Genomic DNA, 66,789 nt, shown 5'->3' on the forward strand with positions numbered 1-66,789 from the left:
CATATTTCCTTTTCAGTACATAAAAAGGTCATTTTTATGTGGTCAAGTTCATGCTAAAATGGTTGTGATTAATTGCAATTACCTACAGAACTCCTGAGATTTATCCATAGACTGTAGAAAGAATTGGACAAACTCTGTGTTAGGTCAGCCGTCTGCTTACAATAGGGAGACAGACTGCTTTTGAAGCCAATCCAAGGTGGCTTCCATATTGAAATCGTTGTCTCAACCGAACTTTGGATCAACCAAATGGTCCGCCCACTAAGCTTAAATTCCTGTCAGCTAGCGAGCTAGCTTCTGCTTGTCGAGCTATCTGTCAGTCAAATGAGACACGACAATCAGTCAGCAGTGGGGTTTTTCCTCAGTATAATCAAAGCGATTGTGGTACAAAAAAATCAAACCCCGTACAGTGAGAGCACATAAGCTAATGAAACACATTTGGTTTTTTGGACCAGGCTGTAAACCAGTTTTTCTAGTGTAAAAAACAGCTTTTTAACAGGTGTTCAGATGGGACTTCCGGTGTTCCTGCAGCCAGCCTCAAGTGGACACTTGCTGTATTGCAATTTTTTGCACTTCCGCATTGGCATCATTTTTCAGGGTCGGAGGTTTCTGCTTGGATTAATCCCAATTTAAAATGTTTATCTTTTAACAGCCCTGCTCTATGTATAAAATGTTAAACATCTTTTAGATCTTTAGCACACTATTTGTTATCAAAATAAACTAGTGAACGATCTCCCCAAGTTCTCCCATAACCCACGGAGGTCACGCAAGTCACCTGTGTGTATCTGCAGCTGATCAGACAAGAGGAAAAAAAAGTCAAGCATCCACTCCCTTAATGTAGGGGTGTCCAAACTATGGCCGGCCCACGGCCCATTTTTGATTGGCTCGCAGCAAATTCAAAACGTTAAATGAAATATGGTCCACTTTTGAACAAGAAGCTTGCGCTTGACTGCTTTGTACGTTTTGGCTTCAGCCCAAGGCAGTACTTCCATGCTAATTCTGTAAACAAACATTTTGACAAGATTTTAGTTTGAGTTTTCTGTAACTAAATGAAGACTACATTGTAAATGGAAACCATTTTGGCAAGTGAAATATCCATGATATTTTGATTTAAAATGCCCCGATGGATTAGGAAGGCTAATTGTTTTAGAGGCAGAGCCAGTAGGAGCCAAGGCTGACCATGGCCCCCTGAAATCTGACTGGCCTCCCTAAAATCCTTGAAATGGTTGGATATTTGCCTTCTTAGCCATTAAGTATCCATTTAAGCATACTCAATCACTCATGTCTTGTCTTAACCATTATAAGATTGGTTTTACCAACTTTACTATCCTCAAGGTGAGGCATATGAAAGTGGCCCCACCATGCTTATATTTTTTAATGGAAAAGTTTGGACACCCCTGGCTCAATGTATGAGAGAGAGAGTTGTCTCTTGTTACTTTTAACAGTTTTTATGTATAAATGTATGGCTAAATAATACTGATACAAGATCAGGCACTTGTATAGAAAAACTGTAGGAGGCAGAGCAGAAACGCTGTGCATGAAGATAGCAGCGGTACCCACACACACATTTGGGCAGCAGAGTTTTAATGAATAAGTTCAGTAAAATAAATCCGTTTTTACACACAAGATGAAATGAACTGAAAGAGAAGCAGTATTTATAACCTTTATTTGTCAAAACTTTACCAAGCTCTTACACTGCCTCTATCATTTTTCAATAAAAAAAAAAGCCACCCTAAATTGTAGAGATCCCAATTCGCATGGGATTAGTATTACCTGCGAACTTGTGTGTGCTGAAATATAAAACGTAATTTGCCCTGGAAGTTTTTTCTTTGCAAATTACAGACATGGTCAATATGCACGGGATTAAAAACACAGACGTCCTGCACAGTTATTACAAATTATCAGTGTCCCCAGGTAAAACTAATCCTGTGTGAATAGGGCATAAGAGCATAATTTCACTCAGCTATGAATGTTTCTTCAATGTGAAACTGTGCTTATAAATCTTTTACTTAAACCCTATTTGCATGGGATTAGTATTACCTGCAGACCTTTGTGTGCACTGAAATATAGTTGGTAATTTGCCCTGGAATTTTTACTCTGAAAATTAAAGACATTGTCAATTTTCGAATGGGATCAAAAACACAGACGTCCTGCACGTTTTTGTTTTTGTTTTTTTCGAATTACCACGGGACCCTAGGTTATACATGAGCAATATCTTCTGAATGGTTTATATTGTAAAAAATGGATTGTTGTGTGGTTAAATATAAAAAAAAAACAAGAGTTTGCAGACTCTTCAGTCAAATAAATGGAAAATTTCTGTAACATTTCTTCCCTATGTCCTTCCATATGTGCTTGGGTCTACTATGCTTATCTACAATCTTCTTCTTCCACCTTAACCCACTAAGACAGTCTGGTGTCTTCTGTGTCATTGTGTCACACAGGCTAGACTTCAGATCAGTCCATGAACCCTTCATCTGAGAGGTCACACTTCCTAAATTAATCTCTGGAATGAGCTGTAAGATGATCTTAGTGTCAATAGCTTTTGGGAAACTTAGCCTGTTCTTTGTTTTACAAACGACACCTCTAGGGCAAAAGCGTAAAACCTCTCCTAAGCCACAGCGTCCTCGTTTCATTAATCACCTTCATCTGTTTCTGTGGTCAAACTGGACCACCGGCCAGTCGCAGACACGTCTAACCCAAATCCCACTAGAGCGCTCAAAGCCTCCTGCTTCATTAGAAACATCTGCTTGTTTAACCCCCCTCCCCTTACATCATTTTGTGTGTTTCTGTGTCTGCCAGGTTGTCTAATCGTCTCTCACTCTGTCCTTTTTCGTCTGAGTGAGATGCTGAGCGAAGCACCACTGGACTGTCAGGTTGTGAACTAAGATCCACATGTCTGTGTGAGTTTGTCCACACATCCCTGAAGTCCGTTACAGTAGCAGCGGCAGCAGCAGCAGGTTAATCGTCTGTTTTTCTCAGACACAAAGACTCGCCCTGTTGCCAGTGACACCCTGGTGTGAGTGTGTGTGCGTATGTGATGAGATGTGGGCTGAAAACAGGATTAGTGTCATCAGGATCTAAGCCTGAACAGATTGACAGGAATAACTCCCTGCTCTACAATAAGTGGTCGATTTGACCTTAAATGATCATAGATTTCAAAAATAAACATGATCTTTGTGTGGGGAAAAAAGGTAACCAAGAGTTGTTGGGAGGCAGCTTGGGATACCCTCACTTAAATTATATGGTGTTGGGAACAACAAAGAAATTCTGTCCCAAATCTCAGAGGAAAAAGCCTTATTTCTCTCTGATAAACCCCCCTTTAAACTTAGTTTATCTGAATTTGTGCCAGTCTGTGTGATTTAAAGATACTTAACAAAGTCAATATATCTATCAGATTATTTTCTTAAAGCACAGGAAATTTTCCATTATCCTCCATTTAATAATTCCTGAAGAAATCTAACATTATATCAGCTTTTGATTATTTCAGACAAAGTAATTCTTAATATTTAAATTCCCTTTAATATAATTGTGGTGACAAAATATTAACCCCTGCTGGGAATGAGGGGCGGATGTTTGTTTATCACAGGCACATCTCTCTGACTTGTCCTGTTTAGGCACAGATTAACATGAATTAATCTGTATGTCTAGGAAAACGATGTTTTGGTTTTTATCTTGTCAGTATGGATTTTTTTTCTTAATCTTCCTCCAGATCACCAATTTCATCTGTTTTCTTCCACATTTAGATCCTTCTATAGAGCAGTCCTCAGATAACGCTAACTTCTGTCATCAACATTTATAATTAGTAAGTATTTGTGCTTTACTCTTGAAACTGTGTAAATAAAGTGAAAACTTCTGTCATAATAATTTTGCAAGGGACCAAGTTGCCTTATCAAAAATTTTTATTTACAGTGCTTGACAAATTTATTAGACCACCTGTCATATTTGTCTCAGAGACCATCCAACATCATGAAGGGCTTTAATGCGGACTCTTTCATTTTCAATGAGCTCTCCACGTTTTACCATTTTGAACAGGAATGAGGAATTTCAAACTGAATTCACCTTTTTATACCCAAATTTGAGCCGGCTCACTGGGCTTCTCTGAGAAGTCAGAAATTAATCAAGCATAACATTCAACCACTAAAACTCATTTTTCTCTTCAGGAATGCAAGTAAATAACTATAATTTGACATATTAATCAAGAAATAATAATGCGCTTTACTATTTTTTCTTTTTTTTGTAAATCAGTAAATTTGAAAATTAATGGATAACAATAATAATATTTTAGCATTAAAAATTTCATTTGGGTTAAAAAGCTTCTACATGTTGGTGTGTTAACCATTGCAGAAACATAAAAAATGGTTTTGGTTATTACCAGTGCTGTTAATTTAGGGCAGCTGTGGCATAAACCTTACTTTGGGTGATGGTCTAAAAAATGTGTTAAGCACTGTTGCCTATATTGAATTCATATTCCTGAAAAGGTGTCGCCTCTGCTCAAACGCTTAATCATCATGGTAATCAATCAAACCTGTATCATGCAAGACTTACTCTGAATTTATGATTAATAACAAACTGCATCTGAGGGCGAGAATTTCCATGTTGCAGACATTGGAAAATTTGAAAAGTACTGTATGAAAGATTCATTTCCTGTTCCAAGGAAAATAGTTACAAAGTCTGTTATGCGTCAGTACTATGTTCCACATCACTGACATCTTGTCATAACAAAGTCTTCACAAGAAGTGACTTCCAGAGAACTCCCTCACTGTCAGGTGTTAATACCTTGAGTGCATACTTTTACAGGGATTACCAGTGTAGCAGTGAACAGTACAGGTTAGGGTTTTTTGTTTTTGCAGTTGAAAAACACAAAGAAAATAGATCTTCATTCATATTTTACACAAACTGCCATTAGAAAAAGAGAGTGTGAGCACTGTCCTAACTGTACAAGTATGTTGTCAACATACTTCTTTAATTTAGACTGTGCCCAATTTATATTTGTTAATTTTTTATGATTTGATATCATTTGATTTTACAATAAAACTAATGTGAAAATTGTGGCTTTTGAGCAGGGCTGGAAAGTAACTAATTCCACTTCTTTACATTACTGTAATTGAGTAGTGTTTTTGGGTACTTTTACTCTTTGAATCGTTTTTAATATTAGTAATTTTACTTTGAATTAAGTGTATTTAGGGAGAGGTATTGTGTGTCATTACATTTTAAAACATATCCATTACTTTGTTTTAAAAAAAAGTTTAAGTGTCAAACAAGGAAGTTCCAGCTTTTTGTGATCAGCTTGAATCTGACCAGTAATTTGGCTTTGACAATTTAAAAGAGCGTTACAGACAGGGATTTCAAGACTGTGTTCATAAAAAATGATAGGTAATTAGTTTAACCGACTGTTAAAGTAGTAGTTTAACCTACTTGAGTTATGCTATTTAGGGTAAGCTTTGTTGTTTATAACTTATACTCAGTTGTTGTTTTGTGGATAATGTTGATATTTATTTTTTAGTAGTAGGTCAAATAAATTTGATTGGAATACATTTAAATTCAAATCATTTTTTAATTTTTCTTTTATTTTTTTATTTTTTATTTTATTTTTTTTGCTTTTTAATAAGATGAGCTGGGTGGTTTACTACAGCCACATGTAACCTCACACATTATACCAACAACAATAATAATTGTTAAAATATATATATATTATAATATGTATCGGAATCAGTATCAGTATCTGCACATATTTATCGGAATCGGATTGCAACTGAAAAAAAGTGGATCGTGCATCCCTAGTAGCTACGTCAGCTAAGCTATGTTCCCTAAAGCTTGTATTGCTAAAGGTAGCTTAACTACACTGGCTTTTGTATGCTAGCTTTAGCTAAAGCTAATGGAGCTAAAGCCAGAAACCACTCATGTAACTACTTCTAAAACAGGTCTAACCATAATTTCAATCCCACATTAGACCTCTGATCTTTTTCTCTGTTTTGTTTATGAAATGCTGCTTAGTCTGTAAGGTTTGTAATTTGGTTATTTCATGAATCCTAACTGCTAGACTTTCTTTCTGAATAAAGTAGAATTGAAAAAAAAAAATCTAAAACTGTGAAATAGGTGTCTTAGATGAACAGTCTGTGAGAATGGCCATCAGAATTGTACAGTCTGCAGCCAGACCCCTTTCAAACAACCTAGATTGAAGCTTTATATACTCTTGTTGTTTTTGCACATATATATTTTACTTTACAACCCTTCCGGGTGTCAAAATTAACTACTCAGTACTTTAAATGCATTACTTTTCTCTTTTACTTGAGTAGATTAAAAGAGCAGTTTTTTTAAATTCTACCTCAGTAAATTTAAATCAAAGTATACTACTTTACTTGATTACAACACTCTTGTTTTTTCCACCTCTGCTTTTCAGTAACTTGAGTTTTGTAACTAAACAGTCTACTTTGTATATAGTAGTAAAATATATATAGTTTGATATATAAAGAAGGAATGGAAGCTTTGACAAAACGACACCTCTTTACTGTTAAATATGTGGAAGACAGGACTGAATCCATCTAAATCTGAAAGCAAACTTTTTAAAACTAAATTGAGCAAATACGCTGGCAACAATATGTATGTGCAATTTAGGCGGTCCACCCACTACAAAATTTTAAAACCAACTTTAGGTCAGAATTGACTGAGTTGAGGATAGTCCCAAATTATTATTGTCCAAGTAATCCTCAACTGTATCGTTGTATCATTATTCTGCTCCCTATTGTGTTGGATTCTCTCCAACCAGGAATTGTAAATCTCAGATATGTTGCACTGCCTCCAACTGAATACCCACAACAACGAATGAGAGTGAGCAGACTGGGTAGGTAGCATTAGCAACTAGATGTTATGCAGTGTTACATGTCACAAACATTATTGCCCCATACCGTCCTCCTGGCCAGGATTTCAATCATAGTCTTTTCCTTGTCTTTTGATTCTTGCTGTAGTAAGCCAAAGATTTCAGTGTCCTCCATGTTCTTTTTTTTCTGAAGTCACGTTTGATCGCCAGTTTCTCTGAGATCTTGTGTGGAGATCTGAACTGTGAAGTAATGACTACAGATGGCAGATGAGTGGTTTCACTGCCTGGCCAAGTCGTCCAAGGTGTGTTTCAGAGGATAATAAACTTTTAAAAAAAAGTTAGAAAATATCTCTTATGTCTGTGGTCTCCCATGTTGTAAAATAATTTTAAATTTGAAGTGTGTGGCCAGCCTTAGACGGATGCAACCATTAAATTTGCCTGCAAATCTTGATGATCAAAAATAAGAAATTTGCCCAGAACTTCTGTTATTTTAATTGTTTTAATATTAAAACTGGTACCAAATATCAGTAGTCTCATATTAAAGTTTAAATTTCTGGTGCCATGACAGCTGTGGTTCAGGTGATACCTGTACATGTCCTGTGGCGCATGCTATCCTTTCTCTCAGCATCATACTTAAGCCAAAGTATTCACGTTTTTCTCCTTGGACCGCCCGGGGAGTCGGACTAACTGTCCGCCTATCTTTGATAAACAAAAGGCTCGGGCTCTAATGCATTTCAGAGCCACTCTTGCCCCTCGGCTTTTATCAGCTTAGCCACGGCGATTTAATCGGACGCCCCTGTTTGTGTTGTCCTGCGTGTTTGTCTCAGAGCTCTGGTGATCCCCCTTCTTTGTCTCGTCAGGCCAGTGTCACCCAAAGAGGTTTATGATGGGGACAGAGGGGCCACAGCTGAGTGGATTAGTGTCTACAGTAGGAGTGTGGGTGTAGAGAGGGGGGTCATGGTATACGTGAGGCCTAAGGATTCTTCAGCTGTTGCAAGGGTGTGTTTTTTCTTTTTTTACCCACCACAGGTGCCTCGTGGGAAATTTTATTGGTATGTGAGACAAGTGGCACATTAAGGCTGTAAAGAAACAAACACTCTCCCTTAGCAGAGATCTTCATAACGTCCTCCTTGAGCAGAGGGCTCCAGGAATGAATTTTACGCCTGTGGCTCTGTTTAAATTTAACATAAATTAACTAGAATGTGAAAGTCTGTGGATTACTGTGGGTTTACTTGAATGATAATACTTAAGTGTTTTAATTCTGTAATTTGTTAGCTAATAAAAGGTTAAAATATACTGGCATGTGTTTAAAAGCATATGATATGAAGATAAACCAGACGTGCATTTGAAAGAGCAGACAGACACATAATGGATTCAGTATAAATATTTAAAATACTTTGTACAGCATAGAAATCTCTTGACACTCAAACAAAACCGTCCATTACAAAATCTTACAAAAGACCCCCCCGAGTCTGTATCAATCTCAGTATCAACCAGAAAAAGGTACAAAGACGTAAAATTTCAAATATTCACAGTACAATTTAGACTCGTGAAACATTGCATGCAACTTTTTCATTTGGACAGGAAAAGATTGAATGGTTTCTTAACAGTGAGAAGCCTGTACCTGTTGGTGCCTGTAGTCAGATAGTTTAATGATGCCATTAAACATGTAAAATATCCGTAGGACAAACATTTGAGAATGCCTTTGTACAGGACGGCATACATGACAGTAACACAGGAGTCGTATTGTTATTTACAAGCACAATTTTCACATCACTCTCTGAGAGCTCTTGGCAAAAACTCGTCATTGCAGTTAACATTTAAGACTATTGCACAAACTACAGCATTAAGACAAAAGGAAGTGAATTATATTCATAGGTGTTGCATGATCCTGGTAGCACTTCTTGCACCTTCTTGCCCTCAGCGATTGGCGAGGTTGATCAGTTTCATAAGGCTTTCGATGCTTTATTTTTAATCTTCATTTTTTTCTTTTTTTTTCAAAACTGACAATAAACAGGCATATCCTCCCTAAGAAAGACTTTTACATTTTCCCCGTGGGTCATAAGTGATGTAACACTTGTGTATAAAAGTTATAGCTGTGAATTTCCTCCAGTATTGAGTGGTGTTTTATGAGAACTCTATAAAAGTGAGAGTATGACTCAATTCTTGGTACCTACGTCTAAGTCAGTGTGTTGATTTCTAACACTCACACTTTGCTACACTGTGGCAAAATCCACACAAGCATATCGCAATGGATTGCTGTTCTACATGAAAGTATGAATAATGCAGTGAGGTAAAAGATGGTAAACACTGATTTACTATAGGTTTTGGTTTTTCAGAATAGTGCAGTGCGCTTCTTCGTCCAGTCAGCATTGAGGATACAGTGCCGGCTGGCTGGAAGTCAGTGAGTTTCTTACAAGTTTTCTACAGAGACAAAAACATTTAAACATGTAGTCAGGGTCAGGGTTTGGGTCTGTTAGCTGGTGTGAATCAGTCTGCGGCTCAATTAGTAACCAGTTACAGCAATATTACATAAGAGTTTCTATTATACAGTGTTTTGTGTGTGCGTGTGAGTTTTTACACATTGTTGGCAAGGCCCATGTTACATGATGTCCCATGTCCACTCTGTATCTAGGACACAGTGAGGGTAAGTAATCGCTCTGGGATCTGTTTCAAATCTCTTTGTCTCATTGTCATCACCTCTTATTACACAATGAGTGCGGTAACACGAGATATTTTATTCTACAACCTCTTTTTGTTTGACTTCTTTTTCCTCCTAAATGCTCAAGTCCATCGTGAAAAGTGGCTCAGTTGCAATAAAGGGACAGTTCACAGTTCTAAAGGCCACTCTGGAAGACCTCTCCAACATTGTTGAAAAGATCCTTGAGTCTTTCTTTCATTTTCTTTTGTTCTGTATCCCTCAGCAGAGGGTCTTGAGTGCACCTGAAGCACAGAGGAGAGTCTGCATGGGGTAAGGAGGCGGCGACACCACCTCTTCAACTACCTGTTCTGGCCGGAAGCTGAACGGCTGCAGTTGGACCTTCTTCTTTAAGATCTGTCCGATTCCCATTGATGGGAACTTGCTACGATGTGTTGGGCTTTCAGGATCACTGCTGCTGCTGTTGTTTGAAGGAGGACTAAAAGCTGAGGTGGGGTTTAGGGGACTAAAGGCAGACTTTGGAGGGCTGAAAGCTGAGCTCCCTGGGGGGCTACCAACAGTGCTGGGGGGGCTACCGCTTGTGTCAGAAGAACCGCACCAGTCCGAGGAGATGCTTTTCTTGGGCTGAGGGTTGACAATGAGGACAGGAGGACTGGGTATCGTAGCCTTCTTTAGGTAAGAGGAGTCAGGCTGGAAGGCAGAGACGTGACGGGGCGGGGAAAGAGTACCGTTAGTTAGCTTGTACCATGGGGAAGCAGGAGTGTCTTCAATTTGCTCGGCCTTGGATAGGGAGCCGAAGGAATGCATGCCAATCGGTGATGGTGCCGGTGGAGCAGGAATGTTGTGCTCTGGGCTTGTGTTGACTTGTGGGAGAGTGGCCAAGCGCCTTCGCTGCTGGGGGGTGTTGGGAAAGAGGGGATGAATCTCCAGGTATTCCATCGAGGAGGAAGCAACGGTACCAGGTGGTGCAAGAGGTGAATTACGATGGCCTCCAGTAATAGCTCTTAACAGACCTGAGGAGGCAAAATGAGGTAAATTAACATTTCTGTAATTCTTCACTTTGAGATCTGTAAAACTTCTGTTTTTTGCTGAACTGGTTCCAAGTACAATTGAATGAAGGATTAAGAACTGCTGCCTCCCTGAACTGTCTTGGCTGAGTGCCTGCCTAAATCTATAGACTCTTTATGTCAAATCAGTGTAAACATACCTCAGGCAGACATAATGACCTTGTAACAAGGAGGTGTTAAACTACGAGAACATTCTGTTCTAATGTTAAGCCCATGTAGACCAACCCTTCCTGACATGCTGGATCTGAAAAGGTAACTGAGGAGAGGGGAAGGAGCTTAGACCTTAGATATACCCCTATGTCTTTGTCTCGTGTCAGCTCTTCTTACAAGAGGTGTGATCTGACACATTTAAGACTTGCTAATCCTTGGCATTGTTTGGAAGACCTGCCTTTAAAAATTTTTTAATACCATACACTTATATCTACTTTTCTTTAGATGTTTAACAGGGTAGTTGAATGGAAAAAAAACTGCCCCACAATTGCTCAGCTTGTCCAAGATGTTGCCCCAAAGGAAGGATGGGTGGATAGACAAACATTGGATGGATGGGAGGAAGGGATGGATGGATGGGTGGATGGATGGATGGATGGATGGGTAACATTTGTGCAAAACACGTTGGTGCCGTGCAAGAACATGCATGTTCAGTCAACCTACCCTGTACAAATAAAGGTAAATAAAACACAGGAAATGAGTGATTTTCAAAAAAAATGCACTGTATTTCATAATGGCACTTCATCATATGACCCCTCACCTGTTCGGTGCTTCTTCTCCTTGCTCGGCCCCTTGCTGACTGCCAAGTAGACGGGCGTCTGTTTGGGGGGAATGGTGAGCTTGTCCACATGTTTCCTCCACTGCGTCTGGAAGTATTCATTCTTCTGCTTTTCACCTTTCTTCTTCTCCTGGAACTGCATCTCCTACATGCACAAAAACAAAGAAAACAGCTCATTATAACAAGCCTCTGCAAAGCTGTTGATGTGTAACCACAATAATAATCTCATATCTCCTGCACTCTTAAAACCCTCCTAGGAATCCAAAATGAATGAAGGTGTTATTAAAAATTGTTTAGAGCTCCAGGCAAACTTCAATTCTTTTACTGTAAAGATAAGCCAGGATGAACTCACCCTGTACTCTTTGGAGAGTCTCTTCATTTTCTTGTTGAGGAGGAAGTAGACAGCCAGAGTATGGCAGGCACGGTTGGTGAGAACGGCACTCAGCACCTCGCTGTGCTTGTAGCCCATCTTTTCCGTCATATGCAGCAACACAGTGTGGTTTATTTCCTCAATGTGGATCCTTCACACAAGAAAGAGAAGTTGTGTGTTATAAAGGGGGTGCTAAAGATAACTGATTTCTGTGCAATACCAACAAATATTTCTAGAGCCTACCTGTTGAGGTACGGTGCTCCCGTGTTCTTGTTGGCAAGCTGCAGCCAAGAGTCGGCCATAACCTGGTGGATATTGGGACGCTTGTTTGGATCTGGCTCTAGAAGCTTCTTCAGTAGACAGATGGCAGCTGAAACAGAGGAGGGAGAATAAATATTCATACGCTGTCGGTGTTGACATTCAAATCCACTAATTGCATGATGAGAAAAGTTTTCTAGAACTCAAACATATAATTTTATGTCTTAAACAGAGATCCCCGTGCACAGCCCAGGTTGTCATTTGCCGGTCGGTAGCAGGTCCAAAGTAAGCAAAGAGAAATCTGCCGCACACACAATTGGCTTTCCAAACAGGTGTACGGTAACTATAAATGTGGCAGACGTGTACACTGTTCTAACACACTCAATAATAAAGCTTTTTGCCATCCTCACTCAGGAAAGAAATATGACATAAAATAATTTATTAACTGTCTCTCCACCCATGTCATCTATACTTTGAAATGTCCTTGTGGTATGATGTATGAAGGCCAAACTAAACGCAATCTCAAATTGAAAACTGCAGAACATAAGGCTGCCATCAGAAATGTTAACATGGATTATGCCATTGCAAGGCATTACAAGGAGAAAAATCACGGGTCAGCCTCAACCCTGAAATTCATTTGTATTGAGAGTAATACCCAAACCTAGAGGTGGCAATTTGATTAACCAACTCTTAAGAAGGGAGGCTTTTTGGATCTATGAACTGAATTTTATTGAACCATATGGCCTCAATGAAGCTCAAGATTTGAGCTGTTTTTTATGATGTAGATACTTATTATTTGTCTTTTCTTCCCTACAGATGATACAAACCCATAGGGAGAGATGTTTCCCTAATCTTCAGTAATTTCCCCACCCTGTTCAGTGAGAGGGACAGCTGCTGCCTTGTAATTTTAATTGTTTATTAAAAAGCTTCTTTCAGCAAGCCAGGTCAAGGAGGTCATTAATCTTGGGAGATAATATGAACTGATATTTTTATAACTTGGCCCAATTATGTCCTGCATTTCTTGTTATGGATTTTCACCTTTAATATTTGTACAGCACATTAATTTTGTTTGTTTCTTTATTCTTGTAATTCTGTTGTATTATATAAGTCATGTTTGTTGTTACGCTGAGCAGTTTGGTTGATTATTAGTCATGTGACCATGTGTATTAAGCGCACCTGTGTATGCCTGTTTGGCTATGCTGGGCGAACCTGAGGAAGCTACAGGCGAAACGCGTTGTTTACTTAAAATAAGGTTTAAGTAAAGTCTATCTCAGTGTGTGGCAGATTATTTCTCTTTATATAATTTTATTGTGTCTGTTTTTAACAACAATTGCGACACCCAACATAAATTACCGCTTGACAACTCGGCTAACTTGCACGCTACTCAGTGTTTTTCGGGATGAACAATTGAAGCAGTTGCAGGAATGTCGCAGTCCTCTTTTTCAGTGCCCACTCCTCTGACCACAAAATTAGCCCTCATCTTCTTTGTCTGCTTTCTTTTGCATGTTGCGTAACACGGATGAGATGACACATTTATGTTATAAGCTCGATTAAGTTACTTACATAACTAGGTTAAGCGTCTGTTGTGACTTGCTCAGAAGAGGATTTTGTGGCATGAGCGTCATCAGTTAAGAAGAAATGTTTTTACACCTGTGCTCTGTTCTTTTACCTCCAGGTGTCATTCCTAGAACAACTGTGTGCTTTACTTAGATCCATGTTGATATGACTAACACATAGTTAGGAGTCTCAGCAAATTTTCTATTTGCCTTCAATGACAACAAAACTCTGTTTTCAAGATTCTTGAGTTAATCTAACTATCATAAAATCTTTTGGCACTGAGCCAGGGTGTTCACTGGAAATGTTATATAAGTTATCATAGCTATTGTGAAGAATTACCCTGGCAGTTTGGTATGTAGACTTGTTTATCAGGTAGACTTGGGGCATGAGTATTTACCTGTGGAAAGGGAGGGAGGTAGAGGGTTCATCTCTTTGTCTACCATTTTCTGGTGCAGGGCTCGGAGACTGAAGGGCTCCACGGTGAACGGGAGAGTCCCAGTCAACATCGCGTACATGTTCACACCACTGAAAAATCAAAATATGAACTTAAGCTCTGGCTCATGAAATAAAAACATTCATATGTGTGGATGTATTACGCCCTGCAAGAAGGAGAATACACTCACATGGACCAGACGTCCACCTTCGGCCCGTACTTCTTCCTCGAGAGGAGCTCTGGAGCGGCATAGGCAGGACTTCCACATTGGGTGCTGAATGGATCTGAGTATCCCAAGATGCCGGCACAGTTACTGAGGCCAAAATCTACATGACAGGAGTGTTGGGGTAAGTGTTGTTTCTAGGTTTATTGCAGCCTGCCTGTTAAATGAGTTGCGTCGTCACAGCTTTACACACACAAACAGAAGCAGATTAGCACTATGGTGAGAGTTTGTAAGGGTTTTAATGCAGTATTTAACTGCTCTTAACCCCTCACCACATGTGGGATGCTTTGCATGTCCAACTCCAGCTGAGAAAATCTTTTTATTTCTACTGTAAAGTAGCTTGAATCAAAGGGATTCTTCTGCTATTAACTGCTTTAATACTGTTCTTGTTTTTGCTTTGGGAAATGCTGAATTTTAAAGTGATTAAAGAATTTACCTATGAGCTTAATGTTGTCTTGCTCATCCAACAGGAGGTTTTCTATCTTCAGATCCCTGCAACAAAGAGAGAAAAGGTAAAATTTCAGTGCTTGTACAGTATCAGTATTTACTCCAGCTATCTTATCTAAGCCTCAATCTTTATACAATGCACAAACAGAAGAGGTCAGGCCCCCCCTCACTGCAAGCTCCAACACGTTTACCCCTCCCAATGTGGGTCACACTGGCTGATTTCAGGCTCTTTTGTGTTCCTCCAGATCCCTGCTTGGTTTCAGAGATCCTGTTATACAGTTATCTACCAGGCCATCTCACCATGATGGAAATTTAGTTCCCAGGCTCCCAGTGACAAAGAACTGGGTATTCCCAGGAAGTGATTTGTGATATTTGATTTAGGGTTACAGCTTATGTATTTTCATTTAATTCATTGCACATATTTCATCACAGCATGTATTGCTATTGTGGAATTGCTCATAAATGTGCAGAAGGCACAGAAATCTTTAAATAATCTTTGCAGCTCAATAGACTGTTGAAATCAAGACAGTGAGCAGTCTAAAATGGCTATTCATGGATTTAAAGTAGTGTTTACAGCAATGACTTGAGCCACGCTTTGGAAAAAGGATTGTGTCTGAATTTACAGCAAGCTTCAACCCACAAAATGTGCAAAAATCTAAGTTGAGAACTTTCCTGTGTGACTGCATGTCTTTATCTGCTTTGTTGTTGTTTTTACCTGTGCACAACGCCAGCCCGGTGCAGATGCTCAACAGCCAGCACCAACTGCCGGATGTATTTCTGAGTCTCCCTCTCATCCAGGCGTTTCTTGTCATAGATTCGGTTCATGAGGTTCCCGCCGGGACACAGCTCCATCACCAGGTAGTAGCTGTTCTCCGTCTCCAGGATGTCCAGAAGTTGTGTGATGTTGGGATGGCGGATCATCTGCTGGATGTGGCCTTCCCTCCGTAGGTTCTTGGTCACATATGAGTCCTTCTTGGCCTTTCGCTTGTCGATCACCTTCACTGCCACCTAAAGAGAATGACAAGAGAAGCTATTTTAAGAGAAGACACTGAATTTGCAGCTGAAATTCATCTTCAGTTCTGAGTATTTCCCATGCACTGCTGTGTCTTAGAGAGAACTTTACAGAGTTGTAGGGTAACAGGTGATGAGTGTCTCAGTTTCCATCAAGGGTGTATAACTCGACACTGACCTCTCCCACACAGCTGCTCCCAGTGTGGGGCAACCCTAGGCTCTATAGGGCCTCGAAGGGGGATGTGTGTGAATGTATGTCGAAAGGGGTTAATGAACCATCGTAAAGTAAAGGGAAAAGCAAATGTTGCCCTTTCAGTTGAGAAGGCGCCAAGGCCAAATGGACTCGTAGTATTCTCCCATTTGCCACATAGTTACTAGCAGCTAAACACACATAAGGAGTGGTGGCAAACACAGGAACAAAGCTAGAGGGGGAATAAGAGGCTGTAGATTCAACAGAGTGTGGAGAACAGATTGCTCATCTGATGTCTGAAGTTTTTTCTTCTTTAAATTAATCATTCCAGCATCTTCTGTCTGCACGTCCTCTGTCCTTGTCAAAATGGAGATAAACCCTGCATGAGCTGCTCATAAAAGCCTCAGAACACGTCCTTTACCTCTGTGACAAACACTTTACAGCTAATTACATTCAATAACGTCCCCATAAATTCTATTTCATCCTTTGCCACGGCTCCTTGTATCCTTGTATCCCAGTCTAGACTGAGTTCAAGAGCATGGCGACCATTCACAGCAAATCATCTCAAGGAGAGTCTGCGGACATGGAAAGGCATGACCGGTGAAGCTAATAACCATATCCATTAATGAAATGGTGAGGGCCACAGTGGTCGCAGGTTTATGTGTTCTTTCTTCTGTCCTTCAGTTTGTCTTTCTTTTTTACTTTCGTCCTTTCATCTCCGATAATTGATTCACCTCTAAAAACCTTTTTTACAGCTGCTAATTAAACCTGGCTGAGTGTTTTGTGTCCTGGTACAGTAATAGACAGCCCCCTGTTTACGCCGGGCGAGGAGGATAAGAAATGGGGTATGTATGGGGGGATGGGGCCACTGTATTTACAGTAGTCTATATGAGAAGAGTGGGGGGTGGGTTGTGGGGGGTATATCGGGGGGGAGGGGTGTGCCCACCCAGCCAGGGGGCTTCTGGGGGGATTCAGTTGTTTATCAGGCATCCCCTCAGACAGAAAAGGGCGGAGGTGGAGGGGGTGAATGGAGGGGAAAGTGGGTTACAGACATCAAAAACACATGCATATGACCCCGGTACCCCCCCATCATGACCATGACAACACCACCTCACCTCTCTTCACTTTCAAGCCCCCTGCCTCTACCACCACTCCCAGCATCCACTCTGACTTTCTAATGATGCTAAAAAAGGATCTCCTGTATTTCCTTTACCCCTGACTACCCTTTTGCTTGAATAAACTCACTGCCCCCTCCCGCACAGTGCCACTCAATGAGATATAGAGAGAGAGTGTGTAAAGAGCGAGAGAGCATGTGATGTGCTTGGATTCTGATTGCCTGTGTTTGCATCATCCTCAACAAAGACAGTTAGGGAAGGGGAGATGAGCACTTTCTTTTCTTTTAAGAATGAGAAGGGGTTCCACAAGGTAAGCTGGTGTAAAATATGCTTTAATATGCTAATTTTTCATCTTAATGGCACATGTAAATCTGCACATAAAGAGAGATACATGTCTGGAAAACGTGCAGGAAGAAGGGGGATCTTGGTTTCCAATAAAAGCAAATACCCTGGTTGCTCCTTGGAAAAAAGCCTGGAGAGACAAAGGCAACCAGTGGCCAATGGAAGCCCATTTTCAAAGCCCTGCGCTGGCAGAATCCTAATGAGGCTGGGAGCCCATTTATCAACGACACGATTTCATATGCAAGTAGCAGCTAAGCTCTCTCATAGGCCGGGCAATTTCCCCCTCTGCCCCTATCACAGGCTTGCGCGCCCAGAGCAGTGAGATCACCTCCCAGCAGCAGCAGCACACAAAGCACAGGTTCAGAAATAGTCCCACAACACATGCTGGAAAAATACAGGAAGCTGTCTTTCTCTATCTGTCTTAGCCACACATGCAGTAGGTAAATATTGTCACTGTGGACCTTGGCTAGAAAACAAGCCCTGCTGCGCGTAAAGTACGGTTCAACAGCTGGTGGTGGCGCATGAGCTCATTAACAAAGCCTTTAAATGCAAACGAGGCTGATCACTTTCTAAGGGAAAGCTGATTATATGTAATGTCATAAAATATCATTAAATGACAATTACATTAAAGAGATTGGGGTTTTCTTATTTCACCTGGAGACAAGAATGTAGGGGCGTCTTAGGCTTGGCACTGGAATGAAATTCAAAGCTGTACCTTGGCGCATGTCTCCATTGTTTTTATATAAATGTGGCACAATCAGGAAAGAAATGGTGATTTTTTGTTGCTAACCTTACATCATAGCTACAGAAAGTTACATTTCAGGAGACAAGAGGCATTAAATCGTTTCCATGGCCCAGCCAGAGCAGCCTACAAGGAATGTGACTTTGCGTCATGGTGTAAACAAACGAAAAAAACAGCAGCGAGAGCTCAGATAATCCATGTGAAAACTAAATTTATAACTGTAACTGTATAAACCGTTGTCTTAGCTTACCTTCTCCCCTGTCATGGCGTGGAGACCCTCTCGAACTTTGGCGAACGATCCTTCTCCAAGCTTCCGCCCGATCAGATAGTTCCCGACCCGTTTTGTGTGGTAAAAGTTCTTGAGGATGTCCGCGGCAGGGCTGCTCAGTGAAGCTGAAGTTATGTTGTCATTCCCGATGTTGTTATTCGGGGTTTTCCCCTCGTATAGCGCGTGGCTGTTGTCCACTACCATGTCGCTGTCTGCAACTGGCATCACAGCTCCCTTGTCAAACGTCCCTCCTTATAAACAAGGGAGGGGGACCTAGGCAATTCGTCCCTTGCCCAGCTTAGAGCCAGGTATTAAATGCTTAAGGTCCGGTAAAGTGCGTTAACTCCGCTCTGCTTGCGTCTCGCCCTTAATAGCAAATTAAGGAAACCGGAGCTCGCGCCACCTGTTCACCCAAAGCATCCAGGGAGCGCACTCAGCAGGTTCCCGAGACAAGTCTTACTGAGTGTATCAGCTTAGACTTAAATGAGACAGAAAAAAACAGCACGCTCAATCATGGGAAGTTTTACCTGACGCAACCTGTCTTAAAAATGTCTAAATACAAAATCACTGTGGCTCAGTCAGAGGTAGGCTGTTACGCAGCGTCCCTTCCTACATGAACGTCTCCTAAATAGTCTGCGTGCAGGCAGCGTGTTTTTCAGTTTGAACTGACTTTACCGGCCATCTGAGTGGGCGTTTCTTACAGTGAGGGAGGGAAAAAAAACATTCACACACACCGCCTTTCGGGGGTTATTCTCAATCCAATCGGAGCAAGCGGGCGGAGCACATGGGAGAACAACGGGGGACAACTCCACCCGGTACCGCTGTTGCGCATGGTGCGCTCACATTGTACACAGACATGAACAAAGAATACATTTACAGCCTGGTGAGGAAAATTGCAACAGTGTCTCTACAAATATTTAAATACAGGGAAAATCTTATAGACTATTGCTGATTCTGGATGTCTATATTATAAGTCATGTTTATCCATGCGTAAAGGATCCAGATGCTCACACCACATGTGCACCACTCAGAACCACGCTCCTTCAATTATACTGACACTCTCTCAGTAGGTGTTCATTTCTTCAGGTACAATAAAGCATCTATGTGTAAAATTTAAGTGTTCATACAAAGCATCACCAATGCCATGTTTTCATTGTCAGGTTGTTGGTGAACTTGGAGTTCTGCCAACAGAGGAAAGTTGCACTTTAGCACCCCAGTGCAGACAAAGAAGCACCCCCTCTCTCTCTCATTCACTGAGGTGTTCAATGGCCTAATTATCACAGTGTTCATCACTCAAAGAAGGACACCTGCAGGGAGGGGCAACAGATGGAGACAAATCTATCTTCCTGTATTTGGCCCTAAGGTCAGGTTATTCTGGTCTGGTATGATTATATATCATATGGTTTAATGGGGATGCATGAAAATCTAATCACCTGTTAATGTAACTGAAAATAGCACAGCCTTGCAATAAAGACTACCTGTGCTACATTTTTAAGTGTCAGAGGGTGTTAACTCATATCTTCAGTGTTTTATGAGACACTATATCTTTATGTTTCTGTGTCAGACTTAATCATTATCCATATACAGGTGTGCACTGTTTGTTCCCTCTTTGTATGGATTCCTAGAAGGGGTGGAAAAATACATCCACACATACAGGCTGGCTCACTGGACCATGCTTTCTAGACACTAAACCAGACACACAGTACCAAACGTGTAAGTACACCGCCACCTACTGGAGCCACTTTGTATTACATGAAAACAGTCAGCCCTGAGTGAGCCTGGACTTCTCTGATGAAATAACAAAATCAAGAGTGCTACCCTGGAGTATGAAATGGTGTTAAATCGTAGACTTTGGGGGGCACACTTAAGGATCTTGTATGGGGTGTTATTCATTTCAAATTACTCAAGTATCAAGTCCTTTTACAGGAGGATGAAATTACTAGCATCCTATCAAAATTTTATACTTAGTATTTTCCAAATGCTGTCAAACAAAGCAAGGATTAAAAAAAAACTTTTCCAAACATCCTAGAACATCTTTCTCTTCATACCTCTGCTAGGCTTGTTCTGTAGTGTGTGGCTCTGTTTGAATTTCATGATGATACTTCGTGCTCCAGCTCTTGGCACTTGATTTCTTTTGTTTTTGCCATGATGCTGTCTCAGTGACTGTTCAAACCCTTACTAATGTTTTTATACTGTGTGTAAATTGGAAGATAACCCTCAGTTTAAATAATTTGTCATCTATTTTTGCCTTGAACTAACTTTAAAGTCTTTTGGAAATGTAGGGCCCCCCTGACATACAGGTCTTTGAATGTAAATGGACTCTGACTCTGGTTATCTCATATATGGTTTCCTAGTACTGTTCCCATATACAATGAAAACAGCATTAATTAAATCGTACAAAATACTTAAGGGGGTGTAATAAGAGACACTACTGTTGCACTCATTAGATACTTCTTTTCAGACAAAATATTTTGTAAAAAACCTAAATTAATGTGAAGTTGCTTTTTGTGTACTTTATTCTTGTGCAAGTATGTCAAAAGCGCTTACAGCTGCTTTAGTGTTTTATGTTTTATTTTTAGTCTTTATTTTTCTAATATGTATTTAAAGACGGTGTTACTTCCACTTTATCTGGTAACTATGACAAAAAGCAGTTCAGTAGTCACTTTTAAGATATAAATACGGTTTCATTCTTTCATAAATGGTACTGTGGTAGGTTACTTCAGGTGTGTGTGTTACCTTACAGATAGTTGAAGACGCCTGAAGAAGCAGCATGCGCATCCCGACCGCACGAAAGGAACAAGGGCCTTGAATGCATTTTTGTCTGCATATTTTCAATACTTAAAGCACTACACCACCTAGCGGAGGAACCCAAGAATGGCAACGCTGAATCCCATCATGCTTTGCCGTGCCCGCCGACCCGAGAACTAGCGATGCTAGGCTAACTGTCGTTAGCAACCGGGAGCGGACATGTTGAACCAACCCTTCCTAGAATAAACATCGCCTTGTGCGGGGATTCGGGAGTTTAGGGGACGGCACGCAGCGCTGGGCAATCATGGACGCAGTAAACGCCTTTAATCACGAGGTAAGCCGCCGTCAGAGCGCCCAGAGACTCTGAAGAGACCGAGTCTGGGGTTGCTGGTCATGGTGATGCACTGAAGCTAGCCCAGCAGGACCGACCAGTGGGCCTAGCTAGCTGGACCTGTCCTTCATACCTGGTTTTGGGCTAGCTGAGTTAGCGTTTGTTCCGTGACTACACCTGCAGCACTCGTAATGTTGCAGCGGAAACAAAAAGATGACGACTATTGCTGGCTAGCTAGCTAGCACAGCGATGGACAGTTAACGTTAGTCACAGTTACCATGCACAAACTTAGCAGCACTCTCCTATTACTGTTAGCTTGTGGGAGCATGCTCTCTCATATTTGTGTTGGTTATAAAGCTGCTGCAACCACACTGCGAGTAAAGTCAGTTTCCTACTGTAGTTCACAGCTTGTAAGCTAATTTGTATACATTGCTGTCAATGATATGCAACCAGTTCTCTTCATAGGATGTCAAGTTTACAATGCAGGAATACAAACCTTAGCATGTACATCTGTGTTATTACCAGTCAGTGAAACGCCAGTTACACTTAATATATGCTACAATAACCGAACAAGCCCAGATAAACATCCTACCAAGACGATACAAGTAAAAAATAAGCATGAATAACGTGTAATGAGTTAAACATTGTGTGAGAAATATACACAGAACAGTAAGTTAGGTCTGCATTCCGTGCTGCTGGCCTTTTCCAGTACAGTGGCTGGGCTTGGTAATACCACAGTGGCAGAAAAATACACCTGTATATGTCACAAGCTAGATATGACAAGTAGGCAGCAGATCATTATTACCCCACAACAATAATGGTGCATTAAATGTGTATTGTTCTGTATGTACTGCAGTGTCTCTCTGGCATAGCACCTGCTAATATTTTTGGTAGGAGGTGTATTGATTTGACTGTCTATGAATACAAACCGGTGGCGACTGTAGCATGCAGAAAACTGCCAAAATACACTTGTGGATTTAAAGGGTGTGAATGATTGCATTATTTGAAGGAATAACATCTCTGCTGCTGCAAAAAAAAAACCCAAAAAGTTTTAAACTGGCATTTTAACACATTTCAGGTTATATACATTAGTGCTGAACAATTTGCAAAAATAATCTAATTGTGATTTTTTTTTCTCAATATTGCGATTGCAATTTAATATGCGATTTTTCAACAAATTCAAGCAGTAAATAATTCCACAAATAAGACCATGTGCAATGAAAACAATTAAATAAGTTTCGAAGGTGTTGCCTCAGCACTGGACTCTCAGAAAGTGCATATAGCCTGTTTTGGCTTTCAATGCACACCCATATTGTAAAAAGGCTTGACATGCAGTTTAGGTCATGCTGCTAATTGTTGAGCTCTCAACTTTTAACTTCAAAAAGTAAGAAGTTTGTAGCTGTCCTCTCAAACTGAGAAGGAGATGTGAAATTTCGTTATACAAAATCAGAGTCCAAGGCCATAAGAAGTCTAATTTTTACCAGTTAGTGGTCTTACATTTTAGAGGTACTTTGAGACATGTCTTTATCCAGTTTTTCTTTACTATGTTTGATGTTAGTCTGTTTTTAGTATTTGCCTGTGTATATACCTCTGTCTCCAACATGCCCCTCACAAATCCAAAATAAATCCATAAGCTTTATGTGATTTTTTTCAAACTGGTGTAGAAGCGTAGCCAATATACCTAGGCCTCTCTCCAGTTGGTGAAATCTGTGCACACTTTTTTCCTTTTCTGTTGTTATAAGTTTAGACTTTTTGATCTTTTTGTTGTAAAATGCCCATCACCTGGTAACAATGCGACTGTGTGTGTGTTAACTATGTAGCCCTAGAAGATTTCATGCATCAATCTGATGAGGTGTTCTTTCTTATGTATTATCTTTATGCTTTGAAGTCTATGTTCCCATAGTTAAATTAATGACCTGTTGGAATATAAATGGGGTCAACAAATCTTAGATCATTTATCAAAAATGTACATGGTTGTCAACAAATTACTACATCATGATGAGCCTTTGGAAACTGTTTTTTTTTTTTTTTACACCCAGACATTATGGTAATCAAGTTTATTTCTGCAAAGTGCTCCATGTAAAGCATCTGTCTGTTATTAAATAAGTAGACAGGAAACTTTTCAAGCACTTTTTCCATCTTTGTGATTTTTTTTTTTTTGTCACTCATCTGCTGTCTCTTTTCTCCCTGTAGTTATTCTCATTGATGGACTCCAAGCCCCCAATCTCTCGGGCGAAGATGATCTCCATCACAAAGTCGGCTATCAAAGCTATGAAAGTAAGAGTAACATCTGCATCTCAGTTTGAGTATCATTCTTTGCGCATCCAGGTAAGATGTTGCTCATTATAAGCATATGTCTAGATATTAACGTGCTCACTTGTCATTCTCTCTCAGCTCTATAAACACGTGGTACAGATAGTAGAAAAGTTCATCAAAAAGGTGAGACAAGCCTGCAGAATTCAGCTATGTTTACCATATTTTTTTCATCCAACATGAAAAACTTCAATCATTTCCCTCTCTGCCTTCTTCAGTGTAAACCTGAATACAAGGTAGCTGGCTTGTATGTTGTGGACTCCATTGTTCGGCAGTCCAGGCATCAGTTTGGATCAGACAAGGACGTGTTTGGCCCAAGGTTCACCAAAAACATTACAGGAACTTTTGAGAACCTCTGCCTTTGCCCAGTAGAAGACAGGGTAAGAATAGCTGGTATCTTAATTGTAGCATAGTCTGTAAAATGAATTAAAAAAAGACCTACTCTGGGTGCCAGTCCGGCTCAGTTGGTAGGTGCTCATATACAGAGGCTACTGTACTTGACATGCTGGTTACAGGTTCGAATGATCCTGATCCTGGCATTGTTTGGTGGATACTCCCCTACCTATATTTCTTGTCTCTCTTCAGCTATCATATCAAATAAAGGCAATATATAATCCTAATAACAGATATGTATGACCTTGTTTAATCTGTTTCGGTCTGACTTTTCTTTGCAGAGTAAGATTGTGCGGGTGTTGAACCTATGGCAAAAGAATGGCGTGTTTAAGATTGAGGTTATTCAGCCTCTCCTGGACATGGCAGCTGGCTCTGGCAGTGCTGCTGCACCCTACACAGGCACTGATGAGCCAGGTAAGTTTTTTGGCTGCAGTATGTTTTTTAAGATGTGATGTGCCTTTAAGTATAAATTTGTTTGTTTATTTCTCTTTAATTTACACAACATAAATGATTTAAAAATTTGTGAGATCCCGAGGATGTTGGCACTTAAATGTGTGCTGTTCACACAAACTAATGCTGTGTCCCCTCCCTCAGGTTCTTCCCCACCACAAGCCAAAGAGCCAGTTACCGCGGTAACAGCAAACTCCACCACGACACCTGCTGCTCAGCTGCAAAACTCTGATGCCTTTGCTGCTGTGGCACAGCTCTTCCAGTCTTCACAGGGTCAGCAGGTGGGTGTGAATGGCGAACCACTCATTGGGTTTTTATTTTTATTGACTGCATATGTAGTAGACCCTCAATGTCTTCTCATTTGTCGCTTTAAGCTTCAACAGATGCTCCAGAACTTTCAGCAGCAACCACTGAAGCCTGACATCAACACTCAGCCTCCTCTCCCTACCGTTCAAACACCAGTCCAAACCATTGCTGGTGGTCCGGGCATGGGTGCCCCTCAGCCTCCTCTGCCCAGCCAGCCTCCTCCGCCCAGTCAACCCATCCCGCAGAAAACAGCCTTTGACAAGGTGGCTACGTGTTTTTCAATGAGCTTATGCAATCTAAACAATGTGTCAGTGGCCAGGCATATATGCTTATTTGAGATAGTTAAAGTTCTAAATTTTGGGGAAATTTTCCTTTCCAAAATCCACACTAATTACCTAAATATTTAAAGAAATTATCTGAAGTTTTAGTGAAAATTCTTAAACATATTTTTCAAGTATTCCATAATAAGAACCCTGAAAAATCCTTTGAATATTCCCCCAAATGTTTTAGTGAAATTTGTCATTAAGCCTAAATATTCCACTAAAAATGCCCAAAATGCGGTGTAAATTCCTAGAAAATTTTAAAGCAAATGACTCAGAATTTCAAAGCAAAAATTCATAAAAAATTCACAAAACTCAACAAATACATTCTTGAGAATTCTAGGAAAATGTCCAAGGAAATCCCCACCCAAACTCCTAACCAAATAACCAAAATATTACAATTAAATGTTTGAGATTTTCATGAAAATACCTAAAAATTACAAAGCGAATTCACCTCAAAATTCAAATCAAATCATCAAACATTTGAAAATTTTTTTTTACTAAATTTGCATGAAAAGGGCTAAAAATATCCAAGCAAATTTCCACAAATCTCCAATCAAATTTCCCCAATTCAAACGAAAATACCTAGAAATTCTAGATTAAACTTCGAATGAAATTTTCTAACATATACAAAAATATCCTCAAAATGTACATGGAAAATATCCCATGAAATTCATGGAAATTTCATAGAAAATTCTCCCTATATTTCAGGCTTATTACTTAAACTTTAACGGACATTCCGGACAATTATCTAAACATTTCTAAAAGCAGACATTGTGTTGTAGGAGAGCCAAAATATAATGTCATCATTTGTACATGCAGAGTCTTAGGAGGTTAATTTCACAGTCATTCTCATTAACTGTGTGTTAAACTCAAAAAGTTCTACCTGGGTGACATTCCGGCAGAGGTAAATGTTGTACATATCAAACTGGGGAAGGGTTGATGCTGGGTGGGTTGTGGGATTTTGCTTGTGGGTGAGTAGGACTACATGGGGACTAAAATGTCTGTTGTCTTTTGAATATCTTCTTGTGTAATGTTGATTGACGAGGAGCCCCAGGTTGCTACCCTGGTATTAACTAATGGGGATCCTTTTAAACAAATAAATAAATGTGCTATTAACAATAATTTCCCTACTCTCCTTCAGAAACTTCTGGACCGCTTTGATTACGATGATGAACCAGAAGTCGGAGAAGAAACGAAAAAGGATGAAAGTTCATCACAGCCCTCCTTGTAAGCCTTTTGATTTATTTCATAGATTACATCAGCTTTGCAATGACACTGAGTGGGAAGCTGATGGTGTTTTTATCATTATAGTATGCAGCAGCCTCCAGCCTTTCTGCAGCACATCGAGCACTTTAAACCGCAGATGATGAACATGTCACAAGACCTCTCACAACAGGTAAAAAAGATAAAACATTAAAATGTTTTAACAGTTTGGAAGATTATTTTCTTTTTGTACCCAATTTACTTTAAGTTTCCCCTCAAAGATACTGAAGTCAATGTTAAAGGGCATCTTTTTTCAAGAGACCCAAAAGCAAATATGAAAACAAATAGATGGGTGCCAATCATTTTTGCAACATCAGTTTTATATAAAATAGAACAGAGTTGCATGTGCTTGTTATTTATTCAGGTTGTCTTTCTCAGGTTCCTCTCCCTCCTAACGGCCAGCTCCAGGCCTATGGTTTACCAGGACAAGGCTTCCCAGTTATGATGCCTCCTATGGGGCATGCTCTACCAGGGCAACCCCTCCCTGGTTCTACTGGGCCCCCAGGCTTCCCAGGGATATTTCCTCCCCACAATGCAGCCCAACAACAACAGCAGGTAGACTTTAATAAGTTCAAGGATAGGTTCATTTGCAGTGCATTAAAAGGGCTATTAATAGAGAAAGGAAATCTTGTTTAGATTTATCTACAGTATCTTCTATCGAATGAATCTCCATATATGATAATTTTCATGAATTATTGAAACTCTGTACCATGTCAGGATTTGTCAGTGGATATGGACCATTCATCTCTGAGAGATGGCCGGCATGGTCAACGGTCAAACTCAGGCTCCAGGTCGGTATTTGAACTTAATTTATTTTGTGTTTTGTAGATGACAATCTCAGTACCTTTTGATGATATGGTGCAGCAATCATGAACTGAAATGTCTTTTTTCCCGTCTTTGTAGGTCTCCAAAGCGGAGGCGGTCGCGATCCAACTCACGCACACGGCGATCCAGACATAGGCGATCCCGCTCACGCTCAAGAGACCGGCGTCACCACTCCCCACGGTCCCGCTCGCTAGAGCGAAGGGAAAGAGAAAAAGAGAGAGAGCGACGGCAGAAAGGCCTCCCACCACCCAAGAGCGAAACACTTAGCAGTGAGTCATAATCTGTTCATGGTCGTATTCATCTAACTGGATGCTTTCCAGTGCAGAAATGATCTGTCTTAAATTGACAAAAATTAGAATTAATAATGCACCCAAGCACTGACTATATTTTGTATTTATACGTTTTGTTTGTGTCCTTGTTTTTCCCACTCTTCAGTTTGCAGTACAACACTGTGGGTTGGCCAGTTGGATAAAAGAACACAACAGCAAGATGTCGCCTGTCTGCTGGAGGAGTTTGGGCAGATAGAATCCATAAATGTAAGTTTGCATATGGAAATAATTTATATTAATCAATAGTCTCTGTTTCCAACTTTTTTTTAATGTTATTTGTCACCCAGGAACATGTAATGATTTGATTGGTGTTTCCATGCATATTATTACAATATAACCCAAAGCCTCTGCTTTGTTGTACGTTTTTGTAATTTTAAGATGATAAAATACTAAATTAAAGAAGGTATGTTGTTAGGTGTTCAATCTAGTAAGTCCTCAGTACCCATGGGCGATGACTTGAGTGGGTCCTGTTAAGATCATGAGTACCTTGTGAACTGAACAATTTCAATAATCATATTACTGAAAATAGTACAGTTCTCATATTTAAGCCAGTCGTGTTAAAACATGATAGGAGTGCTCTGTTCAGAATTGGTGGGGGAGTTCTGGGCTTCTCTCTGAGAAAACTTAATTTAACACTTTCTTTCATGTGTTGTGGTGTATTGTATGCCCTACTTTTGCAGAAATTTTATAAAAGCAGAAGAAACAAAGGAAACTTATTTTTTTATATAATGGCTGCTTGTTACCCGGTCCATGTTTGTCAGATTTTGCATTTTTACACGGTTGTCTATTTTTATAAACAGAGAAGATAAGACCAAATCTTGACAGTGAAATTATAAACTCATATTTGTCTTTCACTGCCTCAGTAACAGCTTTACAACTTTTTAATGTTGTTTTTATCTGTCTTATGTGTTTTAATCTGTGTTACTTTAGCTAGCCTTTTTAAAAACACAGAACTGTGCTGTGCACACTATAGAGAGATGCAAACAGATGGTGAGCATATGGACCAAAGTGTAGATGCAAAATGAAAATGATTTAAAATTTCAATAAGTGATGTTTATAAAATCCTCTGCAGTCTGATATCTCTGTTAACACACAAAAAAATCATTTAGATGAATGCTTCATGGACTAAACATACACTCAAAGACCTGCTTGTAATTTTGTTAAATGAATAGTTGGGGCACTTGGCAAATGCAGCATCTTTGCTCCTGCAGAAATACTTCTTACTTTTGATTACAATGTTGTGCTGCCACCACATCAACATGAAGCCATTAAAGATGACAGAATTACAGAGCACTGTACTTACACTGTACTAAAATAGTTTTCCTCATTTGAACACCAGTCAAGATTTGTTGATGACAGTGGATGATAAAAAACATCTGATCAAGGCTAAACCCTGTTTTGTCTTGTTTCTGTTCACAATGGGTCATTTTGTTTGAAAAAAAGATGAGGTGCATGTGATTTTAATGATTGAAAGACACACCACACATACTTAGCAACATCACCATCTTTGTTGAATTTTGCACCCGTTTCCGGCCCCTGTCGAGGCTGTAAGACTGAGTCTAAATGAGCTTAACAGTGAGCCTGTTCTGTTTTCCTTCACCTGAGTGCTTTTCCTTTCCTCCTGTTCAGATGATCCCTCCACGTGGCTGTGCCTATATTGTCATGATTCACCGGCAGGATGCTTTTAGGGCCCTTCAGAAGCTTAGCAGAGGAACTCACAAAGTCAACCAAAAAACTATTAAGGTGGGCAGGAATCACAATTTGCTGAATTGTAAAGTAAAAATAAAATGAAAAGCTGGTAGATCAGGAAACACATTTGTAATTTAATGGTTGTGTTTTTTTTTCCACCAGATTGCCTGGGCTTTGAACAAAGGCATAAAGCCTGAGTTTAAACAGTACTGGGATGTGGAGCTGGGCGTCACCTACATACCTTGGTCTAAAATCAGCGAATCACAGGTGGAGGAGCTAAAAGAAGGAGGAGTACTGGATGTGGATACGTTGTCGCCAGGTAAAAACTGTGACAGACACCTTAAGAAGTCACACACACACAAATATATAGTGTGTGAGATTGCATCATTCATGTTGGAAGTCCAGTCAGTCACACTGTTGTCAAAAGCAGAAAATGCCTTGTCCATCTAATGATTACTCCAACATTTCATGTTTAATACAGTAGAGCAGTCTAGTTTTTACCTACTTGTCTTCTTCCAGAGTGGATCACAGTGAGGAAGACTCTTGACCTTCCAGAGGAACCAACCCACAACGGCAGGTCAGAGCCACCGCAGCCTGAAGAGACACCAGTCCTACCTGTGACTGCCCCACCGGCTCCTCCTGGGCAGGTAAACAACAGCTGCAAGATGCTTTTGTGTATTAAATGTTTACAATAAGAGATAGACTGATCTCACTTCTTGAAAATGTTGTGAAAACTCCACTTCCTGAATGGTTTTTTATTAAAAGTAGGGGCCTCTTATCCTTGTTAGTTGATGAAGTAGCTGAACTCCTTGGTGTCTTTTTGAAGTATAAGATAACATTTTCTTGTACGCCTCGAATTAATCCTGCTGAATGAATTCTCAGGTCCCTCCAATGCAGCAGCCAGTTGTCAGTGTGGGTCATCTCCAGCCTCCTGTCTTTCCGGGTCCTATAGGCGTGCCTCCGCCTTCCTTCCCCCCTGGGGTTCCACCTCCTCCATTTATCAGACCCGGCTTCAACCCTATGCAGATACCTCCAGGTAGCACCTCCAGCACCCGCCATGAAACCAAATCTCCTGCTTAAGGGTCATGTGTGAAAGAGCAGCTTGGAAAGATCAGGGATGGGCTCTCATGAAATCTTCAGGAATTTATTATTACAACTGATGTTACATCAGTCTCAATGGGGCTTGTGTCAGTCCTGATGAACAGGCATTCATTAGGACTGTATAGCTGTGGATTAAATGGTGGTGCTGTTCACCTTGGGATGTCAGGAAGAACACACAGGATCCCCAGATGAAGTTAACCTTCTTCAACTTTCTTCTCAAAAACAGCCCCAGAGTGCACCAGTTAGGCTTACTGGTGTTGATCCCTCTAATATGTGTGATCTGTGTAAAGAAACCCAAAAGATGCAACATGAATTAACCAGACAACTAGCCAGAAATTTTACTACTGCCATACAACTGATTACTCAGCTGATTCAGTAGCTATAAACCAGGCACAAGGAAAGTATATCAAATATATAATCTACCCTTTAAGATGCAACACAAACCAAATCACTTCTCTCTCTGTTCTGCTGATGCACATCTTTCTGTGCTCCTGAATTCCTAGACTGCGCAGCTCAATCTGCCTCGTAAGCACAGTTGGGTACTTAGCCAGCAGAGGGCACTGCTGCCGCAACTGACATCCTTTACAACAGATCTCTTATTTTTAGGCAGTAGATTTAGTTGATGGATAAACTATCAAAAATACATTTGATCCATACGACTTTAGACTTTTTAGACTTTTAGTTGGTCTGCTTCACTGTTACACAACAGCAAATTTCTCCATCCTGCCTTGTTAGAGTTAAATTTTCCAGTCATCACTAGAGTTCAGTTTAAAGTTCTCATTAATTAAAAGACACCTTAACTCTTTTCTTCTCTTCTTTTCTCTCTTAGGTTTTCTTCCTCCAGGTTCCGTGCCTCTAGGTCCCCCTCTTCCTTCAAAAGGTGGTGAAGACCCCCCTTTGGACCCAGCAGGTCTTGGTAACAGGAAAACTGACGAGGGGATGGAGGTTCCCAACATCTTTAACCAGATGGGACCTATAGGTTTGTCATATATGCTTATTTTTCAATCCATCTTTTCCATTTTAAATGCACAATATGTGAAATTTTGCAGCCAGAGGGGCTCTCAATCCAAACAATAGCACAATATGACGAGTACAGACCAGCTCTGCTTAGCTCCACACATCTCTGCAGTTTACTCATTGTTTAAATTGAGGTCTCTCTGCAATAAAATGGCACATCATAAGGCATATTTACTAAACAGAAAACCAATGTTTTGTTTTTATTCATACATTTCATAGTGAGGGAGAAAAGGATTTAAAGTGTACTTTCGCGTTCACGTTGGAAGCGATCCCAGAATGCGTATATGCTCTGGGATCCAAGGATGAGCATGTGTTCTGGTGTTGCTTCTACCATGAATATGGAAGTGCACCTTCAAGTGCAGTTCTCCTTCATTATGAGAAACTTGTGAAAGTAAACAAAAACTGTTTTCTTTAAGTAAATATTCCCTATGAGGTTCTTTTTTTGTATTGAACTGAGTCTTCAATTCAAAAGAAGCAGTGGGACTGGAGGTGATTGGTGCTGAGCAGTGCTGGTCTTTACTTGCCTCAAATGCCAAGTGTGGGTTTAAGTTTGTGCAATTGGGGAATATAGAAATGTAGAATTTCTCTGTCTTTGAAAACTTTTGGAAATATTTGGGATACTGTAAGATCTCAGTTAAAAAATAAACAGTATGTAAAATGGAAATGTTCACTTTCTAAATTAGTATTAGTATTTCAGTGCAAAAATTCTACATATTGTATCTTTAAAGTGCCTTGAACTTCAGTTGAGCAATGGAACCCCTCTTCTTTTAGACTTTTGTGAGAGTTAAATTAGACATTAAAGTTGTATTTTATTCCTTTTATGGGTAATAAACCAGGTGGACCTATCGGATCTCTCCCAGGTGCTCCTCCCGGAAACATCCAACCCCCCTCTGCTGGTCTACTTGGTGCACGTCCTGGCATAATTCCACTCCAGCGTCCTCCTGTTCTTCCGCCTCCACACATGCAACGTTTTCCTCCACCTCACGGACCAAGACCCCCTCACCCCAACATGCCCCCTATGGCCCCTCAGATGTTGCCCAGAGGACCACACCCTCAAATGATGCACCATGAGCAGCCTCCACCTAAAACAAGCTTTGGGATGCTTCCCCCTCCTAATATTAGGGCTCCTTTCCCACCACATGGGCATGGTCCTCCTCCACAAGGCCCTCCTCCACAAGGTCCTCCTCCTCCTTTTATCAGACCAGGGGTCCCTCGCGGCCTGGAAGGGCCAGAAGAAATGGACAACAGACCTTTCAGAGGAGAAAGGCCTGGATTCAGGGAGAGAGAACCGGAGAGGGACAGAGACAGAGAGTGGGATCGAGACAGGGATAGAGAGAGGGACCGAGGCTTTGGAGGGGGGAGGCGTCCATTTGGTGATGGAGGGAGAGGAGTGGGTGGGGACAGAATGGATGGGAGGGACAGGCTCGGAGGCTGGCAAGAAGACGGAGGGGATCACCGAGGAGGAGGAGGATGGGAGCGGGACAGAGACAGAGACCGGGACAGAGATCGGGACAGAGACCGCAACCGGGACAGAGACAGGCGGGACTGGAGGGAGAGGAGAAGCAGCCTGGACAGCGACAGGGACCGAGAACGAGGGAGAGGTGACAACGGGGAGAGGGAGCGAGGGAGAGGGGAGGGAGGAGAGAGGGGAAGGGCTGAAGGAGGGAGTCGAGAGAGGGGGAGAGGAGCTGAAGGAAAAGAAGGGGACAGGCCGAGGCGGTCAGAGCGGCGGGAACGGACCACACGGTGGGACAGCGATGATCGATTGGCAAAACTGGAAAACATGGACAGATTTAGAACCTCTAACAGCACAGAGCAACCTTGTTTGACTCTTTTAGCTACTGTGGATAAAGAAGCTCCTGAAAAGAAAGCTGAGTCAGAACATTTAGCCCCTCCTTCAGAGGCAACTTCCTCTGCAGAGGAGCAAAAGCCTTCTGAGCCTTCACCTTCAGCTAAAAATGAGCCTACAGAAACAAAAGACGAAGCAGCATCCTAGAGGCTGTTTACACCTTGCATTAACATCCATCCTTGGTGATCTTATAACAAGTTAGTTTTGGTGTTCACTCTTGCATCAACAATGCATTTTCATTGATTTCTTCAGATCAGAATACATTTCCCAGCCATACGTGCAAATAGTCGCATGCTTTTCTAAGAAAGACTGAAGGCTTCATGGCAGGGGGCAGCAGGGTTCCTCCAGTTTTGGTTGTCATCCGTAAGGCTGCCCAGGATGTATTTACACCACCAAACCAGTGTGTTTGAAGATCTCTGAGATCACCTCTGTGCATGGTCTGAGCAGCCAGATCTCAGTCTTGGGCTAACCACTTGCTATCCAATCACACAAGATGAATTTTACTGCAAGGTATAAACAGGGTCATAGATGGGCTCACTTTTCCTTCAGCTAGAGACTGGTGTGAACCACTGAAATATAAAGAAATTTGTTTTTTTACTTTTTAAAACCAGCCAACCATTTATTGACTGTTTACAGGCAGTTAACACCTTTCTTTGAATCATCCTTCTCCCACACATGTTGCATACACATCCATATACTTTGTGTCTTTTAAGACTCATGCTGCAGGCCTGAGCAGAGTGTGTCAGTTGCAAATATTTTTGTTTTGGCTTGCATGTTATTAGATTAGAGCAGCCACACATTAACAACTCAGGTGCTGCTCATGCACTGCCACACCACCCAGAACAACTAAAGACAAGTAGACTAGCCTCAGTTCTCAACAAAAATAAAAAACACTGAAAATGATCCATCAAGGGTCTCATTGACAAAATGAATGCATTTTTTAAATTTGTAGTCAAAGCTGCACCTGTCTTTTTATATTTTTGTCTTCACTGAAAATAGATTGCTTTAATATAGAGAGTTTGGAAACAAATTCAAACATTCAGTTGTAAAGGTTATTAGAAAAAAAAAGAAAAAAGGGTAGAGACAGGCAGCAGCAGCACCGCCTGATGCCATCCTGTGTGGCCATGGAACAATACAAGAGGCAGCCGTCCAGAGAGGCAGCCGTCACGCGCTGGTCAGATGCTTTGTGTATCCCTGGCATAATAGGCTTATAGCCATCAAATTTGGCTTTGCATCTGTGTCCTAAAACACATGACCACTTGGTATTCTACACCTAAAAATTGGCTGTCAACTCCAGTTTTTCTCCTTCCTGCAGGTTCTGAACATAAATGAAGTTCTTGCATGTTAACTTAGCTCTGTCCATTGAGATTTACTTGAGCTTAGCTTTTAAGATTTTTACTTTGTTGTCTTGAAACAGAGAACAAGCAATTCCTTCTTTTACTTCCAACCTCATGGTGTGATAGTGGCACTCCTAGACAAGTTATTTGTTTTGATTTTTATTTTATTTAAAATTGCCAAAATGTCTGTAAAACACTGAATGATTTCTCAGAGAACTTGTTAATAACAAGGCATGATTTGTTTTACTCAAAAATTTTAATTTCACCTTTTGTCTCACATGTGCTCCAAATTGTAGTATCCTAGCCAATCATGGTAACATTTCATTAGTGCAAAGATGGGTCTAAGATGTGAAGATGAGTTTTTAGTATCAAGGGTGTTCTAGCCACTGTTTGTAGTCTAAGTTGTATGTACCGATTACACTTGAACAAGCCTTGGTTGGGTGAAAAAAAGTCCATGGTAAAGAGCCAAAGAGACACTACTCATTGGCCTTACAGCAATTACAGGCCCCCTCCTTTACCATTTTTCACCAGTTTAGCTCCTTTTTAAAATTTCATCTACCTTATATTTTTCAGAGATATTGTGTCTCAACTCCAGCTCTGTTGTCAACACTTGTCCCACATTTTATGTCATAAATAGTGAGAAGTAGTGTCCATATTCTTACAGAATATTGATGCAGTAACAGATTAATCTTTGAAATACACGTATACTGGTCAATACCCAATGTCCTTAAAAACTCCACTCTTGATTCATTTTTTATTCAGCTTTTAACACAGGAACTTCAACACAGAGGATTTTTTTCCCTTTATATGAATATGTCTGGGTAGTTCTAATTTAGTGATAACAGGAATTTGTGATGAAAACAGTATCACTTTAGTCACTACTTCTGTTTGGGGAGTGCTTCACACTCTGATGATACTGTGCTCATATTAATGTCACTAATGCAGTTTTATTTGTATGTTTTTCTCTTTTTGGTGGCAAAAATATTGGACAAAAACAAATAATTTGGAAGCGCAAAATTTGAAACTGGCTTTTATTTCCTGAACAGATTTCATAACCTATGGTTGTTATTTTAGAAAAAGAAATCTCAATATAACATGCATGAAGGAAGGATGCAACTGAAGTGCGTTGTGGTAAAACCTCCTTTAAAAACAATAAAAGATACGTATCTAATTATATAAATGAGGCTGGTAAGTTTGACTAATTTTGACAGATTTTGAAATGCAACACATTTGAAGAACAGCTTAGGACAACAGGACATTTTAATTATTAAGCATTTTTGCGGTAAATGTTGCATCATTTTCTGAATGTGTATATATTTTTTGTCTTTCTTTACAGAAATACAGTAGAACCTTTTCTAGATCTGTCAGCGAAATGCCCAGCTCATGATGATCAATGAATACGGTACACGTAAAAGACTGATAAGTTCAGGTGTCTCTTGAATCACACCAAAAATTAATTTGTGTCCACATGCACATCATTGAAAAACCTTTTAAATTTATTTTAGTGACATGAAAAACGACCCCTTGGCTGATATTGTGAAGTCTTCAATGAACAGATTTTGAACTTGTCCATTTTACTGAAGATGTACTGTATCTGACAATGGTGTTCTACAAGTCCAACTATTTCATTTTTTTTTAAGAACTCATAAACTCAACCATTAAGGCAGCGAGGGCAAATCCCAAGAAATGAAATGAGGAGTGTTGCTTTGGAAATACTGCTGTAAATATGCTTTCAAAGCTGACTATTTGAGAGGTGTAATGGTAGTTGTTGTTTATAATCTGTGATTTGTTTATTGAAAAGAAACACATTGACTTGTAAGGAAACGCAGATGCCCTTTGCTTTAACGGTTTTTTAAAACTCCCTAAGGTTTGAAAGTTGGCAAATGTTTCTATGGTTTGTTAAAAATACAAAAGACATGGACATAATATCTTCAGTATCTCAGCCATAGGAAACTGATTTTAATAAACTATTTTTGTACCAAATCATTCACATTTTTTTTTGCTTTTTGATGTTTAAAGCTCAGTTAAAACAAAGATAAAATAATCCCAAACCTTTCAGAATATGTGGGTTTAGTTCTATACACAGTAGAACCATAGTTTATATAAGAGGTGCAGTTGATAAGCTGATGCCTACTAATTATTCATTTACTATCCGTGTTAACTGTGAAATGTCAGTTTTAATTTACCAAATATGTTCAAGTCTCGACAACAACAGAACAACTACATTTTCTGCCAAAACCATTTTTTCTTGCTCATCCAGTCACAAGTGTCTTATTAGATCTGTGACCATGGGGGTTATTATCAGCATATAGTTTTGTCATGCCCATTAGGCAAAGAACAAGGCTTATAGAGCCGGCTTTTAAAAGCAAGGTTAGAATGTAAAACTATATACAATTGGTTGAACAGAGAACATTATAATAGGTTCATTCTGCATCAGGCATATGGCATAACTACATTTTATTGTCCTAGTATAGCATTATAAAAGGAATATTTGCATGTATTTATGTACAGACATTAAATCGGCTGTAGAACTGTTCATACTTTAAACAACAATGATATTGTTGTAATGAACTGTTTATAATGGCCGGATAATATAGGTATGATGAAATGATAGTCAGAATTGCCAGAAATAAACTTGCACATCTGAATAAAAGCTGCGTATAAAGGTGTTTACTGATGGAGGACTGGCATCATGCCCGAGAGGACCATGGTTTTGTTCTTTGTGTTTTTTTGACCATGGTTTTGTTAATCGACGTCAAAATTGTCAGGTGATGAGCATACAGTACGTCACCCAGCCGAACGAGCTGAACAGGCTACCCTTCCTTGCAATCAACAGCGGCCAATCAGAATGAGTTCTGTTGGTTGCATGTGGCTCTGATTGGTCGTCCGTCGTTGTCACCCGCCCACCAAGCGCGTACATATTTTGGTTGTCTCAGGCTAAAGCTGGGGCTAAGGGAACTTGGACGTCCTCAGAAGCTGCTGCAAAGATGGTGTTGAAAGCCGTGTGCGTGTTGAAAGGAACTGGTGAGACCAGCGGGACCGTTTATTTCCAACAAGAGGTGAGGAAAGCCTCGTGTCTTTCACAGCACCAGAAACGTCAGTAGTTCTGTTAATGAAAGTGCCCGTATGAAATCCTGCAGGGAGCGTTGACGCTCGAAGCTATGCTAGCTCAGTTCTCCATGCTGAACCCAGAGTGAAGTTAGACAGGCGGTTTTCAGGCAGACCTAGCCTTCTGGCTACACATTCTAGCAGGATATGAGGTGTTAAACAAAGAAACCTGATATGCACTCATATTAATGTAGATAAAGTTCACCTGACGGGGTGCCTATTCATTCAAGACTTCCAGCGCTAGCCTGCGTGTTACAAAACATGAATGAACTCAAGCGTTAGATAAGTGCGCACACACTTAACAGCTTGATATCACTTTTAATTAAAACGTGACTGCAAGTGCAAACAGGTTGTGGATATGTATCAATTAAGAGGCCAAACATTAGGTCGTAATTCATTGAAAACCTTTGACCGTTGTGGCTTGTGATTTGTTAATGATTGACAGCGCGTGCAGAGGAAACGCCTGTTGCACAAGTTTCATTGACAGTTTTTTACGTTAGCAGTCGACGTGGTGAGCTTAACTTGCAATATCTGGGGGCACTTCTGTGTTATCTCTTGAAAAATTAAGTAGAAACACCTATGTTGAATGAAAAAATGAAAACCTACTAATTATATTTTTGCTGAGTCACTGCCTGTCTGGTGATGTTGCTTTAACCTCCATGATCTGGCCTCGATGTCTAGAGTGGGGGTGTGTGTGTGTGCAAACAGTGTTATCGATGTTAAGCATGAGCTGCAGTTGACTATCTGAAGGAAATATCTGATTTTTGCTGTTGCTATTCAGCATTTTTGTATACTTTCATAATCAACCAACCCGTGTTTCATAGAGGAAAAAACCTTTGCACATTATGTTGCACCTAACATCTGCTTTGCAAGGTTAAAAGGTGCCAAAATCAGGTGGAAAATATACAACACTGTTGTTCTCAAACTATAGTTACCTCACTTAAAATTTACAAGTAAAATTACTGGTCAGTCAATTTACTCAAGTAAAATTAAAAATGATTTCATTAAAGGTTTACTCAGTGAGCTCTGAGTAGCTACTGAGTTGTACAGTAAATATGATCTTTACTAAATGTGCAGTAACAACAGGAGAATATGGAAATCCAACGTGGTTGTTCAGGTAAATGCACACTTTTAAATAAATTGAAATACAACAGCCGTTTTTGAATGCAATATTGAATGTTTCCCTTACTGTGTGCTACTGTCATGTGTAGTAATAGCCAAACAACTGGCTAGTTTCATGTCAGTGACAAAAAGCTAGAACCTCCTTGTTATGACTTGAAGTGCTTTTTTTACTCCATACTTGAAGCTTTTTAAAATTTAATAAAGTACAAAAATATACTCCAGTATAATGCTAACTAATACTGTAATCAATAATTTTCACCCCTGGCCAAAATCTTTGAAATTATACATCTAATTGAAGAGAAATTGGATGTTTTTTGCTACTGCACCAAGTCATTACAGTTACTTGCCCAAAGTCTGGTTTATGTTTTATTTTCACAAGACAAACAAAAGGGAGAATTTATGTTTTAATGCTTCATGAAGCTGCTCCTTTGCATTGTATTAAATATTCAATCTTTACATAATGCTTAATGGATTTACCATATGTAATTACACGGAGTTCAGTGTGTAAAATAACAAATTATTACTCTGTCTTTTACTGTGTACATGAGATAGATTGCAATCTTCTACACAAGCCAGGAGCCCCAGACTTTGTCAAGAGAGATAATGTGCCGTTTGTACAAAGTCTCTTTATCTAACTTACAAACATTAACGTGTGTATTGTCCAGCACACTGCCTTGTTGAATGGACAGTCAGATAAACATTGTATTGGGAAGGTGCACTGCTCATGCAATTTGCAGGTGAGCTTGGCTTCACCACAGTGTACACATACTTGTATTTAACAGACACTTAGCTCTACTTGCAAGTGTTATAAGACCATATGTGACCCTTATTCCTCCAACCCCCCCCCCAACAATACTCTATTTCATTACCCTGCTAAGGCTCAACTTGACATCTGCTGTCCATTGAAAGTGAACACCAAAACTGCCACCCAGCTTGTTAAGACAAAAAAAAAATTCCCTAAATGTGTTTTTCCCCTGGTTAGTAACAGAAACTAATCAATACTTTAAAAACGGCCATTTTTTATGCATAAAGGGCTGAGTCATTCTGCTTTGAAAAGAAACTAAACCTCGAGGACCCCTATTCAGCTGAAAACCTGTGGGTCTTAAGTAGTATTGTTTATCAGACAGACTCCAGATCTTAACAGTTGAGTGCAAAATATTTAGATTTTACATTTTGTGGGAGAAATATGCATAGTAGCTGCCCCCTTTTTAATTGTACCTTGTATCAAGCCTGTATTTGCCTGTTTATTTTATCTCTATGTAAAGCACTTTATGACTTTGCTGTTCTTGAAAGATGCCATATAAATAAAGTTGTTGTTGTTGTTGTTGTTGTTATTATTATAGTTTTAAATGTAGCTACTGCAATTAAATTTTTCTATTTGCTGATCTGGTGGCGTGTATGATGCCAGCTTTTATAATGGTTAACTTCAGTAGCAGCAGCCAACAGCCAAAGTTCCAAAGTAACAGCAGGCTCCACCAATCAGCTAGTTACTCTTGGATTGTTGGTAGTGTCGTTCTTTTCCTTGAACATGAATTAAAATATGACATTATGGCTAATCATCAAATCTGCAGAAGTAGCATGTGTTGTACAATGTTGTGGCTGATGAGGACAGCACAGAGGAGTGGGCTTGTCTTAGTCCTCTCCTCTTCCAGCCCTGTCTATGATGTTCTTTGCCGAGTTAAATGAAACTTGCATATTGAGTATCTGTTTAAATACAATGAATGATGGAGAGAATTCCCATAAGGACACCTTTTATTACTCATTAAAGAGGCCAGACACGACATCAACACTGTGCATGTTGTGTTGCTTAGCAGCCTAAACATACTGGGCGTTGGTGATACAGGCACTTGAACCAAAATCCTTGTCATTGGATGACTGACTGAGGGCTTATGGAGATCAAGGAGTTTATGCCTTTTGTTGGCCATTTTTCAAAAGGTTTAATCCCACCAGAAGTTTTTTTTTTTACACATTTTTATGGACATCTTGTGGCTTAAAAATCAAATACAAGTCAAATAACTTCCCTCTTAAGTTATCCTTTAATGTCTGGTCACTAATGGAGGTCTGGGTCTAGAAATAATCCCTGTGTTGCTCGCTTAAACTTCAAGTCCTAGCCATCTGGCTTAGACAGATTAGCTTTTGTGTCTTTGTAAATGGTGTTTTCCTGATCTTTATAGAGTGAATCAGAACCTGTGAGGGTGACTGGAGAAATCTCAGGCCTTACTCCTGGTGAGCATGGTTTCCACGTCCATGTTTTTGGAGACAACACCAATGGTGAGCTTCTGATAATAGGAGTTGCTCTGTCACTTAATCAAATATGGCAGATAATGAAAATTAATATTACTGCATGTTCTGTAGTTAGCTTACTTAACAATAAGACTGAACAGAAGTGCTTTTATTATAATGTTTTGTGTCTTCTTTTATCTGTTTTACAGGTTGCATCAGTGCAGGCCCTCACTACAACCCCTTCAACAAGAATCATGCCGGTCCTAATGATGCAGAGAGGTGAGCAGCAAAGAGCACAGGTTAAAAAGGGGAACTTGTGAAAGCAAGGGACAAAAACAACTGTCACTTGGCTTGAATTATAGCAACAGTGCATGTGACTTCTCCTTTCAAACAACTTGCAAGGTCTGTAAAGGGTTTGCTTGTGTCTGGTAAGATATGCTTTCTATCAAACACATTTAGATAAGTAGAGGAAGTAGTACTGATTTTTTTTAACTCTTGGCACACAGGTGGTTTTTACTCTTGATTGAGAAACAGAAGTAGCTCTCTTACACACCTGCATAGAGGTTTTGTTTGGAGACCAAAAAATGTTACACGGGGACAAGCTCCCAGCCATAAAAGTGTAAATATCAACATTTATTTTACATTAAAGTAGATTATATATTGATTTATTGTTAAAGGCCTGGGTTTAGCAGGTCTACATCAGAATTTGTACTCAGTAATTTTCTAACAAAATTATGACCTCAAGTTAATCAAAATTATTGAGTATATGATTTTGGCTGTTTTATTGTATGTGTTTATATGTATATTGAAGTAAAATAAGCCTCATTTACGCAGCCCAGGGGAAGCTGATCTTAGGAGTTTTATTCATCTGATTTGATTTGTTAAATGGTGTGCAAGCATGCAAGATACAATGCATATGTGTTAGTCTGTGTGAAACAACAACAACAACAACAAAGAGTAGCAGCTGGAAAAATATCAGGATAAACAGAAATTGTAAATAGGAAAAAAAATGCTAAATTTTATAATTATAAGGAAATAATTCTTGTTTTAAGAGGCATATAATGGCAGGAAGTGAGATTCTTGACAGAAGTTGACCGTAGAAGATAATATTTATGTAGCTAGAAGTGAAAATCAGGTCTACTGCAGGATGTTTGGGTTTGTTTTTCCTGGGATGCTGTTGAAATAAAAAAAAAAAAACATTTTATTCTGAAATGTTCAGTAAAGGCTTTCAGTCCAGTTTTTTGTATGCAAGTTTATGTTGAAAACATGTTTACATTCTGTGACTCTTTCTGATTAGAGAAACACGTTTTAGTAAGGTCTTAAGTTTTCTAAGTAATGATTTTTTAAATCACCTTTTTTTTGTTTTGTTTTGTTTTTTTGTCTGGGATTTTTTTCATATGATCAGGCACGTTGGGGATCTGGGGAATGTGACAGCCGGAGCAGACAACATTGCCAAGATAGACATCACGGATAAGATAATCACCCTCACTGGCCCAAACTCAATCATTGGCAGAACTATGGTGGTGAGGACAAGTGCAGCCATTTTCCAGTTCACTATTCAACAGTTTAACACTTTTTCCCTCTGGGGGTCTGAAATTAACTTGAATTACTGTTTTAAAATCTTTCTGGTGTGTTTTAGATCCATGAGAAGGAAGACGACCTTGGAAGAGGAGGCAATGAAGAGAGTCTGAAAACTGGAAATGCTGGTGGCCGTCTGGCCTGTGGAGTCATTGGCATCACCCAGTAGCTTGGCGCACTAGAAACCACTTTTCCCAAATGCACTTAAGACCAACATAGCTACTTAATATGACAGTTTGTTGTTTTCAATACTCTGGCTTTTTATTATCTAGTTCAGAGAGTAGATGAGCCATGCTTCATCCTTTGTGTTCTTCATGACAATTGTTTGTATAGGTTTATGTCTGCTAATTAGTTTTGGTCCCAAAGAATTGTTAACGCACAACTAATAAACAGATGTATACAATTTACAGAGATAATCAATAAATTGTCCATTCATCTGAGCCATGCATGATGTTTTTGTCATTTGATAGATTTACAAATTAAACACAACTGACAGAACAGCGACAATGGCTGCATACCATTGTTGTGCTTGGTGAAAGGGCTAGGCTGCTCTTTCGTATTGTGTACAACCACTCAACTGTGGGGCTATTGTTCATGTTGCTATGGTACACCGGTGAGTTACACAATGCGTTACTTAAAAATTATGTTTGCTTTTAGGAAAGATGCTTATTCTTTGGATTCAATAACCCGAGTGGGATTTTTTACTTTCCTGCAACAGTGTACATTTAAGGTCATAAAAAGTCTTATTTTAAATTTTAAGAGGTCTTGAATTTTGGAAGGCACTTTGTCTTTATCCAACCTTAATCTCTAGCTACATTTTTTTGTATCTTTTTGCATTTATGCCTGTAACGTATGCTATGATTAATATCACTGTATGTTATCTTGATAGAAAAAAGGCATCAATTGTGCCAAAAGTAATCAAAATTGGGGTTTTTTTAACCCAAACGTGTTCTATCAATTGACATTTCAGTAACAGTGTATTAAATCAGAGAACCCATCTCTCTTCAGTGTACTGAGAAATCTCACACACCTTTCATTTTTGACTCTTTGCTGCACAAAAAGTGGTATTAATCTTTCTCCGCTCAGGTCTGAAAGTCTTACATTTGATTTTAAAAAGTGTATAGGAGCCCTGATTTCAGTGTCTCTCCCCAATGGCTACACAGTAGTAGTGATGAGATTGGATTGTAATAACATGCAATGGCTAGATCCCAAATTGTATTTCCTAAAGTGCCCCTTGAAAGCCCAGCTTGTTTGTGTTTTTGTGATTGTGGTTGTTTATTTCCACACCAGCTTTTGATTTTGTTACAACAATTTCACAGCAGAATTAGGATCTCCATTTTAGTAAACCTTGTGGTCCTCTTGTAAAGATCCTAAGTGTTAAAATTGTGTTCAAAAACTTCAACCCACATGGTGTATTTTTGGGGGAAGGAAGAAAAAAAACTGCATTTTTCACAAAATACTGATAGGCCTACATAACCAGGGGCAGAGCCAAATGTGCTGATGATGCTGGCCTTAGCCCAATTTGGGAGCGTTTAGACACATGCAGGCAGCAGGTAGTTATATGCATTATATTCACATGATCTTAAATAGAAATGTAGATTAAAATGCTTACAAGTCAACCAATAATGTAGAAAAAAACTTCCAGTTTCAACTAAAACATCTTTTGAAGCCAACATAATTTTTTGATGTCTAATTGTTCCTCATCATTGTGTAGCCATCATGTTGAAACCCATATATTTTCACATCTGCTATCACTTTTTTTGCATTTAAAACTGATTTTGGATTTTTCTACTGTCTTAAACTAAGGGTTTAAGACAGTTGACTTTCTGTTTGGACAGATCTGCTTTTATAGGTAGACTTTAACTTGAACTGAACCATGGAAAAAGGAATTTGTTGTGGACTGAAGGTAATATAAGGACAAAGTTAAAAGGTAAATGGTTGAAAAGATTCAGGTGACTTGGCTTGTCCACTGAGCTAAATGAGTTTTTGTTTTGTTTTGTTTGGGTTTTTTTTTTTTTTAGTGAAATGAGACAGGGAGTAGTAGACTTTACATCATTGTGGCTGCAGGGAGATGCTGCAGTGGCTTAACCTTAACGTACTAAAAGACACAATAAGGCATGTGATCAAATCGGATTTGAAAGACTATGCTCTAATTGTGGAATTAAGTTAATAAAAGTATCGATTGCCCAAATATCATATTACAGAAATGGCTTGATCATAACATAAGGGGCTCTAACCCCGTAAACCACCTCTTGACTCCGCCTGTATGCACCTATTAGAATCCGTTTTACTGCATCATGCTGAAATATTATAAACAACATTATTGACAGGGCTGTGTGACGGCTGTGTGCCCCATGACACAAGAGAACTTTTAGCAGGAGTCACTAACTGAGAGGTTGACCAATATCAACCTTTTGTTACCAAGGTAACAATTGATTATGACACCGGCAACGGTCAAGGCAATGAGGCTAATATCCGGCTGGTAAACAATTTCGACTATCGATAAAGTATTTTATCTGCTAAATTGGCATCCCCTTGAATTGTCTTAAGATGATTTCTTGTTAAAAGAAAAACGTTAACACACCAACTGCGTGGGTCACTAGCTCTGATATAGCCTGGTTTATGTCAGTAACAAAAAATCAAAAAAGTGGTGTTGACCGTTTTGGCTGAACGTTCAATTACACGCCGTTGGTTATTTCTCTGTTATGCCCCCCCCCCCCAACTGTGTCGTAAATTTGAGTATCGAAAAGCAATTTAACAAACCAAATAACTCAAATTACCCCTGGCGACGAGAATTGTCACCCTTTAGTGAGCTAGTCTACGGAAATTGCTAAATGTTTCGATATTGCACCGGTCGTCAGACAAGAGAAGGAAACGGGGAGATTCAAGATATTTTAACGGGTAAAAAATAGTCTGCTGATGAATTAAATACTGTGAAATGCAGGTATAATTGTTTCATACTATCACCACAATATCTCATATAATGCAGCTATCTGGGTCCATGTGTGGTCACTGGAGGGCTTCCATGATGCTGCGCAGTTTCCCTCACAGGCTAGGGCAGGGCGGCAGGGAAAAGGTAAGAAAACCACACAAAACACGGATCTGTTGTATTAAATATCATAGACTATATGACCCTATAGATAATATAGTTTCAGGAAAATTGGCTTGGGGTTTTACTTTACAAACACTCTCTAATCATTAAAGTACAGTCGGCCTATTTTGAAAAAGTTATTAAGTCATTCTCCAACTATATGATGTTCAAAAAGATGAAAGGTTCTAACTGCAACCTTCTCTTATCCCTTTTTGAAACCTTATATCTGATGTGTGTATTGAGCTGTATCATCCTCTAGAGGGCGTTGCTGCTCTTCATTACCTAAACTATAATGGCTACAGGTCTCATGCTCAACTATTCATAGGCTGGATCACAACGTTGTCTCATCATGAGAAGATACGGTCACTTTGAGGTTTGAATATTTTTTAATTCAGATTAGTGGCAAGTCATTTCTTACTGAAAATGCATTTAGTAGAAAGGCTGCATGGGCATTATACTCCTAAACTGGAGGAAATTTCACCCTTTAAATCATTTATTGCTTTGTAAATTTATAAAAACATTAATTTTTATGAAGATCAGGCAGGCCTACTAAAATATAAATAACAGTTTGTGACTGGGCATTTTGGGCTGAAATGAAATCTTGGCTCCTCTCCTCATCCATGATATTAAATTGAACATCTGTGCCCACCGTTGGCCGATACACAATGACTCACACGCACACATAACACACACTCAGTGTACACATTCCTGCCGACAGATAGCCAATGCTTGGATACAGAAATTGCATGCTTTAAAAGCTTTTTCCTTTTCATTGGAATGGCGGATGCTTGCATGTGAAGTGACTTGGCACTCTTTCCCAGGGGAAATGAGATATTGGAGGCCCTTCAATGGAGCTAATACCTCAGAGAGTAATCCAGAAGTAAGCTGCAGAGTTGTGCTGTTTAAAATCATGCACAGGGTGTTTAGCTCTAAAAGGTGCAAGTACACATAGCAAGACATGCATAAATCTGTTAGCATATGAAATGAGCCGTTTTACCTGTGTCCAGCTTAGTGATTTCATTCATTTATAACAAATTACTGCATTAAAAGCCTATTTTAGAGATGCACTGACTGGAAATTAGGACCAATACACAATAGATAAACAATAGCTACTACTGATAATTGTTGATGCCACATTATATGCAATGGCCAATGGTCCAGGATTGGTCTTGGTCAGTACCAGTGTTAACTAATGCATCCATGCAGCACTGATATAATAAGAACAGTTTTTTATGGGTGAGTGTGCTATTGTCTATCCATTCATCCTTCATCTACACCACTTATCCAGTTTTGGGTTGTGGGAGGCTGGAGCCAATCCAAGTGATCAATAGTTGTAGTTCAGTGACAGGGCTTACAAACAGAGACAAACATACATGAATGCACACACACAGTCGCCATTTAAACTAGCAATGAAACTTAGGGTTAGTTCATGCAGGACATGGTAGTTGGACATGATCAGCTGTGATCAGCTGACAGCGAGCTAATCCCATTTAGCACCTCCTGGCTCCCACAGCCAATCACAGGTCTTTCTCTCAACATAGTAGTGTATTTAAATATGATATACTTCTCACTAATCCCTGCTTGAAATAATGCTGATGCACCATGCTGCTGCTAGTGTTGGCAAAGCTTAATGTTCTCCACCCCAGCCACCTCCTTTATAGCATAAAGCTGTTGCATGCTCATTCAGATTCATGCTACTATGGATAAATTGCTTTAAACTAATTTTATTTTATTCAATACAGATTGTCATATATGTATCTATCCATATGGGGGTTTCTAGCCATGTGTTCCCTGGACAGTTAAAGCATGCTGCTTGACTAACCCAGGGAGCATCTTTTGAGCAGAGCCTTCTCTGCCAAGTAAAACTGTATCCATTTTGCAATAAAATGGTTGAATGTTTGACGAGTGGTCCTAGATTAAATCATGTTTTTTGACTGCAGGTGGAAGCCAAAGTACCCAGAGAGAACCTGGAAATTCATGGGAGAAGGTATTCAAACTTCACAGAAAGGCTATATCAGACTGGGATTCAAACCTTCTTGCTATGAGGTGACAGCCACATAGCTAACCACTCGACAGCCGTGCAGCCCCATGTGTTGCTGTGAAATATGCCCTGTGGAAAAAGTACCAGTTTGGTTGGTAAAGGGTTTCCCTTGACAGTATATCAATCTAAAGGTAACAGGATGTATTAGCACGTATACATGGGGGTAACTGCATGTTTTTCAACTATGCTCTGGTTTATGTATGATGCCTTTCAGGCCAAAACCTTACAGGCAGCCCAAAACCACATGTCCAAGTTGAAATATCTGTATTAGCGTAGACAGATGCAACCAGCAGGGTGGAAAGACAGACTGACTGTAAAAGCTGGTATAAATAGCCTGGGAGTGGAGGTGATGAATAATAGAGACTACCAATGCTGCTGACAGTGAAGGAGAGAGGCCATGACAGCAGGCGAGTCCAGAAAAGCTTGGTATAAAAGCAGAGAGCAGAAAGAAATAGAACAGAATGGGAACTATCTTTTCAGCTGTTTGGAAGATCATGTGAAATGTCATATGTCGAGACAACGTTGAACTTTACATAAAATTCCCTTTAAATGATGAAAACATACCAACAAAAATGCAATAATCGGCCTTCACCTTCACATCCAACCCTAGATTGGATAAACACAAAATAGACACAAGCTGTACTTATGTAAGGCTTGGAGCGCAACTGTCACTTCACCTCAACAACAACGCTTTCAGGTGAAAGGTAATGCCCTGGGTGTTTTCTTACTTTTATCAGCCATTGCTCTGGGATTATACATGGCAAAATAGCCTTTGTAGGAGTGAACCAGTTTTACAGGGTTCACGCTTTTTGTTGCTGACCTTACCTGTCTCCAGTTATTCAATCATATGTCCTTTATTAATTGATATCCAACACCAGAATGCTCACAGTTAGCATGGCTGTCCCTCTGGTGTTTCTTAAAAATGACTCAGAGGTACAGCTTCCTCTTTTCAGCCATATTATGTAAGTGGAGAGAAATGAACTCTCCTCGAGTCAGGTGTATGCTATGTACAATTTGTCTGTTTGAAGAGTTGCTTTCTCTTTTTCCCCTCAAACACATCCAGCTCTGCACCCCTCAGCACCGTGACAAGAACCAGTGTGGTCACATTTTAGGAGGTTGCTTCCTGTCGTTGTCCCCGGGGCTGCAGCAGAAGATGTATGACCCAGCATTGAAGAAAACTCCACAGGCTTCCACATGTCAAAGGTACACGTGATTTACGTACTTATTAGAAATGCTACATAATGTTGGTGAAGGCTGTGTATTGTTTAGAATCTGGTAATCCACTATAAATTAAATGATAAATGCATAACAATTTGATAGATGCAGTGTAGTGTGGTGATTTAGGCCCATTTCGTAGGCTTATGTTCTGCACACAAGCATTATGATATTTCTGGATTTGCAGCTGAAAAAAGATGATCACACTATTACATTCAAAGAGGACGTTAAACAAACAAGCATTGCTTTCATCACTTGACAAGCCCGGTGATGTCCTGGCTCTCATTGCCCATCTGTCTGCGTAGTTGGGTCTGGGGCTAGTAATGGTAGGGTAGGCTAGGTACTAGCATTGGCTTTGTCACTCCCTGGACCTTGTATGTCCACAGAACCTGAGTGTGTTTAAGATGGTGATGCTTTGGCCATTCAGGGTCATGTGCTAGGTTATGTAATATATCAGTAGTGCATAGGGGCATAACTGAGATTAGGGGTAGAAAGTTATTACTCACATATTTTAGGTAACAACCCTAAAATAGAATATGTAGTACTTTTACACTTAGGTTAACACATTAGCAGGAATACCACTCAGTCTCTTATGTAATGCCTGCAGTGACTCTGAAGAGCAAACTTAAGAGTTTGATAGAACAACTGATGATGTCTTTGAGAGCACTGCAACTCAGGCTTAGAGTCTGACTGAAGGCAATATACATCACTGCTGACCACAAAAAGTGGATGCAGCCTCTATAGCATTGTTGATTTATTTGCTGATTGTTGTTTAAGCATTGAGTTTGGCATTATGACCTGTTTTTGGAGCTTTAAGTATTATATTTAGAAGAGGGATTGGATATCCAAGAGGTCAAGCTCTTTGATTCTGCTCTGCCGAGATGACTCTCTATAGACAGCTCGTGGCATGAATAAAAAAAGACCACCAAAAGTATTTATTGAAGCTTTTTAGTAAAGATTGGCATTTTATTATGTAAGTGCGTGGGAACTGACTTCCTTCTGGTACTGGCTCCAAAAGCATGTGGCATTCTGAAGAATTGCTTTTTCTGGCACTTTTTGTCAGTGCCATTTCTTTTTTATCCTTCTTCCTTCTTTCTTTCTAAGCTTGCACTTCAGTTGTAGCAGGTTGGGATATTAAGTATTCTGTCAAGATGCATTATTGCATTGGTTCCCAACCTGGGGTCCAGCCACCCCTTGGGGTCGTCAAGGATCTCAGGGGGTCACAGGGCCCTGTCTGCTTTGACATTGTCAAAATTAGATGTGCATATATTAAAAAAATACTCACTGGCGAATCCATCTTGCAAAGCTCCCGTCTGAACTGTTTGGGCCCAGTTAGAAAGTGACAGGACCAATCAGCAACGAGGGGCAGTACTTTCAGGCGCGGCGAAGTCGTAATGTATACAAGCAGCTACAAGAAGCCGGTGCAGTAATGGCAGAAGTCATTAGCGTGGGGGCTGCTAAAGTGCCAGTTTTATCAGAACTTGACAACATTTCTTTGTTAAAAGAAGAACAGAGAACAGCACTGAGTTGTTTTCTATTAAAAAAACAAAATTCGGGTACTGACATGTCTATAGTTGCCATGGTTTGCGTTATGCTGTTCTATATAGAGTTTATTCCTCAGTAGCAGCGTACACGCAACTCGGTAGTGGTGACGATGTCATGTGTTTTGTTGCTCTAATTGACCTGTAAAGATTTGACAGACAGAACGTTCATCCAATCATCCTCCGAGTTTTTTTTCAAAGGTTTGGCCCTTTCCCAAACACTGTCTATCAGTAGTTTTCCAGGTGAATGTGTGAAACAAATCCATCTGGCATGTCAGGTTAAATTGACACTGTTTTATTATAAAACTGTATATTGACAAGAAAGCAAACTTCAAATTTCTGAGTTTAAAAAGTTGTAAATTTTGACTTTATAAAAAAAATCAAGTTTTTAAAGTCATAAATTTTCAACATTTTAAAATCAAAAAGTTAAGTGAAACCAAACTGAAAACAGTGGTTGGATAGCCCTTGTGAACAGAAATGTCTCTTCCAAGTCCCAATGATAATGATAATGTGATGATTCTGGTCTTAAACCACAAGTATTTCCTAAGAGATCAGTTCCAGTAAGATGTATCATTTGATTAGGCTCTCAAGGAAGAAATCAACTTTATCTGGTGGAATTCTGGTAGAATGACATCAGCTATTTTCTACTTAATAATTGCAAAAATTTAACATTTTGGTTCACATAAACTTAAGACTTCAAAGTAAAAAATTGAAGTGTTTTTTTTTTGTAAATTAACCAGTTTCTAAACTTATAAATGTTGGTATTTTTCCCAAAAATTAACAGATTCTCTTTATTTTTATATGTTCTTAGAGTGGGACAAATATGCTGTCATAATAATGGATAGTTTATAAAGATATTTGGCAAGAACAAGTGTCTCCGTTGAGACTCACATTTCCAGCATGAACCTTTAAAACTGTCTCTAGATGTAATTAATTGGCTAACATAGTCCCGAATAAAACATTCTGCTGATCAAGTTACTACATAAGCACAACTTTGATTCTAAAAATCATGACTCTCAAAACAGTTTACAATCCAGTTAGAGGCACACAAAACCCCGTTTTAACAAACACAGGGCCCTTTCTTCACTAAAGTCTGAATGATCCTATTGAGGTATTGATGCTCACACCCCTGCGACCTTCCTCTTTTCTCCAGGTTGAGAGTTCACCTTCCGGCAAATGGTCTATCCCAGACATGGTGGGGATATTTTAGAGACTAGGAGTCATAGGTCAGGGGTGAGATGCCATAAATGGTGCCTATCTTACGAGACATGGTTGGTGGGTAGACAGACTAATTACAAGGCCCCTGTGACCTAACCTCTGCCCCCTAAGCTCTCTGCCATGTGAACATGGGAAAAGAGCCACCACTGCTTAAATTTGTCATGTTATTTCTCATTTACACTGCTTTACTTATACTCTGTTCATGTTGCACATAACATAAGTTGCCCTCCTCAAATCTCAATATGCAACATCATGGCAGGAAATTGGAAATGTTGAGGTGATTTGGTTACGTAAATATGAATGTGAAAAATTTAGTTTTAGCATAGCAATAACCTGTTTTGAGAGGGATGGATAGGACTACATCCTGTGCAGTTTGTGTAGAGATGACTCCAGAGGGATTCAAAGGCCCATTTAAGACATTACCGCCCCGCTCTCATCCATGGTCAAACAGCAGTCTAGGGGTCTGACCTTTAAACTCAGTGACCTGCTTAACCTGCATGACCATAACTCTCACTTTTACTCAAGAGAGTGGATTTTCTCCTTTCTAGGAAGAGCAACTGAAGGATTTTCAAGACTGTTAGTAGAAAACTGTGTGAAAGACACACAGAGGGGATATCTGGCAGTTGAACAGTTTGCAGAATGCTGACCTTGTTGGACATTAAACACAAAAAAAGCTGCAAGTACTCAAAACAAAGCCAGTTCTGTTCTGTATTTTAAGGTCATTTTCATACAAATCTGCCCTTGTTAAAAGCTTTCATGTAAATGCTACAGCCCTGGACTGTGTTAGACAGGATGTATATAAAGTACATCCAAAAGAAAAGTGGTTTGTGAAACGTGTAGTCATTAACCCTTTTAGGTGATTGCAGTTTTTTAAACATACATTTTTGATACTCATTAATTGCATTTAAAAGCTTGTGCTTTGTGCTGTGCAATATCAACCAAATATATGTTGACATAACTGTCTTGTTGGCAAAACACCATATATTTATTTATCTTTTCTTTCTGCACAGCAATAACAAAAGCAAAGTCAGAAATTTATATGGGCCAGCAGGGCGCAGGTGGCCTAGCGGTTTAAGGCGTGCCCCATGTACGTGGATGGCCCAGGTTTAGATCCGGCCTGAGTCCGTTTACCACGTGTCTCTCCCCTGCTCTCGTCCCTGTTTCTGACTCTATCCACTGTCCTCCTATCAAAGAAAGGTACAAAAATGCCCAAAATTAATCTTAAATAAAAGAAAGAAATGTATATGGGCCAGGTGTTACATGGGCACTTTAATTTACAACCAATATAAATCAATACCAAGCCCATTATCAACATATACATGAAAGATTACATAAAAATAAGCTACTGATTTATGTTAAAAAAAAAAATCCTGCATAAATGGAATATTTACATTTGAGTTCCCAATTAGACTAAATATTTTAAATAGATTATCTTGTGGCCAGTAAGAACACCATTTTTAGTGGTTCTCACTGGCAACATATGCTATATCAATATCAACAATATATTCTTATCCTCTGTCTCTTTTCAAAATATACATTCATTGGTTGCACCTTTGGCTGTAATCACAACACTGAGTCTGTGTGGATAGGTCTCAATCAGGCTTTCACATCTGGACACTGTAATTTTACTCCATTCCTCAGCCCAAAACTGCTCAAGCTTGGTCAAGTTTCTTCTCCCAAGCTGCAGTTCTCTCACAGACTGAATATGATTTATTCCCCAGAATTTTCCTATATTTTTCTGCATTCATTTGACCCTCAGCATGATGCTGCCACCACTGTCCTTCACACTGGGGAAGATGTGTTTATTGTGATGTGCAGTATTTGGTGTCTGCCAAACACAGTCTTTTGTGGTGGTCAAAATGCACTATTTTGGTCCCATCAAGACCAAAGAACTTTCTTCCACTTGACCTTGGAGACTTCTACATGCCTTTTGGCAAACACTTGTCAAAATTTAATTTTAGTTTTCTCTTTGCCACTCTCCCATAAAGCGTTGATTGGTGAAGAACCCAGGCAACAGTTGTTGTATGCAGAGTCTCTATCGTCTCAGCTGCTGAAGCTTGTAACTCCTTCAGAGTAGTCATAGGTGTCTTGGTGGCCTCTCTCACTGGTCTCATTCTTGCACGGTCACTCGGTTTGTCAGGACGGCCTGATCTAGGCAGGTTTACACATGTGCCATATTCCTTCTATTTGTTGATGATGGATTTTACTGAACTCTGGGGGATGTTCAGTGCCTTTTGTGTTCTTTTGTCTTCGTGGTGTAATAGTTGCCAGGAATACTGATTAACCATTGACCAGTGTTTTTACACTACAATCACTTGAGACGCATTCACTGCACTAAGGAGATCCTCATTTCACTAATCGTGAGACTACTAGCACCCACTGGCTGGACCTCTGTTGAATTAGTAACTTTGAATGGTGAAAAGCAAAAAACACCCAAGGGGGTGAATAATTTTTACAAACACTTTATTGCCCAGCCCTAGCTTGTTGCACTACTTAAGTAGAATTATATATTTCCTTTTTATAAAGTATAATTGAGTTGCAAATGGAATGTTTTATGTGTGTAAGCTTAAATGCTAATCTTCAGGGTTCTTTATTTATTGTCCAAAGTATTGGAAACCTTTCAAAAAGTGGCACAGTTGGGTCAGTAATTGAGAAGTTAATGTTTGCACACAGGATGCACCATGAAGGTGAGATTAGTGTGTTTTCCAAATTAAATGACAATACTTCCGATACCTGTAGAGACTTTTAACTGAAAAATTCAATTGCAATTGTCATGGAGGCCATGAATAAATGAATCCAAGTCCTTCAGATTCATCCTTGGGATCAGTAACTAAAAGACAATTTGTGCCAATCCATCTCATTATTTCTCAGCATTAAGTGCAATGTTAGGATCAGATGAGATTTAATATGATCTTGAAATTGCCTCCCCTCTCCTCTCCCCCACCTCTTTGTTCCCCTGATTGTGTTCATGCAGTTTTTCCCTGCTGACAAACTCTGGATTCAGTTATGCAAATTGTTCCCTGTTCAAATGTTATCAAAGTAAATATTTAGCAGGGAGTTACAGAAAGAGGAAGTGCTGAACAAGCTGGGGGAGAAGAAACCAGTGTGCCAAACACTGTCAGCTGAAAAAGTAGGAAGGATAATGAGTGAGAAAGGGTGTATCCCAGCTCACAGATACTGTACATACTTTCAGGGGTCACTGAATCTATCACTGAGCACACGAATAGATCGCTCTGTTCTCACACCAATGTTCAGAAAGTATGCTCATATAAATACTTCTGTCTGCAAGGTGTTCTCTTTGTATTGGCATGCCATGCAGAGTTTCTGTTTTTGAAATATTTTCTCTCTTGAGAGCTGATCCTGAGCACCTCAGTGCATGTGCTTGCTAGTATTCAATTTAAGACTCTCATACGTATGTGTGAGATGTACTGTTCAGGTGTGAAGTGTTCTGCGGTTCCCAGCAGAATAAAGACCGCTGCACATCCCCACTCGCCAGGTGTAGAAGAAAGTCTGGGGGAAAAGAGTAAAAGGGGAAAAACAGGAGGAAGAAGGGATGATAAGAGACAAAGAGGGTCAGTGACACTGCTGTTCATCTTACAGAAGATAGAAAGTACACTGTGAATGACCTCACTAGTAGGGGTATTATACTCCTCTCTCAGACTTTCCTCTCTCTCTCATTCTTAAAGCCACTTTTTCTGTTTTTTTCTTCCTCTGCTGCTCTTTTTTCTTCCCCCTTTTCTGTCAATTACAGATAATAGGAAGAGTCTGGGCGCTGACCCCTACACTCTTTGAAATGAAGGAGGAAATTACTCTTCTAAAATGCGCATATTTTGCATAGTTTTTGAAATACCCAGCCTGAAATTATACACTTCACCCCACGTTTTGCTTAATTATTCATCTACTTGTGAGAAGATTTTGAAAAGTAATACACCCAGCGAATCTGAACTGTAAAAAGGGAATGGGGCTACATTTTCTCTCTCCTTTTCTCAGTTTATTGTTTGGTTTTTAAAATTTCAGAAACTCTTGTGCGCCCCAGACCAATGATAATTCACCACTTAATGTGTCCTAATCTCTATCCAAAGACAACAATAAATCACCTTTCTTAAACAAAACAATGGATGCAGCACAATGAATTATCTTCTTACCCATTACAATTGGCAGAATGTGCCCCAACCACCTTTAAAGCATGACCTCTGTGAGTACATTGGTATTGTGTTTGTACTTCCTCCATCATACTGATGATGACCGTAATTTGACCAAGGAGTGCCCGTGTGAAGGCGAAATATGCCCTAACTTGTTTTAAAGTCACCGTATGAATAAGTCAGAGTGTCCTCTGTATTACTGGTCCTAGACGGTAATAAACCTGTTTAAATTAGAGGGGTAATGCCAGGTAAGGTGAGACGTTAACACCTGTGATCACATAGAGGGGAGAGTGAGGACGAATACTCTGACACCAGCAGTTGTTTTCCGTCGGACATTTTGTTGCTATAGTAATCCCGACTGCAGTCAAAGTTAACTAACAGACATTTGAGCCTTTTGCCCAATCTGTGGATAAGCACATGTTCAAAGCATATGGTTTTAATTTTTTGTAAATTGCAGCTGTTTTATGACTGTTTTATGTGATAACAGTAATTCTGTGATGGCAGTTCTGCTATTGCACATGCTGACTAGTACCAGATGTTGAATCAGTCTTACTGAAATATTTTCCATTATTTTTACCTTAATTCTTATAGAGGGTCTGAACTCACTGATAACTTTATTAGATATATGTGATCAACTGCTAATCAATGCAAATATCTGATCATTTAGGCATGTAGACATGGTGAAGATGATAAGCATAAGAATGGGGCAGAAAGTTGATTTAAATGACTTTGAATGTGCTATGGTTGTTGCTGATCTGGCAGGCTTGTGTTTCCTATCAATTACCTAGTATGCAATGTGACATTTTCATAAAGCTGACATCCTGTTGGCCTGCTTGTAAGCCCCTTATTGAGTTACAAGGAAGTGGAGATGAAGCTTTGAAACTTTATAGCTAAAATACGGAACATTCCCTGCACTTGTTTCTCTCTTCCTTATATCCATTCAGGATCTGTGTGTCTGCATGGATTTGCATGCTCTCACGTGGGTGCAGGCTGGATATAGTGGTACAGTAGTATGAGTCGATAAATTTTGCTGTAGTGTTCTCATCTTAAGTGAAGAAACCTCAGCAGATGAGCGTGTGATTTTGAAGAGTTCGCATCAAACAGACATAGCACTTTACAGGAAATAGTATAGTATTATAGCAGCTGTAAACCATGTTAAAAACTCTGTCCACCCACAAATGTCCTAATGGTATGATTCATATTTGTTTAAGAGAATACAAAGAAAAGACAGCTGTTGTGTTTCTCTGTTCCTGTGATTTCATTCATTTCTGAGTTACATGAACAAGAAGGGATAAACAGAGTGTTGATAATGACAAATGAATGCTTTTTAGAATGATAACATGACACAGAAATTAAATTCACAGACCATTTAGATTGATTTTGTTTTTCTTTAAATACCTCTGGCATAAATTATGAAATAAAAGCAAACAAGAATAAAGGAAACAAAGGCTGTGCCACAATTTTGTGATGGAGATAGGTTTAAGTTAAAACCAGAGATAGTCATGTGACCTGCTGTAGTTTGGAATTTTTTTCTAACGAAACGTTGACAGTCAGTGTTTTATGATGAACATAGAAATAAAAATCCATTAAAGAAAAGGTAAAAAGTAAGGAAAGAATATCTGTATCATTAGCAGATCAGACAACTAAAAAAATGGAAATTGGAATCGGCCAATAGAATTACAACCAGTGCACCTCTGATTTGATTACAACTAGAGCACAGAATTGGTTTAAGAGAAAAAAAAGTTTAATAGATCACATGTCATGTGCTTTATAATCATTCATTGATAATGCACTTAATAATCATTTATTGATTATGCACTTTCATATGGACAAAGGAGAGCTAAGATGACAGTGGGGGAATGAATGAATATAGAATGCCTTTTAACAAAAGTTTTCTTTAGTTTTCTATCACAAACCAAGTCTTTTTACTGGAGCAAATTATCATATCAACCACTGATCATTAACTGTGACCTCGTAAATTTCATAATTAGATTTAGGTTAAAACTCTTCATGAAACAAGTCAGTCAAAAACATCAAATGAAGGTCATAACTCAGTCTGATGATCTACCTCAATGCATAAGTGCTATCATTTAAAGAAGAGCGAGTTTATGTTTAATGAGATGAGGAACTGTGTCTGTGTTTGTGTGGGTGGGTGTGTGGTGAATATAATTAAGACATATATTCCCTTCAAATCCTCTAACTGAAAATCAATTCTGTAATCCACTAATTCTCTACCGGATACTGCAGTAATTACAGAGGAAGCTAAAGGAAGCTAATTTGACAAGTGTGCACAATACTGATCATTTCCTTAACTAAACCTTGCAATATAGGCTAATGACAACAGTGGCTTCTTACAATAAAACATCAAAAATCATACTTACTGTTGTCATCACAGTTGACTTACAAGTCCATTAATACAAACATACTTAGTCCAATATTGTTGGGATGTTTTTGGCAACATTACGGCTGATTAAGTAACAGACAGGGCAATGATTATTCAAATTTCTTGTCCATTTAGCTCTTAAATTGAGAGATGAACTATGGTGCCAAACAAAAATTCCATCCTCCTCTTCCTCCTCTTGTCTTGACTGTTTTTGCTTCTAATTATTTAGGCTCGCCAGCTTCCACAGTGAAGCACTGATGTGCTAGCTGGGTCACATGAGTCTATTTGTGACACTGACATGGCAGAACTGCAGAACAATCTCCTGTTTTTTTCATGGCACGGTACATCAAGTCCTTGGTTTTGCTGATGTACACAGAAAGCTGCAGAGAAGGAGGGTGCAGTGGTTTCAGGTGAGGACCCAGTGCACAGTATTTCCTCCTCTGAAGTCTGCAGGATATTACAAAGCAAAAACCACTGGTTTGAAATGAAATATTTCAATGCACAACATTTTTGGCTCATGAATTTTAATCTATACTTACCAAGCAAATTTGTTTGCATGTGTACAGTACTATTGGAGTAATATGATTTACATTTTCAACACTTTTTCTGCAGTTATTGTGACTACTTGTGTTTATAAGCCCTTTATCGAGATATGTAATCACTCTTTCATATACTGTATTGTCTTTTTGTTTCTACACGTGGATGTGTCTTTGTTTGTGTTTTTGTCTCTGCATTTGAGATTGTGTGTATGTGTGAGTCTTGTGCATTCTCTCACAGTGGGTGGTAACTGTTAAACTCTCCAATTTGGTGGGATTACTCCTCCAGTCAGCCCTGTGGGAGCAGCCATCAGCCCATCATCTTTCAGAGGAACACTATACCTTCTGAAGCTTTAATCCCTTCTTCCCTCGCCTCCCCTCCTTTTCCCACACTCACCCTCTTAACCTCATCTCCCGTTTTTCTCCTCCCTCCCTTCCTATTTGCTGGCGCTGTCAACTTTTAGCTGAAGCGGCTAAAACTCTGCGCACGCAGCGGCGGCTCTGCTAAAAGCTGTGATGTTACAGCTCTGTCTGACAAGTTCACCAATATGCTGCTGTTTAGTATTCTTAAGGGAAGAACCTGTCAGGTTTCTGTCATGTAGGTGTTTATTTAACTGGATGAAAAAACAGCTTCAGTGAGAAAGGCATCTTATTTTTTTCTGATGGAGAAAAGATTTGTTTATGGGCTGAGTTTCTTATCTTTAATCATGGATTTTGATTTAAATTAATTGCATCTTTGTGGGACTTACCAAGCAACTGGAGAGATGATGTAGATATGAGATGGCCATGTGTTACAGACACTGAATGATGTACCGAGACAAGCATAACTGGCAGACAAGAAAAGGTCTGATTCTGTCTCTGCTGTTTGACCTGGAAACAAGCCACATACAGTGATTTCTTAAATGAGGAGGAAGTGCATGGGAATACATGTGTGTGTAAGAAGTGGAGCATGAAAGGGTTAGAGAAAATAACATTTCAAATCCATACAGTTGCCAACAGCCATGCCAGTGGCTCTGTGATGCTTTGATTTAAATGTTTACGTCAGTGTGCTAACATGCTCAAGATATTTATTTAACAGGCTGAAGTTAAGTAATGTTAATATTTAATATGATCACGATCTTATTTGAACTTGTCATGTGCTTACTCATGTTAATAGGCTATGTTTGTGATTTGGAGAAAAGTGTCTCAGCAATTTTACTGCAAGCTATTCTGCTGGAATTTGAATGCTTGTTTAGTAGTCAGAGTCCTTATTAAATAGAGCAAAGCTGATGTGCCTCTAATTATGTTTAGTGGTAGCAAAAGTCACATTTACAAAAAGCCATTTGAGAACACTTTCTCACAATATCCACAGATTTCTACAGAGTAATGCCAATTTAATAAGAATATGTAATGTAAAATAAGTGACTACATAAATATTCACCCCCTTCAAAGTGACTGACCTAATGTAACAGAGGTCCAACCAACTGTAGCTAGTAGTTGTGCAATTAGTGAAATGGGGATCACCTGAGTGCAGTGAATGTGTCTCAACTGATAGTAGTATATAAAGAAGATTGTGTCTGGAAGGTCCAGTCAATGGTGATCAGTATTCCTGGCTACCATTACACCATGAAGACAAAATAACACTCCAAGCAACTCCGAGGAAAGGTTTTTAAAAAGTGTAAGTCAGGGGATGGACACAAAAAAAATTCCAAGGCACGGAACATCCCACAGAGTTCAGTTAAATCCATCATCAAGAAATGGAAGGAATATGCCTAGATCAGGCCGTCCTCACAACCTGAGTGACCGTGCCGGACGGAGACTAGTGAGAGAGGCCACCGAGACACCTAAGACTACTCTAAAGCAGAGGTAACTACCAGACTATTTTACTCAAGTTAAAGTGAAGCTACTTTAGTTAAAATGTACTTAAGTAGAAGTAAAAGTACTGCTTTATAGATCTAATCAAGTAAAAGTAAAGATGCTTTGGTTAAAATATACTTAAGTAGAAGTAAAAGTGCTGCTCTATAGATCTACTCAAGTAAAAGTAAAAAGTGAGTCATTTAAAGTTCATAGAGTATTAAGTACTGAGTAGCTATTTGTGATCCCCAAGGGATTTTCAAGGTGAAATAATAAGATCTGTCTTTAATGTGCAATATGAACAAAAGAATATGAATCTCCAACAAGGTTGTTTATTTTAAGATGTTATGCAACCTTAAGTGAAACACAACAGAATGAAATGTGGGATCATTCTCTCACTTTTTGCTGCTGACCATCATGTGTTGTTGAAGTCAAACTTGTAACCAAACTTAGACCTCTTCATTTTGGCTTTTATTATTTATTTTTTACTCAGTACTTTGTGCTTTTTAAAATGTACTTAAGTAAAAGTAAAAGTAAAAGTAGTGATTTTAAAAAGTACTTAAAAAAGGGCAAGTATACAAAAAAGCTACTCAATTACAGTAACTTGAGTAAATGTCATTAGTTACTTTCCACCCCTGCTCTGAAGGAGTTTCAAGCTTCAGCAGCTGAGCTGGGAGAGGCTCTGCATACCTTTGCACAGGTTCTTCACCAGTCAGCTTCATGGGAGAGTGGCAAAGAGAAGCCACTGTTGAAGAAAGCTCATTAAATCTTGAGTAGAGTTTGCCTGGGCATGTCAGATACCATGGTCAAACGGAAGAAAGTTCTTTGGTCTGATAAGACTAAAAATGGTGCTTTTCGGTCATCAGAAATGATGTTATGTTTAGCAGACACCACACTCTGTACATCACCACAAACACACCATCCCCACTGTAAAGCATGGTGTTGGCAGCATCACGCTGTGGGGATGCGTCTTGGCAGCCGGCCCTGGAAAGGTAGAGGGCAAATTGAATGCAACAAAATAGAGGAAAATCCTGGGGGACAATCTTATTCAGTGTGCAAGAGATCTACGGCTTGGGAAAATATTTATTTCCCGGTGGCGAAAGCTACACAGAAATGAATTAAAAACAACTAGGTGAATGTTCTGGAGTTGCGGCGTAAAAGCCCAGACCTCCAACAGATAATTTGTGGCTGGACTTGAAAAGGGCTGTTCACCCCTGATCCCTGTGCAACCTGATAGAGCTTGAGCAGTTTTGCAAAGAAGGATGGAGTAAGATTGTAGTGGCCAGATGTGCAAGTCTGATTAAGACCTATCCACTCAGACTCAGTGCTCTGATTGCAGCCAAAGGTGGCATTGTAAGGGCATTATAAGCCATTAGCTCAAAACCATTGAGAAACTTCTAATGCCCAATTTCTGCTTTAAAGTTTAACAATCAAATAAGCAACATGTATGCTAAACACCTCTACCAAGTACACAACATGAGACTTTTAAAATCTTCACTGATTTAAAAATGTTAGTGAATTCACACATGATGACAAATTTAACATGTTGTTGTCATGGCTGTTTGTTTGTTGTACTTCCTTTCCCAGTCAGGTTGCTTCCTGATTGGCTATCATTCCAAGTGACTATCCATAGAGTGCGTGCTTGGCTGTCCTGGTGTTACCCCACATAACAGGATTTCAAATCGAAGTGTCCCTGATTGTCTTCTGAGCAGATTTGGGAGGATAAAATCACTCTTAACACACCTCACACCACAGGAAAACCTGGCGAGATAATCTTTAGAATCATCCGATAATCAGGCCTTTTCTGACTTTGGCTGGGGGGGGGGCTGCTTTGGCTGCTTTAACCCACTGTCTGCCAGATTTTCAATTATTGATCCTGTGGGAAGTTGACTGATTGAGTGGTTGATTGGAAAGATGTATGGCATTATAACAGCATTTTATGGCATCAAGACAGCAGCTGTCATATAAATATGCTGAATGTAGCTTATATTTGCAAAATGATATTCTAAATCTGGCAATAGAAAAAAACAAAAAGCCCTACTAGGCTCTTAGGATTTGGCGTGTAATGGTCTGCAGTGGTCAGGGTTTGGCTTCATACTTTGGTTTTGTGGTTACAGTTTGGTAAGAGTAAAGTTCAACTGGAAAAAGCAACATGAAGTTCCAGATTTATATTTTTTAGTTTCTCTTAAGAATTTTGAAAATATAGTTGTGCAAGTGACAGTTTGTACCATTTAGTAATATTTAGAAGAGGAAAACAGCACGAACACTTACAGTATACTGTATATAAAAAGCAGCACATGTCCGGATTTGAAAGTATAAAATACATGCAATGTAAAATCTGAAACACAATATAATAGGAGCTTTTAGGAGCAATGTAGGCATTTAAGATTATGGAGCCAGCTGTTGTAAGGGACAGCAGATGCTATGGTTATTCTTGCTCAAATATCTCCTGTTCAGAATAAATATTTATACTGTTATGGACCTAAAAAGAACAGAATGTAGACTAATGTATTTTAGAGCTTGGTATTTTGATAAATGTAAATAGGAAATTTATAGTGGAACTGCAACAATCTCCATCTTGTTATCTGCATTTCCACTAATGAATCTCGGCATTCCTTTATAGCTGCTGACCCGAGACTTGGTCCCTTTTATTACTCATGATATCAGTGCTTAAAGTCCGGCAGTTTTTCCAGGATGCCATGTCAGAATCCATTTTCATCCTTGTCCAAGAAGCTCTCATGAGCACTGGAATCTTTTGATGTGTGTGGCAGCAGCCTTGTAAGCGTTTGAACGTGCTTTATTAGCCAAAGAGCAGCATTCAGTGTGTGCGTTTGTGCATGTGTGTCATTTAGTGTCTCCAGAGAGCCCGGGTTACTGGGCCGTATGAGTAATGAAATGGGCTGTGCAGTTTTTCGCTCATGAGTTTGTGACAAGGTCAGGATGTTGTGCTGTGTTTTCGCAGCCGTCTGAGCGCAGTTACAGCCTCATCTGTCTCTCTCTCTTCCTCCTCCTACAGACAACTTCCTTCCATCCCTTTTCCACAGACTCACACATCTTATTCCTTTGAATCCGTTCAGTCTACCCCTAAAATATTATGGTAAAGCTGAGGTAAGCTTGTATGCTGCATCAAAAGAGAAATACACACTGTTCTGTCTCTTCCCATGTGCCTGTATAATCATCTCTGAATGTATCTCTAATTAATGCTGCTCCCTGTTTACATTGATGGAGATTATGATTGATGAATATGTTACTGTACATTTACGCCACCAATCTGGAGGATGCACACATGTAAGGAGGACAGATTAGTCTTTATATCTGCTTCTCTGTCTGGCTGATTATAACTGATTTTCTGTCATGCTAGTTATTTATGCCAAACAAGCAGAGTGCCAAGTGGTGGCTCTTTCAGCCAATATTCTTGATTCTCTGTATCTTTATGTATATGCTACTCTAAACAGGGCTGTAGGTCTTGATTTGGAGATTTCTCACTTTGCAATTCATTGCCTTTATTCGGTCTGGGCTAAAAGTTTACCCTGCCTTAAAATATTTAAAGACATATTTTGTCTCTTCCTCAGTTCCATGAATTTTTCACTACCTCAAACAAAGGACATTTTAAGAGAAAAGGATTGCATTGTTTCTTTGCAGTAATTAGTCAGAATCCTTGGCTTAAAACAGATACAGAAGCCCTACAGATAAATCTATAGCTCCGTTAATGCCTGCCTATTATTTTTGCCTCTTGAAATACATTTTTGTCTTTTTAATTTTCTTAATCCCACCCTTGTATATTGAACCAAAGCCTTATTCTGATTCTGAAATAAGGTATTGCTGACTATAAGGCTGCTTTACGGCTTTCTCATCTTTCTGTTTATCTCAGCATAAACTGGAAAAAGATTTACTAACACAGTTTTGTAGTGAAAACAGATTTTTACTAAGCAATGTCATTAAACAAAAATATGTAATGTCAAATAAGTAACTGCTTAAATATTCACCACCTTTAAAGTGACTGGCCTAATTTAAGGAGGAATTACAAGCTTCAGCAGCTGAGATCGGAGCGAGTCTGCATACAAGAACTGTTGCCTTGGTTTTTCACCAGTCCAAGCTTTATGGGAGTGACAAAGAGAAAGCCACTGTTGAAGAAAACTCATATTAAATCTTGACATAGAGTTCTCCAAAAGGTATGTGGGAGACTCCATGGTCAAGTGGGAGAAAATTCTTTGGTCTAATGAGACAGAAATTGTGCTTTTTTGCCATAAGACAAGATGCTGTGTTTGGCAGACACCACACTCTGCACATCACCACAAACACACCATCCCCACTGTGAAGCATGGTGTTGGCAGCATCATGCTGTGGGGATGCTTTTCAACAGCTGGCCCAGAAAGGCTTGGAAAGAAAGAGGGAAAAATGAATGCAACAAAATATAGGAAAATCCTGGAGGCCAATCTTATTCAGTCTGCAAGAGAACTTTGGCGTTGGAGAAGATTTATTTTCCAGTAGCGAAATGATATGACAAGGGAAAACTTGCATTATTCAAATAAGTCTCAATGAGAGGAGGAAGCGTTTGCTCCTCTGTTACGTCTGCCCTTAAAAACTCTTTTACCGTTGCCAGAATTAACATTTTCATTAGTCCAATGTTTGCTACTAGCAGGGAAACTAGTGGTTCAAAAATTAAAAGCTAGCATGAAAACTCACTCTGCCTGGATATAGTTTTAAAAAATAACTAATTGTGTTCAAAGTGATATTTATTATATAATATATATATATATATATATATATATATATATATATATATATATATATATATATATATATATATATATAAACACACTATATGTATACTGTATGTATACTGTATGTATATATGTATATTTCTATTCTATTTTGGGATCTTTTCTTGGATCAATTTTGTTTACATTTCAAAGGGCCAGACTTGACTTTTTTGCCACCTTTTCAGTCCTTTCTCTAAGGTTGCTGGCTGTTGAAGTTAAATGAGAGCAGCGTCAGTCTTACCAGTCAAAAGTAATAAAGGTTAAATGTGGTTTATGCAAAAAAAAAAAAAAAAAAAAAAAAAAATCACTTAAATGTGGCTGGTGTTCCTCATAACTCTCCTGTGATGCATCCGTTGGGTTGGGCTAACAACACCTTTAATACCTATAATTCAACCATTACACTATTATCATCTCTGAATAGAATCAAGTGTGTGCTCTTCCTTCTCAGCATAGCATTGCTCACCTTCAACATGAGTTGAAATGTATCTGGCCTAAATAAGTCAAAACACCTTTGTGTTTTCACAACCATAAGGAGAAAGAAATTCCACTTCCTGATGGCGCTCATTGCTCGTGGTTACGGCAATGGAAAGTACATGACATTCTTGGCTGTGGCTAGGATGTGAAACACTGAGGCAATGGTAATGACAACGCTAAAAGAAATGCTGGCAAGAAATTAAAACAAAAATGAAAGAAAAGTTGTTTGTAGTTGTTCGCAGTTTAAATATTTTCTTCTGGCGTGTTTTAGAATTATGAAGTTAACACTGGGTGCATAGTTTTTGATAAAATCAGATCCTTGTTTGATTTACATGAGAAACTGTTTTTTTATTGTTCTTCTGAGTCCTCATGTGCTTGGCTGAAGGTCATACTTTCATGTCTGTAACACAAAATTAAGCCACATCAATGCGGTTAGGTGTTGCATCTTAATAATGACCCAAACAAACAGAACAATATACAATGTTACTGCATATAACCACAGGTACGGAGCTGACATCCACCACATGAATACTAATCAGACTAGCTCTGGGCTAATATTACACTCAGAGTGTGCTATATGACCTTGCTGTCTGATGGTAACAATAAATTCAGCCACTGGCAAACACTTTCCTGACTGCCAGTGAGTTTTTGCAGAGACTTTATGTAATTAGGTATAAAACCACTGTGACATTGCCACAGGTTTGTGGACTACTTTTTAAACCTAAAAGTTTTGCATTGTGGCTGTTGTCTTGTGTTTTTCTGTACCAGGAGTAATCGTATTTTGATGAGATGGTTGACCTGAAGGATAGCAGTAACTTAACAACATGGTTAAAAATTCTTAGACATTAACCTTAATGATTAATTATTTTTTAACCATTTTGTCTCACCTGGACTAACTGGCTTAAAGAGTTTGTAAAACATCAACCCTGTGAAGCACAGTTAAGCTCTATACATATTTTTTTCAGGAATTACTGGACTGGACTGG

General features: G+C 39.4%; 3 protein-coding genes across 4 annotated transcripts; 2 read left to right on the forward strand and 1 right to left on the reverse strand.

The window, feature by feature from the left end:
- Window positions 1-8,256: 8,256 nt before the first annotated feature.
- On the reverse strand, window positions 8,257-18,852 carry hunk (hormonally up-regulated Neu-associated kinase). Its single transcript, XM_041801735.1, has 9 exons — window positions 18,245-18,852; window positions 15,310-15,602; window positions 14,584-14,639; window positions 14,115-14,250; window positions 13,889-14,016; window positions 11,920-12,046; window positions 11,659-11,827; window positions 11,289-11,451; window positions 8,257-10,486 (listed from the first exon to the last, which is right to left on the reverse strand). The coding sequence occupies exons 1-9, from the start codon at window positions 18,485-18,487 to the stop codon at window positions 9,735-9,737; spliced, it is 2,067 nt and encodes a 688-aa protein (XP_041657669.1). The 5' UTR covers window positions 18,488-18,852; the 3' UTR covers window positions 8,257-9,734.
- A 2,349-nt stretch (window positions 18,853-21,201) lies between these two features.
- scaf4a (SR-related CTD-associated factor 4a) lies at window positions 21,202-36,531 on the forward strand. 2 transcript variants are annotated; one of them, XM_041801213.1, is made up of 19 exons: window positions 21,202-21,344; window positions 23,535-23,618; window positions 23,736-23,780; window positions 23,873-24,034; window positions 24,329-24,461; window positions 24,642-24,778; window positions 24,872-25,066; window positions 26,268-26,353; window positions 26,438-26,522; window positions 26,768-26,944; window positions 27,107-27,180; window positions 27,293-27,483; window positions 27,650-27,750; window positions 29,173-29,286; window positions 29,395-29,551; window positions 29,752-29,879; window positions 30,115-30,268; window positions 31,163-31,312; window positions 32,187-36,531. In XM_041801213.1, exons 1-19 carry the CDS (start codon window positions 21,315-21,317, stop codon window positions 33,344-33,346), a joined length of 3,363 nt encoding a protein of 1,120 aa, XP_041657147.1. In that variant the 5' UTR covers window positions 21,202-21,314; the 3' UTR covers window positions 33,347-36,531. The 2 variants fall into 2 exon arrangements, with proteins under 2 accessions (XP_041657147.1, XP_041657148.1); XM_041801214.1 differs by having other exon boundaries at window positions 32,211-36,531.
- A 912-nt stretch (window positions 36,532-37,443) lies between these two features.
- Window positions 37,444-43,007, forward strand: sod1 (superoxide dismutase 1, soluble). The gene is made up of 5 exons (XM_041801961.1): window positions 37,444-37,595; window positions 40,941-41,037; window positions 41,199-41,268; window positions 42,395-42,512; window positions 42,629-43,007. The coding sequence occupies exons 1-5, from the start codon at window positions 37,524-37,526 to the stop codon at window positions 42,734-42,736; spliced, it is 465 nt and encodes a 154-aa protein (XP_041657895.1). The 5' UTR covers window positions 37,444-37,523; the 3' UTR covers window positions 42,737-43,007.
- The last annotated feature ends 23,782 nt before the right edge of the window (window positions 43,008-66,789 follow it).

This window comes from Cheilinus undulatus, linkage group 12 (genome assembly GCF_018320785.1).
Source record: "Cheilinus undulatus linkage group 12, ASM1832078v1, whole genome shotgun sequence".
NCBI lineage: Eukaryota > Metazoa > Chordata > Actinopteri > Labriformes > Labridae > Cheilinus > Cheilinus undulatus.

Excerpts from the sequence above, each read along its gene's own strand:
- scaf4a (XM_041801213.1), top strand. The coding sequence starts at position 21,315 with ATGGACGCAGTAAACGCCTTTAATCACGAG. Across the intron at positions 23,781-23,872 it reads TAGAAAAGTTCATCAAAAAG|TGTAAACCTGAATACAAGGT; the intron begins GTGAGACAAGCC and ends TGCCTTCTTCAG. Across the intron at positions 31,313-32,186 it reads TAACCAGATGGGACCTATAG|GTGGACCTATCGGATCTCTC; the intron begins GTTTGTCATATA and ends GTAATAAACCAG.
- hunk (XM_041801735.1), bottom strand. The coding sequence starts at position 18,487 with ATGCCAGTTGCAGACAGCGACATGGTAGTGGACAACAGCCACGCGCTA. Across the intron at positions 14,640-15,309 it reads CGGGCTGGCGTTGTGCACAG|GGATCTGAAGATAGAAAACC; the intron begins GTAAAAACAACA and ends TCTTTGTTGCAG. Across the intron at positions 11,828-11,919 it reads GGAGCACCGTACCTCAACAG|GATCCACATTGAGGAAATAA; the intron begins GTAGGCTCTAGA and ends TCTTGTGTGAAG.
- sod1 (XM_041801961.1), top strand. The coding sequence starts at position 37,524 with ATGGTGTTGAAAGCCGTGTGCGTGTTGAAAGGAACTGGTGAGACCAGC. Across the intron at positions 41,038-41,198 it reads TTTTGGAGACAACACCAATG|GTTGCATCAGTGCAGGCCCT; the intron begins GTGAGCTTCTGA and ends TCTGTTTTACAG. Across the intron at positions 42,513-42,628 it reads TCATTGGCAGAACTATGGTG|ATCCATGAGAAGGAAGACGA; the intron begins GTGAGGACAAGT and ends GGTGTGTTTTAG.